This window comes from Onychomys torridus, chromosome 8, assembly GCF_903995425.1.
Source record: "Onychomys torridus chromosome 8, mOncTor1.1, whole genome shotgun sequence".
Taxonomy (NCBI): Eukaryota; Metazoa; Chordata; class Mammalia; order Rodentia; family Cricetidae; genus Onychomys; species Onychomys torridus.
The window spans coordinates 75,150,658-75,211,605 of NC_050450.1; the positions used below are offsets into that span (position 1 = coordinate 75,150,658).

General features: G+C 48.0%; 1 protein-coding gene and 1 non-coding gene across 2 annotated transcripts; both read right to left on the reverse strand.

Moving 5' to 3' along the window:
- Positions 1-23,141: 23,141 nt before the first annotated feature.
- On the reverse strand, positions 23,142-23,305 carry LOC118590497. Its single transcript, XR_004945792.1, has one exon. It is a non-coding gene; the product is annotated as a U1 spliceosomal RNA (small nuclear RNA).
- Positions 23,306-28,845: 5,540 nt separating this feature from the next.
- Positions 28,846-60,733, reverse strand: Ypel2 (yippee like 2). The gene is made up of 4 exons (XM_036196670.1): positions 60,444-60,733; positions 34,239-34,282; positions 33,039-33,147; positions 28,846-30,984 (listed from the first exon to the last, which is right to left on the reverse strand). The coding sequence occupies exons 1-4, from the start codon at positions 60,558-60,560 to the stop codon at positions 30,895-30,897; spliced, it is 360 nt and encodes a 119-aa protein (XP_036052563.1). The 5' UTR covers positions 60,561-60,733; the 3' UTR covers positions 28,846-30,894.
- Positions 60,734-60,948: the final 215 nt, after the last annotated feature.

Sequence of the window (60,948 nt, forward strand, 5' to 3'; positions counted from 1 at the left end):
TCCAAAGAGATGGGCCTCTGAATATGGAGGGGGGCGTATCATATAGTGATAAAGCCTACATTAATTGTGGGCGGGGCCATTCCCTGGTCAGGGGTCCCTGAATTGCACAGAATGGAGAGCGTGAGCTGAGCACGGTCATGGATTCACACATCTGGTTTCTGATGGTGGATGTCATATGACTAGCTGCTTCAGGCTCCTGCTGCCTTGATGCCCCCCTCCCCCACCCCAGGATGGACTGTACCCTGAACTGTGAGCCAAAAAAGCCCTTTCTCCCTTAAGCTGCTTTTTTCAGAGTTTTTTATTTTATTTTATTTTAATTTTATGAAAAGCTTCATGTATATGGGAGTTTTACCTGTGTGTATGTCTGTATACCACCTGTGTGCCTGGAGCCTCCAGAGGCCAGAGAGGGTGTTGAATTCCTTGGAACTGGAGCTCTGGGTGGTTGTGAGCCACCATATGGGTATTGGTAACTGAACCCAGGCCCTGTGGAAGGACAGCCACACCAGCGCTAACCACTGACCCACCTCTCCAGAGCACATTCCCACAGCAACAGAGAAAGAAACAAAGACAGAGTGAGAGGACTCAGCCGGTAATGGTTACCAAGATCCAAAACCTCAATTTGATTCCTGGAACCACATAAAGGGAGAGAATGGACTCCACAAAATTGCCCTCTGATCTCCGTTTGCATTCTGTGACATATGCATCTCCACCCACATATAAGATAAATAAATTTTTTTAAAAGTCCCATTTAAAGAGAGGGAGGGAAAGGCAGAGAGAGACGACACCAGGGTGGGACCCTCTGGGTGTGAGCCGGTCAGTGTGTACTGTGCTCTGAGTGGATGACTCAAGATATCCTAAGCCGGTCCAATCACAGCAGACGTCAGGGGTCTGGAGGGACAGCTAGGACTCAGGGCTTGCACTGCCTGGGAAATGGTACCTCTACAGTCTGCAGCCAAAGAGTGGGAAGCACCAAGCTGCCGGGAGAGACAGAGGAGTTACATCATGGGTGGCTAAAAAATGTATTCAACCCGGGGAGAGCAGAGCCAAGGAAGGATGTGTGTTGTCTGAGTTCTGGATCCAATTGTTCCCAGAGCTCCAATGAGCCAATGCATGTTTGAAATCACTTTCTTTCATTTGCAACATTAAACATTGTAATTGATACACCCGAGTCAGACTATAAAGTATGATGCACGGAGTGTCTCTCTCCATCATCCATGCATTCCCGGGCATCCGTTATGTCACCGTTGATGTGTTTCAGATGGGAAAACACCTTCCCACTCCATCTGCTCATTTGACAGCTAAGGAACCTGGCATTCTATAGACAAGCAATGAGACACTAGAAGGCAGCTTGTCTAACTTAGCAGGAAGTTTCCCAGTAAATCTGTTGGGGTCTCTGTGGAGGACTAAAAATAGCAGCCCCCTTCCCTTCCCTGCAAGTTGCAAATGGAATCAGAAGGCAGTAGTAAGTTCAATGAGATCCCAAAATAATCTTCAGTTCATAAACTGATAGAGAATGTGGCTCATGCTATCAAAAAATTGAGTTTCCCAGGACTCAATCTTAGGATCAGACCATTTTGGCCACTTAGGGAGAGGACGCTGGGCCACAGTGGGCTCCTGTTTCCCACCCTGCAGGAGACAAGCTTGCACCCAGAAAGACAGGCCTGCTGCTTCCTCCTTCCTACAACCAGTCATACTAAACTCCTCCCCCTTCTCAGGGAGGAGTGAGGAAGTGAAGCCAGAGTGCTCTCTGCTAATTGAGTTTCTTCCAGAAGAAAGAAAACATCATCCAGGAAGGGCTCTGGGCTACACACCTGGAATCCAAGCTACTTGGGAAGCTGAGTCAAGAGGACCAGGAGTTTAAGACTGCCTTGGCTACAAAGTGAGTTTAAGGCCAGCCTGGGCTACAACAGACCTTGTCTTAAAGGAAAACAAACAAAACAAAGAAAAAAAGTGTCAGCTGGGCCAGGCCCAGTGGTACAAAGATACAGTCCCAGCTACCCCAGAGCCCGAGGCAGGAGGGTTACAAGTTTAAGGCCATCTGGGCTACAGAATGAGTTCAAGACCAGCCTGGGCAAAATTAATAAGACCCTGCTTGGAAAAGGAGAAGGAGAGGAGAGGAGAGTCAGGGGGGGGGGGCAGGAGGAAATTAAAAGTGGGGAGACTGTATTGTCCTGTTACATATTAGGTGAGATTCAGTCAATGATTCTAGTTTGCTTTCAGCCAAAATGGATTCTTCTTGAAAGCTGTGGAGTTTGAATCTAAATTATCTGTCTCCAGAAATAACTCATACACATGGCAATAACCACCTTCCACAGGAATTGGAGCTCTTAGCCTAGAAATCACATATTAAAAAAAAAAAAAATCAGTTGGGGAGATGGCTGAGTGGAAGAGTACTGTGGTTGAACCTGATGATCTGAATTCATTCTCTGAGATCTCATGGTAGAAGTTCTACACATGCCTTGGCATGCACGAAGACATAAGCGCACACGAGTGTGCACGCAGACACACACACACACACACACACACACACACACAAATAAAAAAATGGGGGAAGGGCAAGCACGGTGGTGGTGCATGACTTTAATCCCAGCTCAAAGGAGGCAGAGGCAGGTGGATTTCTGTAAGTTCCAGGCCAGCCAGGGCTACATAGTCAGATTCTGTTTGGGGGAAAAAAATTAAAGTAAAATTCAGAAGAAGGAACTATAATTCATGAAAAAAAAAAAAAAAAAGAAGAAGAAGAAGACATTGCATAACCAGGGGCACTAGGTGGTAACAGTCCTTTGTGCCCACTCACCATGCCCATCAAAGGCATCCCAAGAGCACAGAAGCCTCATACACTTCCCACGCCAACTGTCAATGTCTCTCTGGATGATCTCAGAACAGCCCAAGTGAATGTGAGTCACCCTGAGAGCAGACCAAAGCATAACTCCTGCTGGCAGGAGAGGGTGTGATGGGGTGGATTCTGGGAAATGCAGGCACAGCAGTCAGCTGCAGGTTCCCACTTTTCACACTGTCAACACTGGGCATGGGCCTCACTCAGAGCAAACGGTCAGCCTGGCAGCACGTCTGTCTGACACGTGCTTTTGGTTTCTCTCGTGGGTACTTTCCTCTGCTCCTGTCTTAGGGGTTGATGTGTTGATTTGGTTTGGTTTGGTTTCGAAACAGGGATTTATGGAGTTCAAGCTAATCTCAGACTCACAATGCAGCTGAGGATGACTTTGAATTCCTGATCCTCCTGCCTCCACCTCCTGAGTGCTAGAATAGCAGGCATGTGATATTACACTTGGTTTATGCCATCCTGGGATCAAACATAGCACCTGAGCATGTACCTGAGCATGCAGCTGAGCATGCACCTGAGCATGCTGGGCAGGCAGACTCGTACCACCCGAATCGCATCCTTAGATAACACTCATCACCGCTCTCTTTTTTATTCAAAGTCCCCCCCCCCCCAAGACAGGGCTTCTCTGTGTAAACCTGGCTGTCCTGGAACTTGTTCTGTAGACCAGGCTGGCCTTGAACTCAGAGATCGGCCTACCTCTCTGCCTCCTGAGCGCTGGGTTTAAAGGCATTCACCACTACCTCCTGCCCTAACTCAGGGACTGAAAGCAAGCCAGTTGCTCTTCTGCTGAGTTACATCCCCATATGTCTACTACCTTTTGTTTAGCTGTTGCTGTTTTCCCTTGGTTTGGTTTGGAGATATTATGTAGCCCTGGCTGGCCTGGAATTTGCTACTTAGACCAGGCTGGCTTTGAACTCACAGAGCTCCACCTGTCTCTGCCTCCTAAGTGCTGGAAATAAAGGTGTATGTCACCGTGCCTGACCTGGTTTTTAAATCTTTATTTACATGCATGTGTGTCTGTGCCACACATATGTTTGGGGGTGCCTGTGGAGGCCAGAAGTGGGAGTCAGATCCCCTGGAACTGGAGTTTCAGGCTGTTGGGAGCTGTCTAACATGGGTGCTGGGAACCAAACTCGGGTCCTCTTGAAGAGCAGCAAAGGCTTTTAACTACAGGGACATTTCTCCAGCCCCTGGCTTTGGCTTTTGAGACAGCCTCACTCTGGTCCAGGCTGGAGGTCTCTATTCGGATTCTGTGCCCAGTCCTGGGAAAAGCCCAGGCTAACAGTGGGAATCTAGGACACAGCAGTATGAGACAATCTGTTTCTGTCCTCGCTTCTCAAATGGAAAGCCATCTTCTCATCTACTCCCTGCCCCACTAGCACCATCCAAAGGTCTCCGGTGCCACTTTAGCTATCAATAGCTGGCAGTGAGTTTTGCAGTCAACAGCTGCCCAGAATCAATCGAAACCATTTCCTCCAAAAGAGCTGACTGAGGGATTACTCAGCCTTCTACCTGTCCTCAAATTCTTCCTCTTGCCTCCTGCGAAAGCATCTACCCAAAGGGTCTGAAACTGGAACTGTTTTACCTAGATGTGCAGTTCTGAGTATGCACTGGATTTTTGAGAAATGCTTGGGTTGATGGTAAAGGAGCCATAGCAGCTCTAAGGAGGTGCTGGAAGCCAAGTGTGGTGGTGCATACCAGCAATCTCAGCACGTGGGAGGTGGAGGCAGGAGGATCCGGAGGTTGAGGACAGCTTCCAGAGTTTCAGTTCGAGCTGAGGTATATGTTGTAATAATAAATAATAATAATAAACACAAAACTAATTTTTTTAATGAAGAAGTTGTGTTATTCATAATGCACAAGAGCAGGCTTTCCTGCTGACTCATAACTGTCCCTATTTAGAGGGAAAGCATGGGGTAACAAACATGGCTGCAGGGAAAAGCAGCAGAGACCCAGTCATGCCTCTGCAGAGAAGGAGTAGAGGATGGCTAGCTGTGGTGGGCCCATCCTCATCTCTGCTGGTTTCTTTCTTTCATGAAGAAGATGCCCCCTAGGAAGCCGAACTTGCCTCTCCCCGACTCCCATGACAGACATAAGACAAGGATTTTTGCTTAGCTCCACATGGTCTCTGTCAGCTGGGGACATAGAGGGAGCTGGTCCTGTCTCTATGGTCTCAAAGTAACTCAAGAGCAGAAGGCTGTAGACCTCTATTCTCTGGAGAACTAAGTGGTTCTAGAGACCTTCTACATTCGGGGTAAATGCTTGCTTTCCTCAGCTCCGATCCTGTGGCTGTGAGGCAAGAGGGAGTGAGGGCCATGGCCTGGGCTTCAGGGAACCTTAGAGTGCACAGGGCTGGGGGTGGGTGGGTGGGGGCTGCCTTTTCTTCCATGATTCTGCTTGTGCATCTTTAATTCGGCCTCTGCACAGTGGCTGTCATGTGGACTGGTGTTTACAGCGGAGATAACGGAGCCATGTCGATGTCTCTGTGTTTATATACTGACCCCATGGCCCAGGAATCATCACCTGTACCTAGGGTAAACTCTGTCCAGTTTTTATCTGCGGAAAATACCAGGACACCTCTGCTTCAGAGAGCTTGACCCTGTTGTCAGCTGCAGGGAGAAAACACAGCCAGAGTTGCTATTTACACCCCAAACTGTGAGCTGGGTAAAAATAGTACTAGCAGCCGGGTCCGGCTTCAAACCCACTACAGAAAGAGGTTATTTTGGGAAGATTTTCCTTTCCACCCACAGATCCGAAAATGGTCACTTCTCCGGAAGAAGAGAGACAATCCCACACAAAGGTGAAACGTATCCCTTTGTAGGCCTCCCTAGGAGGTCACCCCAAGAACTAGTCTGGCAATGTCTTCCTCTCATAGCCAGGTCCACCCCCAGCACAGACTTGCAGGTGACCTAGTTCAAGGTACAGTGGGAATTAATTCACTTTGACCACAGTGAGAGAAGGCAGCTGTGTGGGCCTGGCTGCCTCTGCTCTGTTGATTGGCACTGTTCAGAGGCCATTTGCCTCTCAAAACAGGGAGGGGAATCTGCTTTCCATTTCTCTCAGGCTCTTTGCAAGCATGATATGACTATAAAGAGATGAACATGTTCCCATAAGCCCGGTCTGGTATCATGTGAGTGAGAGCTGTGGGCTGAAAACCCTTGGGTATTGCTAGAGCCCAAGGCCTGTGTCCAAGGTCATGGGATCTCCTTCAGGCTCAGGAATTGACCTACATGACAGTCAATGGAAGGAAAGCCACATCTTAAGATGCCTTTCTCCCCCCTTTACTGGGAATTTTTTAAAATAATTTTATGGGGTTGGGGATTTAGCTCAGTGGTAGAGCGCTAGCCCCTGGGTTCGATCCTCAGCTCCAAAAAAAAAAAAAAAAGAAAGAAAGAAAGAAAGAAAGAAAGATAAAATAATTTTATTATTTTATGTGTATGAATGCTTGCCTGTGTACCATGGGCATGCTTGGTATCCACTGAGGTTAGAAGGGGGTATCAGATTCTCTGGGAACTGAATTTACTTACCAATGACTGTGAGTAACCATATAGGGCTGGGAATTGAACCCTGACCCTCTGGGAAAGCAGCCAGTGCTCTTAACCACTGAGCCATCCCTCCAGGCCCCTGAGCTGGGAATTTATCTCAGGTTTTAAAGGAAAAAAGTTATTCTCCAGACACATCTAAGCACACAGTAAGGACACCCTGGTAACTCTAAAAAGGCAGGTCCACATAGATATCTGTTTGCTTAAGACAGTCTCATGTATTTTAACTCACTATGAAGATGGCCTTGAACTTCTTTCGATACCACGCCTGGTAATCTGTGGTTCACTCTTTTTTTTTTTTTTTGGTTTTTTTGAGACAGGGTTTCTCTGTAGCTTTGGAGGCTGTCCTGGAACTCGCTTTGCAGACCAGGCTGGCCTCGAACTCACAGAGATCCACTTGCCTCTGCCTCCCAAGTGCTGGGATCACAGGCGTGCACCACCACCACCACCACCACCACCCGGCTCATTCTTATCATAGGAAATCATGCTAACCTGTTGTTAGAAAGCTGCAAAAACAAACAAACAAACAAACCAGATGAGCCTGGGCTGTAGGCGCAGGCCTACACTGAGCTTGCACACAGATACCACAAATAAGCTACCCCAGACAGACCAAAGGTGTTATTAAAGTGTTCCCTAATCTGCAAGTCCCCAGGTTACCCAGAGCTGGAGTCCAGTGAAGAGTCAATCAGTAGTTTAGGGAGCAGGAGAAGACATCTTTCATGCCCCATCTCCATTCTCTTTCAGTGACCCAGGAACCAAAATGGGTCTTTCAGTTTGGGGAAACATAACTAACCAATGAAAAGAATTTCTTCCAGACATCTTCAGAAGTTCTCCTAACACACACACACACACACACACACACACACACACACACACACACACACACGCATGCTCGCACCTGCATCTGTGGCCTCAGGGATGAGTATACAATAGCAACAAATAAGCAACTCGGTGGGAGATTTCCAAAGGGCAGGCAGGGGTATGCCTCAACTGCAGATGCTGCTCACTGTAGCCTGGCTTCTCTCCCTCCTTGTCATACAGGCTCAAGTTTTCATTTTTAATTCTGCACCAAGTCACTCTTGGGCGGGGGGGATGTATACCACTTACTGCGTCTGGTAGAAACATTCAGTACTCAGACAGCAAGTTATGGTCGACAGAGACTAGAAAGCCCGAGTCCGCTCTAGAAGCCATTTCAAGTCTCTCATGACATCCTCTGGGCATGGTTTGGGGATCTGTCCTGTTTCCAGGTGCCAGACGATGTTGACATGACCAAGACCCAGGGAAGTGCAATACATTACACAACTTAAGGAGGACATCTTGTCGCCACACATTAAGGTCCCCTGTGGTCCCTGACCTTTCCACTTCCACCTATCTCTAACGGCCACATCCCCAAGCCTTGCCACCAAGCCAAAAATGGAATCACCCTGCTCAGATGTCTCAGCCTTTGGGGAGCTCTGACCAGCTAAGGGGCTGGGTCAGCACTGGCTGCCTGGCCAAAAGAGGCCACAGAAATGGAGTCCGAGTGGCCCTTTCCAAGTCCCATCGACCCACAACAAGGAGAGGAGAGCGGCTGCTGAGTCACAGCTAACTCCAGCTCTTTGTGTACAGGGCTCTGCAACTCCCCAAGGACCAGGAGAGACAACTCAACCGCCCTTTGCTCAGGAATGCCTCAGGTTTTCTATTTCCCAAATTGAGAAATCCAGATAATGCTGCCGACAGCCCAGGAGGGAAATGAGCTCAGGTCTGTCCCATCCACTGACCTCCTGCACAGGATTGTAGGCCAAGGTGGCCCAGCTCTGCTCGCCAGCCTAAGTCAGCTTCCTTCTGAGTCAGCTTTCTTCACCCCCCTATTAATAGCCACTGCTTTGGCTGACTCCACTCACGGTATGATTACAGTTTAATAATACATCTCAAGCAAGGAAGCAGCGCCCTTCCTGAGCTGGGTTGCCAGGGCCCTGCGGAGAGCACATGCTCTAGCCGGGACTACAGAGGGAGGCTGCAGCTGGCTTTTCTCAGCTCAGGCGGTTTGGTACAGAGATTGGGAGACTCAAGAGATAAGCCAGCTGCTGTGGGGTTTCCATCCTGTGAATCTGACCCTGATTTGGAGCAGGAGATAGGCATGCAGCCTGACTGTCATCTTACCCCCAGGTGTTCCTGGGCACCACGGAAATAGTGTGGCTGCTGGCATCTCTACCATGCAGGTCCCTCAGCTACCTCGGATGTCCAGTTCTGTGCCAAACTGGAGTTAGTCTCTACCAAGGTCATTCCTTTCTCAGCCTCTGCCGTAATACGGTGACCTACTTACAGGAGCTCTGATTAGCTGGATGGGATGGGGTACTTTGAGCACACTGAACTCTACCCCCTCAAAAATGTTTTTTCATGCCTAACCCCCATCTAGTTTCTTCCTAGTAAAACCAGACATGTTGAGAGGTAGAGCTAAGACTCAGTGTTCAAGATCACATGCTGCTTTTGTAAAAGATCTGGGTTTACACACACACACACACACACACACACACGGTAAGCAAAGGGCTTACACCGATTCCACCATGGAGTGCTCCCCTATTTTCAAAGTTTTCATTAGAAGGAGCAGGTCAACCAGGCCTCGGGAAACACTCCTATCAGGAAAGCCAAAGGAGAAACGAAGCATCACAATGATAATTTCAACCAGCAGAGAAGAGATTATTAGAAACCTGATTATTAGACGATAAATAATGTCCTTGCATCCAGTACCAGTTTCTCATCAAACTCCTTCACCTGTCGGGGAGGGGCGGGGAGACTGAGCTTGCTCTGTCTCAGCTCACTTCCTTCTTGCTTGCCAAAGCTGGCTTATGCTTGAGGGCCAGAGGTCTTGGCAGCACAAGTGGGGCAAGCCTCAGCATGACCTGCCCCTCACCCCTGTGTGCGGCCTCCAGTCTGGCACAGACTGGGGCAAGGGAGGGAGAGGAGAGGACTAGTTTTAACTTGACTCAGGCTCCTCTCCCTAACAGCAGCCCGGGTTGGGTACGGTGGTTGGTCCACACCTTTAAACCAAGGACTCACAAGGCAGAGGCAGGCAGAGCTCTGAGTGGGAGGCCAGCATGGACGACAGAGCATGTATATACAGCAAGACTCTGTCTAAAGAGGGCGCCTGGGAATTCCCCTCTCTGTCATAGGCACACTCAACACCTCTGAGAGAATGGTCCGTATCTCCTTCCTATGCCTGTCCTTTGTGTTATCCCTGGCCTGGATCCACCTACGAGCACTTGACAGGGAGCACACATTGGAATTTACTCGCGTGCCACAGAGACGCCCCCGTGGAAGAACCAGCCACTCAAACACTTGTCCAGTCACTCTAACAAATCGTATTTTTGTTTTTGTTTTGGTTTTTCAAGACAGGGTTTCTCTGTGTAGCTTTGCGCCTTTCTTGGAACTCACTTTGGAGACCAGGCTGGCCTAGAACTCATAGAGATCCACTTGCCTCTGCCTCTGGAGTGCTAGGATTAAAGGTGACCTTCCGGCTCTGTTCCAGGTTCTTAACACAAGATAATAAACTAAAAAAAAAAAAAAAAAAAAAAAAAAAAAGACTTCGGCCCAGACACCGAGCATGAGAATTATCAAGTGTGTAAGATGAAATCCATGAGCCATGCTAGTGAGAGAATTACGGCAACGGGAAGTGATGGTGGTGACTCTGTGTCTGATTTGTTTGTTTGTTTGTTTTTCAAGACAGGGTTTTTCTCTGTGTAGCTTTGAGCCTTTCCTGGATCTCTCTCTGTAGACCAGGCTGGCCTCGAACTCACAGAGATCCACCTGCCTCTGCCTCCCGAGTGCTGGGACTAAAGGCGTGTGCCACCACCACCTGGCCTGTGTCAGATTTAGAAGAGAAGGAAAGGGAAGGCTGGAAGCGTGGCACTTAAGAACTAAGGGTGGTGGTGTCGGATCTCTGAGTTTGAGGCCAGCCTGCTCTACAGTGAGATCCAGGGCAGATACCAAAACTATACAGAGAAACCCTGTCTCAAAACAAACAAACAAAAACCTAAGGGACTTCAGTAGCAATTGCACACAAAAGTCTCTTTTTTCTATTCAGTTGAAAGTCCCCAAGCCTGGCACTGATGGTGGTGACTTCTCAAAACAAAAGCCCCAAGAAGAACATAAGGGTACCTCAGTCAGAGGTGCTTAGAAATGCATTCTGGGAGAAGAATGGGGGCTGAAAAACCTTTTTTCCTTATCTCCGCTGGGAAGCATTTCCCTTTCCCTCCCTATTCCAGGGCCCCCAGCATCCTCAGCGCCAGGGCCTCTCTTGTCCTAGCTTGTGTCCTCCACCAGCTTCCTTGGTTCTGACCCCCAGTATTTTCTTTCCTTTGTAAGGAGGCTGCCTTCCCTGGCATACCCCAGAGAGCTCTTCATGGTCTCACAATCTTTCAACACTCTTTCCCTCAGGGACCCCAGAGTCCTGCCCTGGAATCTCTGGAAGCCAATAGCTCTGCACTTCAGTTGATAAAACTCACCATTCCTGCTGGGCCAGCTAATTAGAGTCACTTTTCTCTAACTCCTTATCTGGGGGTTGTTTTCCTAAATTAGCATTAGCCAGCTGATGGATAGCAGGCTAGCTACCCCGTGAGTTAAGGATTTGGATATTCAGCCTGCCATAAAACCAGCTCAGAACATCAGGGCCAAACAGACCTAAGTCTGAACTTCATCTCCTTTCTATTAGTTTTTCACATCATGCATCTTCTTTGGGCTTCAGGTTTTTTATATGCAAGATGAGGATGGTTTTACCTGCTCTGCAGAAACTTGTAGGAAATGGCCGAGAGGTTTGGAAGGTGGCTGGGATGGAAAAGGTAGACTGGTAGTGGAGTCTTGGTCATTCTATCAATGTGAAAATAATCTGTGCATGTTTATAATCGCGGCACTTGGGAAACGCTAGCAGGAGGCTTTTTCTTTTGGGCCGCCAATCAGCTCCCAAATCATGACTTGGAGACTTAATATTAGTTATGAATGCTGGACCTTCACTTATGCTTGCTTGTCTCGCTAGCTCTTTTTCTAAAGTTTAATCTGTTTTTTCTTCATCTATGTTTTACCTCGAGGCTTTTTACCTCTTTCATTCTGTACGTCCTACTCCGTGTCTGGCCTCAGGTGTCTCCCTCTCTTCTCCTCTCCTGAGTCTAGGTTCCTTCTACTTATTCTCTCTGCCAGCCAGCCCCGCCTGTCCCTCTACTGTCTGGCTATTGGCCTGTCAGGTTTTTTTGTTTTTGTTTTTGTTTTTTTTTTTTTTTTTGAGACAGGGTCTCTTTGTATATCTCTGGCTGTCCTGGAACTCACTCTGTAGACCAGGCTGGCCTTGAACTCACGGAGATCTGCCTACCTCTGCCTCCCAAGTGCTGGATTAAAGGCATGCAACACCTGCCCAGCTCCATTCAGCTTTTTATTAGACCAATCAGGTGCCTTAGGCAGGCAAGATAAAATGGCAACACATCTTTACATAATTTAACAAATGCGGCATAAACAAATGTAGCACATATTTCCATCATTAGGCAGATGCAGCACACCTTTACATCTGTAGGTAAGTTGGTTGCAAAAGGCGAATTTTGCAACTCTGTGGGTTTGGTGTCCTGACTACCTGGGGAGTCAGGCAACACCTTGAGCTGTTTAGGACAGCTCTGATGGCTGAACTGCAAGGAGACAGTTCAACCCTGGAGGGAGAGGTAACCTGGATACCTCAAGCTGCTCAGAACAACAGCTCTGCCCTAAAGGTATCCCAGACACTTAGAGCTGTTTAGCACAGCTCTGACAGTTGGAACTGCAAGGAGACAGTTCAGCCCTGGAGGGGGAGGTATCCCTGACACCTTGAGCGCTCAGAACAACAGCTCTGCCCTGAAGGTGTCCCAGACACCTGGAGCTGTTTAGCGCAGCTCTGACGGCTGCAACTGCAAAGAAGCAGCCCAACCCTGGAAGGGAAATTTTTCTGACTTCTCGGGAGAGTCAGGATTGGAACTGCTTCAGTATCCTGACTATTCAGGAAAGTCAGGCTATACCTGGTGTGATGGTGGATGGTCTCCCTGCAGGATATAGCAATCCTGCTCCTCTCCGGGAGAGCTGCTACAGCTGAGCTTTGCTCAGTCCCCACTTAAGGGGCTTCCTAGCAGAGCTCTGCATCTCCAGTTTAAGAAATTGCAAAAATGTAGCAATCTCCTCCTGCTTAGTGTTACCAGCTCCCGCTTGCTCAATCCACTATGGGATGTCTTAGCAAGGTTCTTCTGTTCCGCTTCCCCCTTGCTCAATCCACTGTGGGATGTCCCAGCAAGGTTCTTCTGTGCACCAGTGAATAAGGGTCTTCACACCCAAAACTCTTTGGAGAAAGAGATTTATTTGGGAAGAAGGAGTCCAGGAGAGTAGCTGCCTCTACCAGGGTAGAGAGAACAGCTCACAACTGACCAGGCAGGGCAGTTTTTATAGGATGTCCTGGCTTTTTTTTTTTTTTTTTTTAAGATTTATTTATTATGTATACAGAAGAAGGCACCAGATCTCATTACAGATGGTTGTGAGCCACCATGTGGTTTCTGGGAATTTGACTCAGGACCTCTGGAAGAGCAGTCGGTGCTTTTAGCCTCTGAGCCATCTCTCCAGCCCCTTCTTGGATTTTTAACACTATGTCTAAGGCCAGGGCACATTTCTTTTACTGACTCTGATTCTAGGGACCAAGAGTGTTATTTTGGTACTACTTTCAGAGTCAGGGCATATTTCCTGGGTTCTGGGTTTGGGGATAAAGTGTTCATTTCTCTGGCTCAGGTCCCAACTGAGCTGTGTTTCTTTCCCTGGTCCTGGACCCTAGGGCCAGTATTCTACTGTCCTGTTCTGTGATTGGTTAGTTTCACAAGTCAGTTGGATAGGGCCAGAGATGGCTCTGATCTGAGCCAAACTGTGTTTCTTTCACTGGCCTTATCTGGGCCATATTTCCCTGGTTCTGGGCTCCAGGGTTAGGGTGGGTTTCTTTAGCCAGCCCCTTTTGCCTACAACATCGTTAAAGTAATATTCCATAACAGGATTGTGAGTTTGAGGACTGCCTGGGCTACATAGATGTTCCAGATCAGCATTGGCTGTGCAGTGAGACCCTGTCTCAATAACAAAACAGTAGCTTTTTACTTCCAGACAGCCATCATGGGTTACACACCCCCCCAAGGGAAAAGCCTGTCCAAATGGGCTCTGCCGTATGGCTGAAACATCCCCCATAAGGTTGAAGTTGACCTCTGACAATGCAGAGTAAAGCCAGACTCTCTCAGAGACTGGAATGGCCCAGAAGAGTTCACACAGTGTTGTGCAAGTACATTTGTGACTAGCAATAAAATCTTGAGAGTTTCAGAAGTCCTCGGGACTTGCTCCTGAACCCCTGAAGTGCTCTGCCACTTAACTGTGAAAGCAGTTGCCTTCTACAAGCATCTTGAGAGGAACAGAAAGGGGAATGAATGAAGCTAATTCCATTTGATTCAGACAGAGACCTGAACTCAGATTGGCTCCTTCAGTATAAGACTCTTCCCCAAGCTGGGAGGTGGTGGTGGCACACGCCTTTAATCCCAGCACTTGGGAGGCAGAGGCAGTCTCTATGAGTTCAAAGGCAGCCCAGTCCACAGGGCGAGTTCCAGGACAGCCATGGCTACACAGAGAAACCCTGGCTGAAAAACAAAACAAAACAGTAACAGCAAAAGACTCTCCCTCTCTGTATCATGTAGTCCCCTGCCAACCCCTCCCCTGAACTCCAGCTAGGAGTCATTTGGCCTCTGCCTTCGGGGTATAAATTGATCTCCTGTACTCTAGCAATAAAATCACTTTAAATAATAGTAATAAAAAATAGGCCAGGCGGTGGTGGCGCACACCTTTAGTCCCAGCACTTGGGAGGTAGAGGCAGGTGGATCTTTGGACAGGCTTTTCCCTGTCTTTAAATCTGTATATTGTTAAAAACTAAGGCCTGGCATGGGGGCACACACCTTTAGTCCCAGCACTCACCAGGTGGAGATAGGCAGATCTCAAAAACAATCAGATGAAAAAGATGAAAGGCAAATACTTCGGACTCAGTACAAGATACGGCTCCCACAATTCCAGCTGGTGAGGCTCCATGTTCTTGCTATCGGTCAGACTGAATTTGGATACTGGATGATGGGGTCCTTTCCATGGTAGAAGGCAGGCAGCCATTGGCAACACTGTCTTAGTGGAGCCATGCTCATTAAAAGAGTTGCACTGAGTCAGTCCATCATATTATGACCACCTACTATGTGCAAGGCATGAGGGGCGGAGAAGGCGGCAAAGCACGGTGGTGTCATCCTGTAAGTCATCTAGAGAGCCAAGAGAAGAGGGAGTGAAAAGAGAGACAGAGAGAAAGGGGAAGGAACTAGAGACAGGTGATATGAGGAACATAAAACCAGGCGACTGGGATTAATGAGTGACCGGAAGACAAAGGGGTGATATGGAGGAGCCACACAATGTCTCTTGAAGTACTTGACTTCCGAGTGTAGCTGTGAAAGGCCATCCTCTGTGTTAAAGACCTCTGTGCCGAGTCCCCAGGCAGCTGGGTGTGTTGAGGGCACAGCCTCCGTGGCCCCATGTTGCCAGGCTTTGATTCAGAATATAGGCTCTCCAAGAGTTTGGTTTTGATGCAGTCACAGGGGAGTGACAGGCTCTTTTTTATACTCTGAAAAGATCACTTCAGGACTGCTGGGAATGTACCAGAAGGAGCATGACAGGAAGTGGGGAACAGGCTGGTTAAGGAGACTACTGTGGTTCAGGCTACAAAAGGTGGTGGGGTGCCTATCTAGCGTGTATAGGACCTTGAGTGCTGTCCCCCTGCAGCACTGCAAAGAAATAAAAACACAAATCTCCTAAACAGGAGGACTAGGGATGAAGCTCAGCTGACTGGAGACGGTGAAAACTGCCCCGTTGTACAAATGGGGGGTCTTGCAAATGAGTCAGATGTGAGGGTTGAGTGACAGAAATCAGAGATGCCGACCCAACTAGCCCTGAAACCTAGTAAAACCGAGACGGGGAGCTGGGGGAGGAGCTGGGGGAGCTGGGGGAGCTGGGGGAGGAGCTGGGGGAGCTGGGGAGGAGCTGGGGGAGCTGGGGGAGCTGGGGGAGCTGGGGAGGAGCTGGGGGGGCTGGGGGAGGAGCGGGGGGAGGAGCTGGGGGGGGAGCTGGGGGAGGAGCTGGGGAGGAGCTGGGGAGGGGGGGGGGGAGGAGCTGGGGGAGGAGCTGGGGGAGCTGGGGAGGAGCTGGGGAGGAGCTGGGGGAGCTGGGGGAGCTGGGGGAGGAGCTGGGGGAGCTGGGGGAGCTGGAGAGCTGGGGGAGCTGGAGAGCTGGGGGAGCTGGGGGGAGCTGGGGGGAGCTGGAGAGCTGGGGGAGCTGGAGAGCTGGGGGAGCTGGGGGAGCTGGAGAGCTGGGGGAGCTGGAGAGCTGGGGGAGCTGGGGGAGCTGGGGGGAGCTGGGGGAGGAGCTGGGGGAGCTGGGGGAGGAGCTGGGGGAGGAGCTGGGGGAGGAGCTGGGGGAGCTGGGGGAGGAGCTGGGGGAGCTGGGGGAGGAGCTGGGGGAGGAGCTGGGAGAGGAGCCGGGGGTTGCTGGGGGAGGAGCTGGGGGAGCTGGGGGAGGAGCTGGGGGAGGAGCTGGGGGAGCTGGGGGGAGGAGCTAGGGTGTACCTTTAATGAGATGGAGATGTTGGGAGACATCGTTTATTCACATCTGTCTCCTCCCTGGATAACCTGCAGTATTCAGACACATCAATGCTTTTTTTTTTTTTTTTTCTTGGTTTTTTTAAAGACAGAGTTTCTCTGTGTAGCCCTGGCTGTCCTGGAACTCACTCTGCAGACCAGGCTGGCCTCGAACTCAGAGATCTGCCTGCACTGCCTCCCGAGCACTGGGATTAAAGGTGTGCACCACCACCGCCCGGCTGAAGCATCAGTTCTTTTTTTTTTTTTTTTTTAAATTATGTATACAGAAGAGGGTGCCAGATCTCATTACAGATGGTTGTGAGTCACCATGTGGGTGCTGGGAATTGAACTCAGGACCTCTGGAAGAGCAGTTGGTGCTCTTAACCTCTGAGCCATCTCTCCAGCCCCAGCATCAGTTCTTACTTGTGTGGCTCCAACAAAATATCTCAGAGGCAGTTGTCTTTGGGCCAGTGGTAAGACATATATACATATATAATAAAACAGGGCCAGGGGCATAGTGCATTGGTAGAGCACTTGCCTAGCACACTCAAGGCCCTGCATTCAGTACCCAGCACCCACACCCACCCACCTGCCCTCTCACACACAGGAACAACACCCCATGGCCCACTCTGAGGTAAGTGTCTGTTGCATTTTCTTCCTCCAAGCATCATGGTGAGGAGGGTGTGATGGACCAGAGAGACTCACCTCGTGGTGCCTGGGAAGCAAAGACAGGCTGGCCTCAACAGGGCAATGAAGTTCCAGCATATGAATTTTTTGGCCTACACATGCACACACACACACACACACACACAGAGAGAGAGAGAGAGAGAGAGAGAGAGAGAGAGAGAGAGAGAGAGAGAGAGAATTAAAACCAGCCATTGTGGTGCTCGCCCATAATCTCAGCCTCAGCAACATGATGGCTTTCAGGCAAACCCGGGTTATGTGAGACTCTGTCTGAAAATAAAATCAAAGGGACAGAGAAAGGAAGGAGGGAAGGAGACCGATTTAGCAATAGGTCTACCTTAAGGGCTGACGTGAAGATTAATAAGAGTTTCTTCTGGTGTGTGATGATAGGCACAGAGCTGTGCCCCTACCTATGAACTATTGCTACCAGCCATTTTCCTTCATTTGACCCCATTGTGTCACCATTATTTTTGGAACCCAGTGTTTGGAGTCTAGTACTCAGAGTGGGTGCTTTATGTCATCAGCGTCACATCCGCCTTCACGCTGTGTCACCCTGGGGCTCTGGGGTTTAAAACGGACCCCACGGAATCTAAAACCAGGAGACTCTTGCTTCTGTGTTTGGATTGATTGCCCAAAAAACAAATGTAAGGCCCGCTAACAGACCACCTGGATTCTCCAGCGTTTCCACCCTCAGGCCCCTGCTGTCCCTTGTCGTCCATTTTGCTTGGTTTGAAAGAGAAAACTGGCTTAGCCAGCTCAGAAAACAACGAGCACTCTGGGCTTGAAGGAAGAAAATGCGACAGACACTTATCTCAGAGTGGGCCGTGGGGTGTTCTGTTCCTGTGGGTCTCTCTCTCCCTCTTCGTCTTTTTCCAGTTCTCCCTGCCTCCTCTCCTCCCTTCCTCTCTCTCTCTATTATGCAGCTCTGGCTGTCCTGGAACTATGTAGACCAGGTTGGCCTCCGACTCTGAGATCTGCTGGGATTAAAGGCGTCTGCCACCCCCAGGCTCCTCCTCTCTCTCTGCAGCCCATCCAGATAGCATTTCGGGAGTCAGTACTGTGAATTCTGGGGTTGCATTCAGGTCTTCAGGCTTCTACAGCAAGGGCTTCTATGCTCTGAACCATCGCACTGGTCCTCTTTGTGTGTGTGTGTGTGTGTGTGTGTGTGTGTGTGTGTGTGTGTGTTTGAGAAAGGGTTTCTCTGCGTAACAACCCTGGCTGTCCTATAACTTGATTTGTAGATGAGACTGGCCTCGAACTCACAGAGATCCACCTGCTTTTGCTCCCAGGAGCTGGGATTAAAGGCGTGCACCATCACCGACCGGCTGAGCTCTCTATTTTTTTTTTTTTTTTTTTTTTAGCTCCCTATTTTTAATGAATATAGAAACTCACCCTTGAATTTCCTCTTGGATTTGTACTTCATTTGGTCAAATGGGATTTTCTGTACTTTTATCCCAAGGAAGAAAAGTGTCGGTAAAAAACATAGGTGGGGAGCATGCACATCTGTCACAGTGACTAACTGACGAATGAATGAATGGAGGTCCTAACGCTGACAACAATGCACAACCAGAAACTCTAACATGCCGCTGAGTGCAAAATGACACCATTAGAAAAAAAGCTTGCTAGTTCCTTATAAATTTAAAATTTCCCTTACCACAAGATCCTGCAATCTCGTTCCTAGGAATTCACCAAAGAGAACAACACACACACACACACACACACACACACACACACACAACCAATCCACAAATGTTTATACAGCTTTTTCCTACATGTGAAAACCGGAAACCACACAAATGTCCACTGACAGTGGGTACACAATGGTATATCCATACGATGGAATGCTATTCAGCAATAAAAAGGAACAATTTATTGGTCCATGAATCAATCAAGCATTATGCTAGGTGAAGGAAAGCCAATTGAAGTCTACATGTGGAACCAGGCATAGTGGCTCAGGCCTGTAATCTCAACGTTCTAGGGGCTGAGGCAGGAGATTACCCTGGGTCCAAGGTCAGATTGGGCTATGCAGTGAGTTCCAGGCTAGCCTGGGCTATAGTGTGAAAACCCAGTCTCTAAATGGAAACAAATAAAGATGGCTACATTTGTGGCTATAAGTATGGCTCAGTGGGAGAGCTCTGGTCTAGTACCTCAAAGCCCTGGGTTCAAACTCCAGCATCAGGGGTGGGGTGGTACAGAGGTCATGGAATTCCCGAAAAAGCAAACAGTAAGACCAAAAAATGGTGTTGTCTGGGGTTGGACATGTTCCACACAAGGTGCTATGTTTGGGCGACATTTTTTGTGTTGTTTGTTTGGTTGTTTGTTTGTTTTGTTTTTGTTTTTCAAGACAGGGTTTCTCTGTAGCTTTGGAGCCTGTCCTGGAACTCACTTGAAGACCAGGCTGTCCTCGAACTCACAGAGATCCACCTGCCTATGCTTCTCAAGTGCTGGGATTACAGGCATGCGCCACCACCGCCTGGTGACATTGTGGTTTTTTTGTTTTTGTTTTTTGGTTTTTTTTTTTTTTGGTTTTTTTTTTGCCAGAGCTGAGGACCAAACCCAGGGCCTTGTGCTTGCTAGGCAAGTGCTCTACCACTGAGCTAAATCCCCAAACCTGATTTTTTTAAAATTATTTTTGAGGCAAGTTCTCTCAGTGGTCTGTCTAGTGCTCCATGATTCAGCTAAACCGATTGATCAGAGAGACCCAGGAATCCACCTAGCTCTACCTCTCCCCCACACTCGGATTATATATGTGTGCCCCAGCCCCCATTTTTTTAAAATGTGGGGTGTCAGGAATCAAACTCAGGTTTACATTGCAAACCACTGAGCCTCACCTAGCCTCAAGAGAACTCTTTTTGTAGTTTGTGTGAAACGGAATCTCATGTAGCCCAGGCTGGCCTCAAATTCTGAGTAGCTAAGGATGACCACGAACTTCTGATGATCCTGCCGGAGAGGATCATGGATTTCCCTAATGCTGGAATTATTAAGTATGCAAAAGCATGTCCAATTTAGGCAGTTCTGGGGACTAAACCCCTGGGGGAGGGAAAGTCTCTGGCCCTGATCCCTTGGGAATTCTAGAAGGGGACAGTCAAATACCACTTACTTCTTAAGGGCCATACCAGAGACCCCAGCTAAGAGTTTCAGGGACTCAGTGAAGAGGGCCTGCAGAGCAAGGTCCCCGGGAACCCATTCCACAACTCTTCTCACTTTGCTGGGAGTGGTGGAGGGCAGGTGGAAGCCAAGGCCTGCACTCAGGCAAATGTTCTCGAACCGAGTTATAGCTTCAGCTTACAACAGATGCTTTCTAGTCCAAACATTAGTGCTGTGGCAACTCTGACCTTTTCCTCACTGGGCAAGGAAAGGCGGCACTCCCCTTGTTAAAGAAACATTTCCACAGGGAACTGAGGAAACCTCCGGAGAGCCTGGGCTTTGACCCTTGATCCTTGGTTTCTGGTGACGACAAACCCCCCTTGACAACACATGGACAGGCCAACCTGGGCTACAAGACAGTGTCTCAAAACAAGAGACAGGTTAGAACAGGGATGTATCTCTGTGCTAGGAGCACAAGGCCCTGAGTTCTACACCCAATGTTATTGGGGAAACTGAGGTTCTCTGTCTCTTCTAAGGAATTGAAATACACTATTTTGATAGAATAATTTATTTGTGTGTATGTGTATTTGCCTGCATGGGTTTTGTGGTTGTGAGCTGCCATGCCTATTTGACACTTGGAAGGGAACCTGGGTCCTCTGCAAGAGTAGAAAGTGTTCTTCATCTCTGAGCCATCTCTCTGGCCCCAGGAGGAAGCTCAAGGACAATTTTAATGGAGTTTAAGAGAAAAATCTAGAATGGGTTATATGAAAACTCCCAGTAACTACCATGAAGAGAGTTGGAGAGAAGTGATGCCTTTGAAGTTACAGATGGAATAGAAATAGAGATATTTATTTATTTATTATTTATTTATTTAGGGTTTTCCAGACAGAGTTTCTCTGTGTAGCTTTGCGTCTTTCCTGGAACTCACTTGGTAGCCCAGGCCGGCCTTGAACTCACAGAGATCCTCGTGGCTCTGCCTGCCAAGTGCTGGGATTAAAGGCGTGTGCCACCACTGCCCACCGAGATATTTATTAAGAAAGGGTAAAACCCTCCATCGGGCTTAGGGTGGAACCCAAAGCATCCAGCCAGGGTTTGTCTTTTGTAGCTGCCAACCTCTCGGGTGGGCCTGTGTCTCTGTTTCCCACCACGTTCTCTTCCTTAGATGATGCCAGGACAGGATGGGCTTCTCGTCCCCAGAAGACTGGCTTCTGTCACATGTTCATCCCAACACGATTTTTCTCAGTTCCCATTCTTGACCCACCGGCACCACCGAAAGAGGAAAAAATATTAAATCATTGAGCTTGTTTAGGAAATGATACCAAAAAGGAAAAGAGAGAGAGAGAGTTAGCCTCCATTATATTACTAATGCCTTCCTTTGGGCAGTTGCGTGTTGTTTTTCCATTTTAATGAACACACATCCAGCTTTGCCCTCACCACTGCCTAAGCAGTGAGACTTTAGGTTTAGGGTCCCAGATCTGCCTAGGCACCACCTGTCTGCCTCCCTAGACTTGGTCTTCACAACTCTTAAGACGTCAGTTGAGCTCAGGGGGTAATGGACCCTTCCATGCTCAGAACCTAGAGACCTAACTCCTGGCATTAGCCCCAAGGTCTCCAGCCCATGGGCAGGAGGGAGATTCAACACAGCATAAGTTCATCAGTCTTGATTGTACCCCTTTTAAGGCAAGCCTCTCTCAAAAGCTAAACATGGATTTCACCAATGCAAGAGGAAGTGTTCAATGCTCTGGACACAACTGGCCTATGCCAGTCATCTGGGAGGCAGCTCTTTCCAGGATGATTGCCTAACCCCTTTGTTAAACAGGAACTCCCTCAGGTCCTTCCTATGAAGAAGTCTCCAGAAGGTCAGTGGCTCCTCCTCCCCTGCAGTCTTTGCTCTCAGATGGCTGGCATTCTCCTTGGTAAACAATTTCTTTTATAATATCATTGACATCTAAAACGAAATGAAATCGGAACATTGCCGATGTCTTGTTGCCATGGAAACGATGTCAAGCCTGAGAGCCTCCAGGAGATGTGGGTGCTGGGAGCCTTCTTCCCAAGCACTGGGGCAGTAAAGGATTGGGCACTGGACAAGGCTAAAGAGCTTTCCTATTAGATGAGCCGCAGCTTGGGTCACACACACACACACACACACACACACACACACACACACACACACACATCATGTTCAACACAGAACTGTGCCACCAGCGGAAACATAATCCAGACTAGTTTCAGTGTCTGTAGAGGGCTGGGTCAGTACAGAACATACCAGCCAAACATTCCACGTCTGCAAATGTACATCTTAAACTCTATTAAGGATCAAAAAAGAAAAAAAGAAAAGGGCGGGGGATGAGAGGAAGACATAAAAAACAATACACTTCAAAAACTCAAGAAACTCCCTTATTAAGGCCATAAACAAAGCATCTCCGATTCTTTAGCATGGCTGCTTATTTGTATGGCTGCACACTGGAGAATTGGCTGGGTGGGGGAATCAGGGGAGGCTTCGAGAGTATGACACTATTGTCTTTTCTCATGTGGTGTACTTGCCAGTGATGGTTTTTGTTTGTTTGTTTGGCTTTTTTTTTTTTTTTTTTTTTTTTGAGCTGAGGATCGAACCCAGGGCCTTGTGCTTGCTAGGCAAGCACTCTACCACTGAGCTAAATCCCCAGCCCCCTGTTAGCAGTGTGTATCAGTGAGCTGTAATCACGCCACACAAAGGATACAAGCACCAAAGCCGATTTGTGCTGCATACTACATGGTGTTACTGTATTTGACTTCTTGATAACTTGGGTTGCTGCTGCCATCTGAGTCCCAGATAGAAATCAGTTCCCATACACAGTACCTTCTCAAGATGAATGTCTATGCATGAAGTCATGGGATGTCGGGCTGTACCTGACATGGGCTACACATCCTCCCTGGAACTCAAGAGCCAGTGTTCTTAATTGACTGATGATGTGTGTGTATGCTTTGTTTTGTTGTGTTGTGTTTTTGCTTTTAATGTTGTCTAGGTTGGCCACAAAGTTGCATGTCACCCAGAGTGGCCTTTACTCTGATCCTGCCTCCACTTTGCAGGTGCTGGGATTACAGGCAGCCACCACCATCTCCAGTTTGACACTGAGTTCATGAACTTGAGATAAATCATTAACACTATTTTAATCACCCCCCACCACCACTGCCAAACACTTAATTGCTCTGTCATGGATTTCAAATAATTTGCTAAGTGCCCTCAGAATTTTCTGGCTGTTCTATTAAGATGATTCTCATATCACTTGGAAATTAGGAATCTCTTCGTGTGACATATGACATTTAATTTTTTTTCTTTACCAGAGGAGAGCGCGAACGCAGTCCCCCACTACCACAAATTATGCAGTTGAGTTTCCCGCATTTGGGGAAATCACAGGGGTCAGCACATCCGGAGTGCAATGGATAAGCCTCGCCCTGGGAAAACCACCTTCGTGATCATGGTATCTCCCCTGCCAGGTAAGTATATATGACATTTAATTAAAAAAAAAAAAAGTAGTCTCAAGGAAAAAAAAAATCTCAGTATACAGCCCATACTGCTCTTGAATGTTTAGTCTTCTTGCCTCTGGGATTACAGGGGTGCACCACTACCAAGTCTGCTGTTTGGTCAACTTTTCCTGGGCAGACACAAACATCGACCTCCTCCCCTCATACAGTTCCAGAGATAGACCAAAGTAGACCATCCTGTCAAGATTCAACTTTGGGAACCAATGACTTTGCCGGGCTTTCTAACAGAAGCATGGGTGAGGGGGTACTTTCAGCCCTGTGGCTGACCCCCAAATAACTACATCATTGAAAAGTCTCTCTTCCAATTGCTGCATAGATGACGTCATTCATCTACTTAGCCCTCCACACTACCTCACCATCCTGGCTGAGACCACATGTAGGGTGGAAGGCATGGCTGGGATCTCAGGTGAGGGTCTAATGAGCTTCTTCACTGCCTTCTGGGGGGACGTCCAATGGGCCCAATTACAAGGGCACCTGCAAGCAGGCACAGCTGCTTTGATGGGCACGCTGTCATGCTCAAAGTTGGTTCCTGGCTTGTTCTCAACAGTTGGCCGGCGCTCACAGGTGCCAGTATTGAAATATCTAGCTCACGTTCATATGGGCAGGCGCTGGGTTATCTTTTTCTTTTAATCATTCTTAATGGAAAGCAACAGTTTTTCTCCCTCCAAAACAAAACAATCAACAGTCCTGGAAAAAAAAAAGCTAGACTTCCTCAGTTCTTAGTTCTAAGTTTTGTGCTTCCAGTGGTCACAATGGGATTTCTCTCAGGTGCTCAGGATCAGCGGCACTTGCTCTCTTGCTGGTTCCTCTCCACCATATTTGTTTTTTTAGAACAGGACTCATCACTGAACCCGGTCCTGGCCAATCCAGAAAGACTGGCCAAAAGCTGGCCCTTTTTGTTGACATAATGCATTCCAGGCAGGCCTCAAACCCAACTTGTCTCTGAGGAGGACCTGGACATGTCATTGTCCAGTGTGGTATGCAGTGCTGGGGATCAGACCCTGGGCTGATACTCATTGGTCGTACATCTTTGCTGAGCTGTTTTCCTTGCCCCTAGACTTGGACTTTTTTGTTTGTTTTCGAGACAGGGTTTCTCTGTAGTTTTGGAAGCTGTCCTGGAACTTGCTTTGTAGACCAGGCTGGCCTTGAACTCAGAGATCCACCTGCCTCTGCCTCCCGAGTGCTGGGATTAAAGGCATGCACCACCACTACTCGGCGACTTGGAAATTTTAAATAATGTTAAACATCTTTTCTTTCTTTCTTTCTTTTTTTTTTTTTTTAAATGACAAACTCTTTTGTATTTGTCAGAGATTTAGGGGGAAGAGAAAGGGAGAGAGAAGAAAACCATGACATTTTGGTGTGTGTTTAAACCTATCAAAAGGGTCCTATACAGAAATGTCAAAGCGGGCTGCTGCTACAGAGGGCTTCTTTCCAGCTCATCTGTAGTTTTAGTTTTGTTTGACACAAGGTCTCTCTCCATATAGCCCTGGGTGTCCTGGAACTCTCTATAGACCAGGCTGGCCTCAAACTCCCACATGCTGGGATTAAAGGCGTGGGCCACCACCTGGTCATAAGCTTTTTGTATTTTCAGTGTCTTACACAGTTGGCCAGGCAGGTCTTGGTGAAATCCTCTCATCCTAGTGCCCCCAGTGCCAAGGTTACTGCATCAGCCACCAGGCCCACAAAATCCCAGCTTTGCCCGGGGGTTTCATTTTACGGTCTCAGAGCCTTGGTTTCCTTTAAATGGAAGAATTATTGTGAAAACAAAATGTGCAGAGAGCAAAGAGCAGCCAAGATGGACAGACTGGATTGTGCCATGGAGAAACCACAGTCAAGTTCAGGCTGCAGAGTAAGAGGCTACAATTTGAACTTTGACCTTTGGTGCCAGTACCTGAGTTCTAGGCCATCCAAGCTTACATAGTGTGAGACCCTGTCTAAAAATAAATAAAACAGGGGCTAGAGAGATGGCTCAGTGGTTCACAGCACTTGTTCTTGTTGAGGACCCGGGCTCAGTTCCCAGGATCCACATGGTGGCTCACAACTATCCTTATCCCCAGTTCCAAGGGTCGAAAAGGCATAAATACATGCATGCCAGCCAAACATTTATTCACAGAAAGTAAAATATCTAAAAATAAAACCCACCAAAACCCAGCTTGAAACAGTCTAGAGGAGAACTCAAGAGTCATGAAGTCGGATGTGTTGCTTCCTGATGGTCCTTCGTGATGAAATGAGGCCACTCAGCATTTGTTCCTGCTTTCCAGGAGTGAGATCTCCTGGGGTGATGTGGGGAAGTGCCGGTTCTGCAAGCAAAGCACCAGGAGTCACAGGTCAGGCAGAGACCCAGGCGCTCTGTTCTCTCCCCTCCCTGGCCACTGTGGGCAGTGAGATTAGAATAAGGGCAAACAGGAGTGAGATAAGAGGTCTACTGAAGCAAAACAGGTCACAGGAAGGAGATAGTGTGCTCAATGACAAAAAGGGACAGCTGGAGCCGGGCCCAGAAAAGATAGCTGAAAATCTGTAGGAAGCAGGGGTGGGGGGAGTGGGTGTTTCGATACACACATACACATATGTTTTCCAGACAGGGTTTCTCAGTCTTGGAACTCACTGTGTAGACCAGGCTAGCTCAAACTCTGCCTCCTGAGTGCTGGGATGGACTGCACCACCAGGCCCATCCCTCTGAAGAAGTTGTTTAAAATACAGAGCATGAGTTAGGGATCTAGCTCAGCAGAGTCCCTGCCTTGCCTAGCATGCACTACACCTTGGGTTCAAATACAGAGTAAATGATCTTTAAAAAGGAAGGCACCGGTACATATACGTACATGTAACTGGACTTACACGTGACTGGTTACTCAAGATGGTGTGCTTGTTAAAACATAACCAGCTGACATATCATAGTGACAGAAGTGTCAGGCTTGTAATCTCAATCTAATACTTGGACAAGATTTGATTTTTTTCCCACGTGGATATTTATCTCCCATTGTCAGCTTATCCCCTTAATGCAATCTTATGTCTGAAGACAATGCTGTCACTGGGAAAGCTTTCAGAAGGTGGGCCATGGCATAGATAACAGATGGCCTGGCGCAGGCCTCCCCGCAGTATAAATGTTAAATGTCAAGGTAATACACATTGTGTCAATGAAAACAGATGCGTTCTCCCAAGAGGTAATATTTGAAAACTTTATTTTCTCAAATGAGCACCAACACAGATCGGAAGCGACAAACAATGCTTCTCACTAACACTGAATCATTATGTACAGTTACTGGAAGAGGGGAAGACCATTTACTCAAAACAACCCCCTCTGTTGTTGAAGCAAAGTGACCTGGGGGGAAATGCCACTGAAGAAAATCAAAAATGAAAAACAATTCCAAACCCAATGTTACAGTTTGTAAACACAGACAGACAGACAAACCTGTGGTATACACGTCTGTAGGCTGGGGAAGGGAACTGACTCCCACCTTCACCAAAACACTGTACAACACTGGACAGAACTACCCCTGCAGAGACAATGTCTTTCTTGGCTTTATCTTTTATTCTGGTACATTTCATGACTGTATGATAATTTTTAAAAATCAACCATGATTTTGAAAACATTCTTTTCCACACACAGAACTAGAATGTTCCATTGAGGCAGGGTTTTTTGTTTGTTTTGTTTTTGTTTTTGAAATACAAGTTGTGTTCAAAATTTGATTTGCCAGCCTCTGCCTGAACACAAAGCAATCTGACCTTAAAATTAAAAAAAAAAAAAAAAAAAAAAAAGCTATCGTTTTATCAATGTCCTTTTAACCTGAACCAGTTAACATTTAATAAGACACAGCTTCTAGAACAACCAGAGCCCGGATGTGTGACTGATCTGCTCACATCTCAGAAGCACAGAGATGACTCCGGCTTCCTCTTCACACGTTCGCTTGGCCAGCTCTAGAAGCAGAGCACAGAGAAAGAGGAACTGGCCACACAACTCCACCTCAGGGAAGGAAAATCCTGCTTTGTGCTGTTGGTGCACTCAGACATGGAAACCAGAGAGGGGAAAACGTGATGTGCCCAAGGTGTAAACTGTAGTTCATAGAGTGTCCTCTGTAGAAAAGGAAACAGAAATCCAGACCACACACACATACTCACTCACTCACACATGATTCCAATTTCTTAGAAGTTCTCTCAACTACAGCAATTACTCCTAAGTTGTCACTACTGCAACTTGTTGTTTCTTTTCTAGCCAAGACTGGGCCAGAAAGTGTCAGTTCACAACCTGGTAATTTACTAGTCTGTTCTACTGGGGGGAAATACAAACAGAAAAAAAAATGAAAAAAAAAAAAAAAGTTTTAAAGCCTCAATCCATTTTAAAGTGACAGATTTTTAAAAACAAAAAAAAAAATCGTGTTGATTACTTTTCCCTTAAAATGTACTTCAAGAAACACAGAGGAAGCCACAGAATTGAAAAGTGCTCTCAGGGGTCTGAGAATACAGCACCAAATATATTATTTAAAAAATTAAATATTATTTACAAAAGTATACTTCACAAGAGACTGTATACATACTTGGAAAACTTACTATGAAGGGGATACTGCCTTTGTACACACTGACCTACCAGCAAAGATTTACTTTATCTACATGATCTGACTGTCATAGGTGCTGGAGTGGTACTCAGCCAGGCCCAGCTGCAAGCTTGTGGGCATCAAGCTTGGCTATACTTGACTCATGCAGATTCCCCCATTAGCAGCCTAGGGAAATACGGGGCGGGGTGTGTGTGGATGTACTCCAGGGGGACCATGGTCTATCACCTACAGTGGCACGGGAGAGATGGGATGAGTTGGTCAAAATGAAGGCAGCTGGTGGCTGAGGCACAGCACTTCAGGCCCTTCCCTACTCACCCACCCCTGCCCAAGCTCACACTATCAACTCCAATTCCCTGAACCTATGTGGGGTGAATGGATGAGGTCTTTGGTTATGCTGAGTCAATCATTTGGTGAGGAAAAGAAAGAGCAGACTGACCGAGGCCTTGGGTGCCTGTGTCTCCATTGCTCAGCTGTGGACTCTCTAATACTGACTGCTAAGTGGTAGGCAGACAAGCCACCAATGGAGTTAAGGTCATAAGAAGCACTTTTGGTGTCACTGTCACAGAGTGAAGCCTAATGAGTTTTGGTCCCACCCCCAAACTAGTCATGGAAAAACTGACATGTCATTTCATCTTCTGCACCAAGCATGGTATGGTGCCGCACACCGGCTGGATGCTCAACAGATAGCAGTTCAAGAAAAACCCAGAACCAGGGTCCTACTGGAGCTCATGATGCTCCAGGATGGTCAAGGACCCCACCCCAAGGAAAAACAGTGGCACACTGTCTCCTTCTCCAGTCCTTGAGAATGGCAGAGCATCACATATCCAGGTTCTATGTGTCACTCGTTTTAGTTTTTAAAGAAAAAACATCTACCAACGTTTAACCCCCACCCTCTATTAAAGAGAAAGAAAGAGAAAGAAAGAGAAAGAAAGGAAGAAAGGAAGAAAGGAAGAAAGGAAGGAAGGAAGAAAGAAAGAAAGAAAGAAAGAAAGAGAAAGGGACTTGTAGATTAGCTGGGATATTCCCTGAGCAAAGGGTGTATAAAATCAAATCCTTAAATGAAGGCTACTTCCCTGGGGCAGGATTGGGGTGGGGGGGGGGGCGGCATGACTTCAGAGCCTGCAAGCCAGTTTAGGAATGTCAAAGTGGAAAAATGTGTGTCACTGGGAACTTGAGCCTGAGAGCCACGGGTTGGTTTTTCAGGAAGCAAAACTCAGTCGGTCCTGCAGTCCAGAGGGGTGGGGTGGGAGCTTGAGCTCTGGACAAGGAGACCTGAGAACAAAATCCTGTTTTTTAGGAATTCCTGTGTCCCAGAAGAGGAGCACTCAGCTGCTAAACAGAGCTGGCCTGCTTTCTGCCACCCTGCCATCTTCACTAGCAGGACAGGGTAAAGCCTCAGTTCTTCCATTCCCAGATCAGGACATGGGGGACAAAACCACGTCCAGAGCTCTCTCCTGCTGGGGATGTGATTCTGCTGAAGATGACATTTGGAAAACATCCTGTAATCTGGGTTAATCAATTCTACAGTTTCTTATCCCCATGAACTCTCTTTTATTTGGCTCTTTTTAAGAGGTGAATTTTCCTGTAGGAGCAGCCTAGTTAAAGAATGTTGAGAATTACCTCATACGTGTGTATTTTAACATCATTTTCTGCCTAAGAAATGAAATTAATGCAGACGAGGTTCGGCCACGAGCTACATAATAGCTGAACTGCTGTAAAACGTTCAGTGCTGATTCAAAGCATTGAGTTCCTTTTCATCTCAGGAGACTTACAGGGATTTTCCTCCCCATCCTTAAAGCAAGGAGGCTGGGGTGGGTGGGGAGACGGGTGAGGGGGCATTACTGAATCTATAATTCCTCCCCACTGCTGGACCACACTGTCAAAAGTTATCCTCATAAGACATGCAGATCTAACAAGAGAGGCATGAGGGATGGAATCCTGGATCTTTGTTTCCCAGGTTATGCTGGAACTGGAGGGGGAAAAAAAAGCAAGAACCAAACCAGAAACACCATGCACAGAGAACTGCTAACCCCATGCACAGAGTGAGGGCAGATGTGCAAGCCAGAGCTGGCTCAGATCTCAGCTAGTCCTCCCAGAATCTCTGCTGCTTCACTCCCACAGAATTGCTGACTAGTTCCCAGTTTTTACTCCTCCTGCTCACTACCAGGAGCTCCCAGGCTGCATCGCGTGCCCCCTGGCTTCCCTCCATTGCGGATTTCAGTGTGTTGCTGGTTAAATGGGACATCTGCATCTCTCCCTTCACCTACAACAGCAGAGACCAGAAGGTGATTGCCCAGAGGTGGGGTGGGGGTGGAGGGGCATCAGAGTCACTAAAACCCACTGGGGCTTTACCTATGCCCCGCTCACCCTAGCAGGACATTCTCCAACTCAGGCCCAGCATGCCGGCTGGGGTCTTGCCCTGTCAGTGAGAATTAGGGCCATTTCTTGTGCTAATCTGCTATCCTGGCACATTTGACATTAGGAGAGAAGTTTGTTGTCAGAGAGAACACAGTCATGAGGTATTGTTTTTTTCTCTTTGTCTTTTTGAAAAAGTCAATTATTTCAAGCCAGGTCCCCAGGAGTAGGACAATCTACCCTCCTGTCCCTTCCCCAACCCCCAGGACTCTCAGGCTGGTCTTTGCTCCTCATGCCCATGCACCACTGCTCTGACAAGAGGCCATTAGGCAACTCTCCTACAGGCTGGGGCCTTTCCAAGGTGGACTGCCACCACACAGCCCAGGGTCTGTTCTGTTCGGTACTTTTGTTTTCAGCACAGAGAAGCCAAGATCAACTCACAAACAGATACAAAGCAAAGAGACAGAGAGACAGCGATTTAGAGGCCAGTCACCCAAAAAGATGGCGTCAGGGTGGGAGGATGCCCCTGATGGCAAGGCCCCTAAATGGATGGAACCAATTGTTGAGTCACTCTCTCACGCTTGGGTAGAATGTTCAGTTGGATGGCATTCATGTGGATGCTGGACCGGATGGATGTTGTCAGGTCAGTCCCAGCCATTGTCCTTGATCATGTGCGCTAGTTCAATGATGTATTTGCCTTCTTTATATTTCTGACTGCTTTCAAAAGCGTGTTCCTGTGAAACAGAGGAAGAGAAAGGACACTGAGTGACCAAAGGCAAACAGGTGGCTGCTAAGTAGAAGCAAAGCAAAGCAAATCCACCTGCCCTCAGGCATCTGTGCTGGTGGTACTAGACTCCAGCAGAAAAGCCAGGGATCTGGTCAGTCTCTAGAACTGCCCTCTAACCAACTGACTTGCCACTCAATTACAAACTGTCTATAGGCAATAGTTCTCAACTTGTGAACCCCTTTAGCAAACCTCTATCTCCAAAAGTATTTATATTATGATTCATAACAGTTATTCCAGTTATGAAGTAGCAACAATAAAAATTTTATTATGGTCAGGCGGGGTCACCACAGCATGAAGGAACTGTATTAAAGGGTCACTGCATTAGGAAGGTTGAGAACCACTGGTCTATAGGAGTGTTCTGAAAGTCCATAGAAACACAGCATAGGGTGATCAATAGGAGTCAGCAGATGCTTCCCCATCATCATGACAGGGACTGGACCACATTCTCTTCTCTTCCCCTGATTCTGGGGACCAATCTCAGGGTTGCTAGGAAAGTACTCTTCAGCTCTCATTAGCCTTAAGTTTCTAGTCAACAGCTTTTTGTAAAATTTTGTCAGAGCACTGAACCTGAACCTCAAGCAACAAATGAAATCAGCCCACTCGGGAGTTTCTCTCTCGCCTCTAATCCTCTATCAACGAATAAAGCAGCCAAACAACAGTCACGAAACAGGAGGAGGAGCAGAACAGCAACTTCCCTAGATGATCAGCATCAGAACTGGGACCACACAGTGGTCCGCACTTGTAATCCCAGCTCATGGCAGGCTGAAGAGAAAGGACCCAAGTTGCAGGCCAAGCTGGTCCTTAGCAAGACCTAATCCCACCACTCCACAGTCCCGTTGCTCGTAATGTTACCCCACAATAAACTTTAATATTTTTCAGAGCTTTCATTAGCTCCACAGTAAGGTTAGCTGGCCACCTTCTGCCACCACCTCCCAAATACTACATTTCCACGGTGTACTATCATGCTTAGGGGCCACTGTATCCATTAGCACTCAAAGAGCTGAGCATGAAGACATACGGCCAGCTAAGAGACACAGCCCAGTCTGAACCTCATTTCAACGCTTTGATGCTATTTAAACACTAGCTGGAGGCTGTGGAAACCTATGCTTTTGTAGAGACCCAAACACAGGGGAACGCCAGCCACCGGTGTATTTTGTTTGTTGGCTGACTGGCTGTTTTACTTTTTGTTTGTTGAGACAGGGTCTCATGTGGTCCATCTGGATCTCTAACACAATAATCTACCTGCTTCAAGTTCTTAAGTGCAGGGATTACCAGTGTGCAGAACCAGGTTTAGACAGCCAGTGTTTTTATTATTTTTGTGTATATGTGCATACCTGTTTGTGTGTACATGTATTTGGTGTGGGCTAGGAGAAAGCAGGCGAGGAGAAGGGGTGGGAAGGAGGCGGGATGTGTTAGCCACAGGTTAACGTCAGGTGTCTTTCTCAGTTGTTTTTTTGAGACAGTCTCCCATGGAACCCAGAGCTCACCGATCCCAAGTATTCTCCTGGTTTATACATAGCTACCAAGCTATGGGATTACAAATGGGTCACCGCACCCAGCTTTTTCCATGGGTTCTGGGGATCAGAACTCAAGTCCTCACGCTTGTGGGTAAGCACTTTGCTGACTGAGCCACCTTCCCAGTGTTGTTACTCAACACACCCCTACCACACAGTAAGCTGTCAGAAGATGTTGCAAAGTCCTGTTATAAAAAAGTATACATGTGGGTTGGGGATTTAGCTCAGTGGTAGAGCGCCTGCCTAGCCCTGGGTTCGGTCCTCAGCTCCAAACACACACACACACACACACACACACACACACACACACACAGTAGTGTTTCCAGGACAGGTGAATGGATGAGCATGGAGGAGTCAGTCTCTTGTCATGGTCAAAGGTAAGAAGAGCCCATGGCTGAGGGAAGCGTTTGGAAGAGAGCATCCCTTAGACTGGAGGCCCTTTGCTATGGCTCCCAGCCCCCTCCCACCCAGGCTCTTCTGTACTCACATATTTCCAGCCCAAAGTGGTTTTGCAGTTTTCACAGTAAATGTCTGCAACTGCATGGAGTCCTGTTAGCAACACCCGCTCTTCTGCAGGCCCACAGCCCACGTTAACTCTACGCCAAAGACAGAAAGAGAGCGGACAGTTAGTCATAAACAACCATTAGTCACTCAAGTTGGCAAAAACTGACTGGACAAGGCTGCTTCCAGGGAAGCCAGCATTTGGAAGAAACTGGTCTAAAACGGAAAAACATCCCCTGAAAGGTAGCCACATGGAAATATCTCAGTGGGAATAAATTCTTGATCTGCAAGATTAAATTCTGTAGGTTTACCAAAATAGCCCTGGATGACAGTTTGCGAAGGATTTAAATTTTCTGGCACAAGTTTTTAATCTTAGAACAACAAAAAAATGGTATTACATTTACTTGGGGGTACACATGTATGCTAGGGTGCATGTGTGGAGGCAAGGACAACTTTGCGAGTGGGTTCTCTCCTACAATGACTTCCAGGGATCCAACAGCTGCTCACTCATCTCTTCTGCCCTACTCTGCTAACTACACAGTGAAGTTCACAGCCCTGAGACATCCTTAAAGGTTACAGAGCACTGGATGGTGCCTAAGATGTCCAACAAGACCATGTGTTTCAGTCCTTATTGTAAGGGTGAGTGAGCCTTGAATATCAAACATGCTACTCTCCTTCACAGGAACACCTGTTTCAAGCTGTGCTAGATTTCCTTATGTTCACCAAGTGTCTGTGAGCTTTGCCGTCCTATTCCAGGCAGGGGCTATGAATGTGTGCATGGTTGACCATGGGCTGTGTAGACATCCTCTGGAAGAGGGATGAGGCTCTCTCTTCCTAAGCCTTCCCCTCACCATGGGTTCTTTCTTTTCACCCCTGCTTTTTACCCCAATCACAGATCTCAGGTCTGGCTGATTTCTATGCTGAAGGACTGGCAGATGCCCCTCAACGTCTGTCTGTCTTCCTTGTGGGACCAGCCAGTGCTGGAGCACTGTCCTGGGTACATATTTTTGGTTGGAGGGGCTGCCAAAAAAATTTCCTAAGCTAACTGACACTGACTACTAGGGACTGTCCCTCAATATTACTAAGGCAGAGAAGGCAGAGGTCATTGCTGATTCACTGAGGAGTACTTTCCCCGCCCCTCAAGAATGTTACCCAGTAAACAGATGCTCCATTCAGAGACACTCACACTGAGTTAAAGAGGTATGCTCGTCCTTGACTTCCCTGGAACGACTGAAATACAAGAAAACAAATCGATAGTTAGATATCCAGGTCTCCTATGGCTGTTTGGGAGACTCCCTTCCATGCAGAAGGGAGCATGCAGACAGCAAGGAGTCGAGCTGGTGGGAGGCATGTGGGGGAAGGGGAGGGCCGAACAAACGTTCAACAGAGTTCAACAGAGATCAAGCCAGCCCACTTGTGGGCTAATTTTACCAGCTCAGGTGAGTTGAGGGCCAGGGGTACAGGTTCCAAGAAAGCAGCCAGGCTGGTGTGCTAGGGCAGCCTGGAATACCAGCACTAACATGGGGTACACCAAGAAACACGATCTTTATTTAACAACACAACTCCAGATAACTAAATACTCCTTCCGTTCTTGACATTGCCTGACAATGAATTCACTGAGAGGATTAATCCACACCAGGTTTCCTGGTTCGGCCTGACATCAGCCACCTGTGCTAGCCATCACTTCACACAGTGGCTAGGCACGGCAAGCCGGTGGGGACACATTTGTCTTCTTACCCAGATCCCAGCACCAGACTTGCATTCCTCACTCACCTGGCTCTGGTCAATTCTACCCGGCACAGCAGTTGGGGTCCTGAGGTGGAGTCTAGGGCTCCATTTCTGGTGTGTAAGTAGCCTGGTCTCTAGGTCTCAAGAGCTGCTTACCCAGCAGCCCAGCAGAAGTGGCATTTTGACCTCTAGCTAGGTCTGCCTTCTGATGGTGAGTGGCAGAGTGATGGGGATGGACAGAAAGGAGCCAGAGCTTGCCATGCACTCTGGCATCTACTTCCATCAGCACAGGCCCGTGGTTCCCTTCTCCAGTTTCACCAAGCTGCCTGGCTGACATCAGCCCGTCACGTTCTGTATTGCTACTTACATTTTTAATGTGTTATGACAACTGTATCTGAATTTAACTTCCTAGTCAGCTCTGGGGGGTGAGGTAGTATAAAAACAGACAAGGAAACAAGGGACTCTGAAGGAATCTGGGGCATCTAGTTGACAGATGCCTAGAAGAAGACCCAATGGCTCGGATCACTGTGCCGAAGATGGCCATTTTGTCAGAAGTACAGGTCTTTGGGAGTGGTGCTGTTGGCCACAGAGAAAGGCAGAGTTCCTGTGGAGAAGCTGCCACTGGAACAGCTGGATAGTTGGATGCCTTCCTGCCCAGGTGCAGTTCAAGGAGCAAACAGATGTTCCCCAGCTGCTGCCCATCCCAGGGAGCATAAGACCTCCCAGGCACAACGGATCTGCTCTGGGTATCATGGCCTCAAACAATGAATATGGAGGTCCCAGTAACAAAGTCTAGACTTTCCACAAACTGCCCAAGGGAACAAAAGCTGCCTACTTAGTCAGTGGTCTCTTTTCTTGCTACCTCACCACTGTGCCCAACCTCACTCAACAGTTAATTTCCCCAGCTTTGCCCACCCCATTATCTGACCTTCCCAGGAAAACTGGCCACCAACACCTGTGCTCTGGACTCTCAGTCCCTTCTTGGCATCTGGATTTAATTCTTTTAAATCAAACTCCTTCAACTATGCTCTGAGTTTTAGAAGACATGACTCACATCTTTAAGTCTCTCTGAAGCCCCAGGACACATCATGTGAATCTGGCACATAATGATTGCTCGTTTTATTTTGCAGAGTCTCACTATGTAGGCCAGACTGGCCTTGAACTGCCAGTCACCTTACTTCAGCCGTCAGAGCTGATAGGATCATGGGTGAGCCATTACCTCCAGTTCATCAGCACAGATTAAATACTACTCCAGTGAAGTGCCTCTGTATTTTTTTTCTTTAAATACTATTGGGGTGCACTAATTCATGAGTTCTGATATCTGTATGCCTGTGAAGCCATCACCACGATCAAGATTAAGGATCATCACCAGACCTGGTGGCAAATTTATACATAGCATTTCAGAAAACCAGTTTTGGTTTTTTTGTGCTAGAGTTTCATATACAAAAACCCAGGCTTGCCACAAACTCACTACACAGCAGCTGTCTGTCCTTCCTCCTGCCTCCAGCTCTCAGGGGCTGGGACTGCAGCAGGCAGTACCACCTGTGCTCTTCCCTTGCTTTTGTGTTTTAGCATGATCAGAGAAGCCAGACATGGTGGTACATGCTTTAACCCGGCAGGCGGGTCTCTAGCGGGAGGCTGGGGCCAGCCAGAGCTACAAAGCTAGATCCTATCTCAAGCAAACAACCAAACAAAAAGATCGGAGATGGTAATAGGGCAAAACAACTAGTAGTCATCATGTAAACATATGAAATGGTCAAACAATAAAATTGCCAATAAAATAACATTAAAAGCAATAGATTTTCTTCCCCTGAGACAGGATTTCTCTGTTGTAGCTTTTCGACTTTTTTCCTGGAACTCATTCTGTAGCCCAGGCTGACCTTGAACTCACAGACATCTGCCTGTCTCTGCCTCCCAGTGTGCCACCACTGCTTGGCTCATACAAATTTTTTTTTTTTTTTTTTTTTTTGGAAAAAAGCTCTACTTGTGTATTTTATGTATATAAATGCTTTGTCTGCATGTCTGCACACCAGAAGAGGACACTGGATCATGCACTGCTGTGTGGCTGCTGAAAATTGAACTCAGAAGCTCTGGAAGTTCTTTTGACCACTGAGCCACCTCTCCAGGCTGCACAAGAAGTTCTTAAAGTTCACAACACTTACACTTTATAGCAGTACATTCATGCAAACCATGAACATGTATAGTAAACGTATGCTAGAGCATTTCTAAAAGGTCACTCCACCAGGAATGCCCATCTGCTTCAGGGCACTGCCTGGGAGTAACTACTTTGAGCCTGACACAGATTAAAATTCCTAGAGAGCAGGGGCTGTGGGGAAGGACACATGGCAAAGAAAATAATCTCCTTAGGCTCAAAGGTGGCTCACAGGTATGCTGGGACAGATCCTCCAGACATGTGTGGTGAGAGTGTATGCTGGTGGAAGTCCAGGCCCTGCCAAGGGTGCTAGACCCAAGCAGGGCTATCCTGGTGGGAATACAATTTCAGGTACGCCAGTCTGTTTCCTCAGCCCGGCACTCACAGGCAGCTGCATTTTCTGAGGCAGAAGTCTGGACCTCTTCTACCGTGGTTTCCACCACCCTGGGGACCCTGCCAACTCAACATTTATGATGAGAAAAACAGACAGTGAGAACAACAGGCTTCTTGCAAATAGACACAGACAGACAATAATAGCCCGGCTGGGTCACTGTATTCTGGGGGGCCCAGCCCAGCTCAGCACAACCCAGCCCAGCACAACCTGGCACAGCCTGGTGTTCCCTTGGGTGAGGGTGGTACCGAAGGTGGGGAAACTGAAGGGGAGCTAAGGAAGCAATTAAAATGAGGCAAAGAGAACAGGAGAGCAAGAGATGCCAGACTGTCAAACACATTTGTTTGCTGTCATTACTGCCAGGCAACAAGGCGGTTCTTTTCCGTGTTGTGTATCAACCAAGCCTGGTGTGCAGGCCTTCACCAAAGGCTTTGTTTGGTTTCATTCTGTCTTCAAGCCATACAAAACTTTTCTTCTGTCCTATAAAGTACAGTACCAGTTGCGGGCCCAGCCCTTCCAGCCGGCTCAAAGAAACAGAAAGGGCTTGGAGTTTCCTGTTTAGTGGCCAAAACCACTCACTGCTGGCCCCGCTGGAAGTCTGGAAGGCAGGCGACTCCTTTGTAAAGTAGGAGAACTGCTGGAGCAGGGTGTGGCGGTGCATGCCTGTAACCCAAACACGTGGGAGGCAGAGGTAGGAGGAATGCGAGTTCAAGGCCAGCTGGGTTACACAGCGAGACCCTGTCTCAAAGAGAGTAAACTGGGGCATTAGGAGGTGGCAGAATGCAGAGGTGTGGGGAGCGGGTGTAACCTCTGGGAACAGACTAAGCCCTTGCTTATCTGTGTAAGGGGTGAGGAGCTAGTCACACCAGAATACTCGGGTTCCGGTTCTGACTGTGAAACCCCCACTTCCTGGTGGCTTGATTTGAATTTTTCTCAGCTCTTTCTTTTTCTACAAGGGAGTTAAGAACAGTAAGCAGGTTTAGTGTGTCTGGGTGTTTTGTATGTGTGTGAACATATGCATCACATGTGTGTGTGTGTGTGTGTGTGTGCCTGGTGCCCAGAGAGGGCATCAGATGCCCTGGAACTGGAATTATGGATGGATGGCTGTAGGTCACCATGTGGATGCTGGGAACCAAATCCAGGCCCGCCCCAAAGACACTAAGTGCTTTGAGCAGCCAATCCAGTTCTTCAGCCCCTGGCAGCAGGTCCCTCCCCACCCTCCAGAGCTGCATGAGGCACTATACATCAGAGGTGGTTAAAATTGACCTTTGGAATGCTTTTCAAAGCTTCATCGGGATAGTAGCCAAGTAGTTTAGGTATAGGTACAAAGGAGGATCAGTAAGACGTTTTCCCTTGGAATTTTGGCTGGCGCCACCCCTTAACCAGCAGGAAACAGATGTGGCATGTTATGAGAAAGGGTCAGGTCAGCCATTTTCCTATTATTCATTCTCATCCTTTTCTGTCTATCGTGAATGTATGTGGGGTTTTCTAGGGTCACAATGAACCGTAGGAGCCATTGCAAAGGGCTGGAACCCAGGCAAAACGGCACTAGATGGACCCTCCTTGATGAAGGGTGTGGAAAGTGAGAAGATTGGTAATAACGGACAATGCTAGAAACTTCCAGAATTAGAACACTCAGGTGCAGTTTATGGTAACTGAATTTTAGTTAAGAGGAAAAGACCACTACAGGGGATTCCCTCCATCTTCTCTACAATAAGAACTGAAGGAAATGGACTCACATGGACATGGGGAGACGGTAATTAGGAAGGTATTTCCTGGCTGTGATTGCCACACTGGGACATAGGTCACCAGGAAGACTGGGATAAAACAAAGCCATTTGTGTATCTTCATGGTTTACCCGAAAACTCCACACAGGGATCAAGCAATCTCAGTTGTGACATAAAGCCTGCTGTGGCATACTGCAATCCCAGCACCTGGAAGAGCCTCCCACAGCTCTTTGTGGTGAGTACCATGTGACCCACATTTACACAGGAAGAGCATGTCAAATAAACTCCAGGAAAGGGACTTCTTCAGGATGGCTTCCTCCAGGTCCCATCTCCATGTCTTGGCCTGTCGAGTCTCATCTACCCTTGCATTCTTGACACACACAGGGGGAGAGGAGTTCTAAAGGAAGAAATATCTGCAGTGCATGGGAGAATTCATGATCACTGTATTTGCCGAAAGAGTCTTGGGTATCTGGGTCCACTGCTGAAAGGCAGTCTGGGATCTACGCCTCCCCATGAGACCTTTCACACTCGTGTTCCTGATGACCCAGCTGCCCTGCAGTTTCAAGGTTGGGCCCAAGGACAGGTAGTACCCGAGCTCATGTCTACTTGATGTTGGTAAAGAGGATGCAGGCATCTCTGATGCTTGGGAAGCCTTGGACCAGCTCTCCCTAGCTGCAAGTCCCTGGGCAAGTCATTTCTGAGTCTCTGGCATCTACACGCAGAAGGATTTCACAAACAGTACCCACTCCACAATATACTAGGCAAGGGGGATGTTGTGATATTAAGTGCATGTGTACATATAGGCATGCAGCCTGCCTCATAAAAAGGCCTTAGTTCCCTTCACACAGCTTTTAGGGAGATCACAACTGGTCTAGAGTGTTTGTGCCAAGACTCCCTTCCAAATTAAATTACCCTTGAGTTACAGACCTCACAGGTTCATCCCTCAGCTGTCCCAGGGCCTCAGATGGAGTTGGTGACTGTGGTTGGTGTCTGCTGAACTAAGGCAGGGTAAGCTTCTGGGTGTTGTGGGTTTGAGTGGTACATGTCAATGTAAACAGCCAGGCAGTGAGAAAGGTTGCCAGCTTTCAGTATCCTCCCTCCCTGCCTTCTCCCCATGGAGAAGTAAGGCCTGGCAAATGCCCATGCTTCAGAGGACAGAGGATGCCCCAGGACAAAGGCTGGCAAGTCACCCTCACAAGGCCTGCTTAGGAAGATGGTGTTTTCTGAACTGGCCACTGGAATGATGTAATAGCAGCCAGCCACTGGCATCAAATTCAAATCAAATTCAGATTTGGTGCAATTCAAAACTAAAAACTGCCAGGCGGTGGTGGCTCATGCCTTTAGTCCCAGCACTCGTGAGGCAGAGGCAGGTGGTTCTCTGTGAGTTCGAGGCCAGCCTGGTCTACAGAGCTAGTCCAGGACAGGCTCCAAAGCTACAGAGAAACCCTGTCTCACAAAACAAAACAAAAACAAAAAACAACAACAACAAAAAACCTAAAAACCTCTAACAGAGTATTCATATTGGAGCTTAAATTCATCTCTAATCTATCTGGCCTTTGAAAACAATTCAAAGTCACTATCATTTAAGATAAGATAATGCTATTATTATGATCAAAGTATAAATAATCAATATATTTTAAATATACTAATCAAAACACAAAAATCAAAGTATCTGCTGACTTATAATTCAATCAGCATTCCTGATTCCAAAGTCGGTGAGGCATTTGCAAATGAAATGTCCTTATAATACTAAGGATGACAGGGAGTCAGTGGTTAAACCCGCAGACAAAGGCAGTAAGCTCACAGTGCCTTCCAAGGAGAAATCAAGCCACATGCTATTCAGAAGGAACTGCTTTCTAAATATTCCTAACAAATCAAGTGAAATCCAAGTCAATAATACATGATATTGAAGTGGTTCAGGACAAGGAGGGCAGCGAGATGGCTCTCTGGGTTAAGGACTTGCTAAGTCTGATGACCTTGAGTTCATCCCCTAGGACCAACCCGTGGTGGAGAGAACCACACATAGTAGGCTAAAATGTAGTAAAATCTTGAAGAAAAAAGTAACAGTCGAGCTGGGCAGTGGTGGGCACACCTGTAATACTAGCACTCGAGAAGCAGGCGGATCTCTGTGAGTTCGAGGCCAGCCTGGTCTACAAAGCGAGTTCCAGGACAGCCTCCAAAGCTATAGAAGAAACCCTGTCTTGGGGGAAAAAAAAGTAACAGTCATGGATCACACTGACTATGTGCCACATGATTCACACTGTGATCCAAACACACACAGACCTCTAAGCAATACAATGAGGAAAGGTTAAATTGCCCCCACTTTACAGATGTAGAAAACACAGAGTGCTTAAGAAATAGGTCTAGGGTCAAACACCACCACCAGAGACGTAGGCCATCAGCTCTAAAATCTGGGGGAGCACAAATGTGGGGTGACAAGGGTGTGGTGCACATGGCCTCCTACCAAGAAGGGAATCAGTCTCAAATGTACATTGGGCATGGGGGTGTGGTTGATGCACATTATGGATTTCACCTCCAAAGCAGAACAAGGGAAGTCCAAAGCCACTTCAGGAACCTCCCAGCCTCACCCAACTCCTTAAGTCAAGGTCATTATGGAAGCCTTCTGAGTTTGCATCCCAAGATTTCCCTAGCAGGTGTTCACTGAGGAAAGTGATCTCTTCTTTAATGAGAGAAGGATGATGGGTCTATTGGTCAGAACTGATGAAATCTCATAGGCTATTCAAATGCCTCTGCTCTGATGCCATATTTACTTGATGGTCTAAATTTAATTCTCTCGCTCAAGTGGGTTTCCCTTCCAGGAAGATAACACAGAGTTCAAGCACTGAACATTAATGAATTCGAATTCTGGCTTACCAGTCAGCTCCCTGTGAGTTGATTACGGCAATCTGCCTCAGAGTTTGATTCACTCTTGAGTAAATGAAAAAAAAGAAAAAAAGAAAACGAAACAAAAAAAACCCCTTGATTTATGGACCTACCATGTATAAGGCTGACTGAGGACCACCCAGGGAATGTTCTACGCCCTAGACTAAAAACAGCTTTTCCAGCTCACCACTGAAAGATTATTTCACAACACTTGAAATAAATAATTCAAAGCTAAGAAGTTAGTTTTTAGCTTCTTAGCTCCTTAAAAATCCTTTCGCTGGCAAAGAAGGATTAGAAGGCTGCTCGGGGCTTGTATAGCAAACGCTCCAGTAACCACAGTCCCTTGAAAGCCCCTGTAGTGGGCTGTGATTTGAGGGTACTGGGCATCCTCCAAACACATAGAACTTCATTGTGTTTATTTCACAGACCTACACGGCTCTTGCCCTCATTGCAACCAAATCTCCCAATACTTTTTAGAGCAAACTCTCTACCTTCTGAGTAAGCCCCTTCTACAGCCAACTGGCCCTTCACCACCAAATTCCTTCAATGAGCTAAGTGAGCCCTTGCACCTTAGAGCTGCCTAGATTTCTGGCCTTACATCCTCGGGGTTGTCTATCTGAAGTTCTTTGTGCATACATCAAGCATCTATGGACTAAACGTTCAGCAGTTTGGTGTAATAAAAGAAGTATCACTAGGCCAGCTGGCACATACCTTTAATCCCAGCACCTGGAAGGCAGACGCAGCTAGATCTGAGTTCTAGGCTACTGTGGTCTACATGGTTACTTCCAGGCTATCCATGGCTATATATAATGTGTGTGTGTGTGTGTGTGTGTGTGTGTGTGTGTGTGTGTGTGTATAAATAGCAGTCAGTCCCCTAAGAGTGGAATGCCTGGTGACCTAACAACCATCTAGGTTTGTGTAAGTGCCCTGTGATGTCTGTACAAGGCTGAACTCTAGGGAGAAATTTCTCAGAAATACTCTGCTGACACATGACCGTGCTTGGGTAAGCAGACTTAATTCCTGGTTCGAGTACTTTGCCCGGAGCTTATGTCTCTGGTTCCAAGTTCCTCCTCTGTGCAATGGCATGGCAGCATCTACTTTCCTTCAACTATCCTTTCCATTCATTTTCTGTGCCTCACTTGGCTTTACATCTCCCTGCCTGTGCTCTATGCTTCTTTATCTCATTTTCAGCCCTAAATGCTAAATACCTCCTCCCCTGGAAATGCTAATCCTCGTACAAGGACTTACAACCATTAACTGTGCTTCAGGTTGGTTGTATGAACTAAAGGCAGCTGGTGAATGTGTTCTTTCCTGCCACCTGAACACAGGACACTTCTGACTCAGAGTTAAGACCTCTTTGCTCATGTTGGTAAACCTCCTCTTTATGTGTCTTTGCTGCCTGCCCACTGGCTGGCCTCTCTGATGATCCCCTGGCTTAGGGCTCAAATTCAGGTGAAGAAATCGAAATTCCTGCCATATAATCCGGTGTTCATCTTTCTTCTTGGGCCAACATGAAAGTACTGGGCTCACCAGTGGTGGTGGTGCACTTTTAATCCCTGTACTTGGTGGATCTCTGTGAGTTCAAGGCCAGCCTGCTCAACAACAGATTGAGTTCCAGGCCAGGCTCCAAAGTTACACAGTAAAAACCCTGTCTCAGGGAAAAAAAGAAAAAGGAGAGAGGGAGGGAGGGAGGGGGGGGAGAGAGAGAGAGAGAGAGAGTGTATTGGACTCACTGTGAATTATCAGGCACTGAAAAATCATTTCCTAGTCAAAAGAAAAGGTGCTGATCTATGAAGTCTATGAAAATAAAGAACTAAGGATTTCTAAATGGCCAGGGAGCGAGGGAGGAGCTCAAAATCACGGGGTATGGTCACATGAACATGCTAGTGCTCTTTATTTAAATCAGCAAGACCTGCTGGGTACTCTGGAAGATCTTTAGCTAGTCACCTGTGTCCTGAAGGTGCTTATTACAATCTGTGCGAGCAGGAGACAGGCCTAAAATACATAAATAAAACCTACTAACACACTGTGGCTGTTAAAAGTTTAAATCTCAGCACTCAGGAGGCAGAGGCAGGTGGATCTCTGTGAGTTCAAGGACAGCCTGGGCTACAAAGAGAGTTCCAGAACAGCCAAGGCTACACAGAGAAACCCTGTGTGTGTGTAGGAACCTAGACAAATGTTCAAGACAATTAAGACAGGACCTTGCTGTGAATATATAACAGGAACCCTTAACTAGTTGACACCCCCACCCCACCCCCCCCCCGTCATCTGAGTGAGTACAGAATGAACCATTTGTGGCAAAATGAAGACTCCCTTACAGTTCCCACAATGTCATACCCTTGGGGCATGCTCTTCAGCAATTGTTTTTACATGTATTCGTTTATTATGGGAATGCGGTGTGCATGTGGAGGTCAGAAGACAGTCTGCAGGCATTGGTTCTCTCCTCCCACTATGTAAAGAGATACCTTTAGCTGCTGGGCCTCTGGTGAAGGCCTCTAAGCACTCATAATTCTCAGGGTAACCCAGAGACTATTTAGATGGTTATTATCTGCATGTCATGGATAGGAAAGGCAGTAGTGGATGGGATCTGGGCCACTCTTAGACCCCAAGAGAGGCCCCCTGACCCCTTTCAGCCATCCACATTTTGTCTGTGAGACACCCTGTTTACTCTGTATACTTCCAAACACTGGGTATTCGTATGGCTCCCTTACTCCTCAACATCACTGACAGGGGTGGAGGTGTGCCATAGCTAACAGAAGGGTGGTACACCGGAAAGCCGAACTTGTTAGTTTTTAAACAAGGACCAGCCAGTTGGACCACGTGTTTCATACACTATAGCGCTTGCTTTCACAATGCTCCCTGAGTGGGGCCAGGACAGCAAGCCCTGATGTTCTGCAGTCAGTCAGTCTCTGATGAGGTCTAGCAAGGGACTCAATTAGCATCATGGAAACAGAGCAGATTTCAGAAGAAAGGTCAGCCACAAGGCCTAGCATTTGCTGTCAGCATCTGCCAGGCAGGAAGTACTACTCAGATCTATTTTTAATCATCTTCCCTGGGCTAGGGCTCCTGGGAGAATGCAGAGGCTGGGGTTATTCTGAGACAAACATCTAATTGCCACCTTTCTATACACATTTGAAAACATTGGATACTCAAGACCAGTGTAGACATGGAGGACTGGCTCTTGGCTTCTGTCACTCTGGACCGGACCCACAAGTCATCTTTGATAGCCATGAGAAAGTCATCTTGAGACTGATTAGGTCATCAAAGCTATTAGGTAACTTGGTGATCTCTACAGCCAGGTTCCAGGTACTGGGTAGCAGGAGGACATCTTGGCCTGGGTATATGTGGGTACTCTCCAGAGCAGGCCTGGAGGGAGTGTGTGGACTTGCTCCCTGCTACCATCTTAACTCCCGTTGACCTCACGGGGTAAACTGAAACCCGTGCAGCTGGGTAGAAACCTCATTTCTTACTCAGTCTATGGAAAGGGGAGATGCTTCATCTCAGTCCCCAAGGACCCAGGCCTCCAAAAGCAGGAACATTTTGTCCACTGGCTTCTTCTCCCCCTTGTTTCAGCCACACTCAGGTCTCAGTTCAGCCCAGCCCAGGGGACAGGACAGGGGATCTGGCATACCCAGGGTACATTATGTATGCAAAAGAACCTGGTTCAGGGAGCCACCTCAAACAGAGTTCCCTTGTCTCTTGACTCCAAGTTCAGCCTCCTGTTTCCACCCGAAGGTAAAGCCTCAGCATATGTACAACTGGGTGCCAGCCAAGCCAGACTCCATCTGCCAGCAAAGGCCTGGAGCTAGGCAGCGAGTCACCGCCACCCTACCCAACACAGGGCTGGGGAGCTTCAGGGCACTGTGCCCACTGACAAAGGGGTCTAAGGGGGGGGGGGTAGCTACCTCTCCACTCTTCACCCCCTTCCCCAAGGAGCTTATCTATCAGTGAGAGGCAAGTAGAAAGGGAAGAGCACTTGGCTGCATGATCTCAGCCTAAGGATGTGAAATAGGAGACTGGGTATCGGGGCAACTCAACACCAGCTCCAGTAGGGCCAGAGTGCCAGGGAGGAAGGGAGCGAACAGGCAGGGCTATGCTTCACAGAAGCACAGATGCCCTTGGCTGGGTGCTGGAATCCCAACCCGCCCCCCCACCCAGTGGTGGGGGAACTCTGCTCCAGTGAGCTGGGGCATACACGTCTGGGAGGGTGGGGGGAGCACTCAAAGGTCACACTCCCCTGACCTAGTTGGACCACAGTTCATTAAGGCTCCCAAGTCCTGCTGACTCCCGGTTTCCTCTTCTCATCTAGTTTCAGGAAAGAAGGGAGTTAATCAGCAAACAATTTAAGAAAGGTTACTCTCTACCCCTGCCGAGGATCATGTGTTCCCTCTCCATCCTCTCCTGTGCCATGGAAACGAGCCAGAAAACCCTATTTAAAAAAAAAAAAAAATAGGGGCTGGTGAGAACGGCGTTCACCATGAAGCCTGATATCCTGACTTCTAAAACCCACATGGTAGGAAAGTACTGACACCTTCAAGCTGTCCTCTGACCTCCGCACATGAGATGCAGCAGGTACACTCAAATATATACTTCAGCCCTCACACGCACAGAAAAAGAAAGGTTATAAGAGAAATAAACAGAACCAGGCCTGCTGGTCCACACCTGGAGGTAGAGACAGAACCATCTCGAGTTCAAGGCCTGTCTAGGCTATATGGTAAGTCCTTGTCTTTAAAAAGCCAAATAGGGGGTTGGGGATTTAGCTCAGTGGTAGAGTGCTTGCCTAGCAAGCGCAAGGCCCTGGGTTCGATCCTCAGCTCAAAAAAAAAAAAAAAAAAAAAGCCAAATAAGGGCTAAGGAGCTGCTTCTGCTGCGTCTGTGGTAAAGTGATTGCTGTGCTGGAAGCAGCAGCATCCACAGAACAGCCAGGTATGGCAGCACGCACCTCTACCCCAGCGGTGGTGAGTAGTCGAAGAATTGGGGGGAGGGGTATGGCTGGGAAACAGGAAGATTTGGGGGACTCACAGCTGGCCAGCCTAGCCAAATTACCAAGCTCCAAGCCCCTGGCCTTTTTACATATTCTCCCACAGGCAAATTCACTGCATGCACACACACAAATAAATGTGATATATTTAAGTAATAGAAAAAGCTTCCAGCCGGGGGTGGGTGGTGGCACAAGCCTTTAATCCTAGCACTTAGGGGGCAGAGGCAAGTTGATGTCTGTGAGTTCAAGGCCAACCTGGTCTACAGAACGAGATCCAGGATAGGGACCAAAACTACACAGAGAAACCCTGTCTCGAAAAACTGTACTTTAAAAAAACGGTTCCAAGTTGGGGCTACAATTGCCAGCTTTCAATCCAGGCACCCTCACTCAAGAAGTTAGGGACATGATGCTAAACAACAGTGCCCAGGCCCTGTGAGCCTCCGGGTCACTACAGGTCTGCCACTCAAAGTCCTTGGCTTCTTGTAGTTTGCAAATGATTTACCTGACTGCTGTTTAGCTAGCGGCATCATCAGAGAGGGGTGGAGCCTGATTATTATTATTAACTATCAACAGCCGTGACACATTATCAATGCTTTACCAACTGCTATATACTATCAACAATGCCAGTCACAGCTCAAGACCACCAGTTTACAGAAGCTGATGCTCCTGAAACAAGCCATGCTGTAATATTCTCCAATTCTCATCAAATCCTATTGTCCCCTCCCTTCAAGCCGTTTAGTGGTTCCCTACAGCACATAGAATGGAGTCTAAACTCCACAGCACGGCCTCGTGCACCCTGAGACCCACACCTCTTGACCTCTTGCTCCCCTGTAACACGCTGTGCCCTTTGGCTTCCCTATGGTTCTCCGGGCTTGATTTTTCTCTAAGACACAGTATCGCAGCTCAGAACGGCATCTCGTCTTATGCGTGCAGCTACAGCGTATATAGAAAGAACAGTATACAGAACAATCGGGTACTCAAAAAAGCCTGTTTCAACCCACTTTATAACAGCTTAGCTGCTTGTCTTTTTTGCACTAGAACGTAAGCTGTCTTCAGGCATTAATGATATCCTGGCCACCTCTATAGCCCAGGGCTTCACACAGCAGTGTTCACTGTGTACTCAGCCATCAGGGAGGTTAAGACATTTGTCCAATACAACACTGAAAATTTAGTCTAGGCCTGAAGCAGAAGTGACTTAGCCCTTCCATTCAGGAGTTTGAAAATGGTACCGCTGACTCTTGACCCAACAGGGCTACACGATGTTTCCCAGTTAGAGTGAGGAGCCCAGGTACACTGTCTGGCGTAGTTACCAACTTGACCTATGGTGGGAACCTGTGGGCACTGAATGGCTCGAGCCAGTGGAAGGGGATTCTCCACAGTTGCCTCGATCCCCGCACGAGCCATGTCAACGGAGAGTCAAGTCCCCAATGTTCACTTCACCACAGTCATTTCAAACATCGAGCCCAGGCATTAGCAAGGCCTGGAAGCCCAGGGCCACCCCTGCTTTTGGTAAAGGAAGTTTCAGTGGACCTCTGCCTCTTTGTTCATGTTTTCTCCGGTACCGAGGCTGGCCATTAAGACTAGGGACTCAGCAAAGCCTAATGTTTACTATCCGGTCTCTCTTTAAAGTCTTGCAGACCCCTGGCTTTAACCCAAAGAAGAAAAGATCAAGACTCCAGAGAGCCCCTCCCTCTTGGGGACAGGCTCCTCACTCTCACCCCCAACTCCCTTCACAAGCTTTTTTTTTTTTTTGAATGAAGTCATTTCTTTTTTTAGCACTGGTTGCAAGTCTGGGATCCACACAAGCCTGTCAGAGACACACAGGAGCCCGAAATACCTAGCACATGACCTGGCACCTAATGGTGCTCAATAAATGTTTATTGAAAAAACCGAGGCATGGGAAGTCTGCCAGTCTAGCCCTGACCAAGGTCCATCCCCTGTCGGTTTCAAGGTGACCAATCACACAGGTGGCTGGCAGCAGCCTGGTGACCTAGATGTGCCAGGGCTTATCTTATCGGCTTTCCTTCTTCCTCGTGTACTTACCCAGCACCCCCACCTCTCAGTGCCCAGGGCGGAATGGCCTGTTGTTTTCACAGAGAAGCAGACAGGCAGGGAGGAGCTTTCCTCCCCCACAGATATATTCTGCGGTGCTTCCTTCTCCTGCTAAGGGAGGATGGAGAAATAGGATTTCATTTGCTTCTTCCCCTTAGGGTTCCTGGGTGAATCTGTCTGGAATAAACAAAGCCCCTCAGTGCCCTACCTGTCATTTGGAGCTTTCGGCATGGAGAGTGAAGAAGAGGCGACCATGAGGAGTAAACGGGGGTGGGGGGAACTTTGAGGAGGTCCAGAGTTATGAACAAAGCAGCCACTAGCCAACAGGGAGAGTCCTGGCCCTCCCTGAGCACGGACAGTCTCCCCAAACAGAAGCAACAGCAGGCAGTTTTGCTAGACTAAGCTAGCACAGGCTGCGGCAGGCAGCACACGATAGTCAGGAGGGAAGCTGAACGCACTGGGACACCTTGGGTAAAGACAATCCGAACTAAAAACAGCATGGAAACACTGGCTTCTCGGTACCCCAGATCAAATCTGGGATTAGGCCCAGGGTGAGGACTCCCATTCTGGCTGCCCAAGGGTCCTGTGGACCACTCAGTGAGGCTAAGGCTTTTACCTCTGTCTGCTCCACATGCCCAGAGTCTAACGGCTATGGAACAGGGCTCACAGGAAGCAGCAGGTCTCCTGCTGCTCTTGCTCACATAATCTCTCAACATCCATCTGTTGAGAAACTGATGCTTAAAAAAAGAGAGAAAAAGAACAATGAAAAAATGTTCTTAATGGGGCCAACTCTAAAAGGAAAGAAAAGGGGGCTCCTAACTTCTCAAAGTTGGGCAATTTTCCTTCTGATGGTTACAGGTTGCCCCCCCCCACCCCCCAAAAAAGATCCAAAGTGAAAGGAGCCATAGGGAAAGCTGGACCAACACTATCTGCTATATGGCCTGACACTCCTGTAGTCTAGAGAGGGTATATGTGGACGAGTAGATGCTGCTGTTTTTAGCAGCAGCTGGTGGAGCTATCTCCACCACCCCATCCCCCCCCTCCTCTGACTCAGTGCCCAGACACCAGCCATAGGCCAGGGAGGGGAGAGAACAGAGCTTGGCAGCCCTGACCTCAAAGATAATACTTAGGATCACCAGGTCAGACCCTCCCCTCCGGAGTTTTGTCGAACTCTGAGAACAAAGATATCAGTTTTTGTTTTGCTTTGTTTTTTAAGATAAAGAAAGCGTCTCTTTTTCAAAGAGCCCCCACCCAGCAGTCTCACAGAATGAGGCAAACTGGCAAGCGATTCATAGCTCGGGAGCAACATCAGCCTGGAAACCCTCCTCCAGATGCTAGAGCAGCGGCTGTCACAGCAGACTGAAGTGGGTCAACACAAAAAGACCCGAACTTACTTGACAGAGAGATTAGCGGGGCAGGTGGGAGCCTCTCTGCTGCCTAGAGGCAAGGCCTTGGAGCTGTAAAGACTGCAAAGGCCTGGGAAGACGCATGCAGTGGCTAAGCCTGGGGGGGGGGGAGAAAATATAACTCCTGGTTATATACGAATGTCACATTCCATCTGATTTTACTCAGCAAATCTTGACAAATAGCAGAGGCTGCCTGCTGGTAAGCAGGGACTTTATCTCACACACTGTAAATAAACACTACTTTTCACCTCACTCAATTTCCCTAAAACTTCAACCGCACATCTGTCGCACATCTGTCTCTGGTCCTATTCCTCTTGTTCTGTCATTACACCAAAGTCAGTTAATCTGCACAGACTACCAAGTGAACAGCCAAGAGATCTGAACGCTGCTGGGCTGGCTCACACCTCACTGCAGCCTTGGTGGGGGTGGGGGTGGGGGTCCGGAGGGAACTTAACTGCACTTGTTTAGACACATGTAGGAAAAAGGAGGGCCAGCGAGGAGCAGTCTTGGAAGAGCACAGACTGACACCTTCATTTCCCCCGCTGCAGGGGCTACACCCAGCACTTATAAGCACTCGTTATGTGCAAGGCAGTAAGTGGTGGGCAGGGAATAAAATCCAAAGGTCCTGCGCTTCTCTCTGGGCCTTGGCTTCCCAATTCCTAAAATGAGAAGGCTCAGGTTCAAAGGCATTTGGTTCTAAAATTCTGAGAGCATTCAGAATCTCATTAGGAAACAAGGCAATTCCGCATGAAAAGTGCACCTGCTGGGTGTGGTGGTGCGGACTCTGTATGCCAACAACTGAGGCTGAGACAGGAGGATCCAGCCTGCCTGGGCCATAGTGAGACTCTGGGGTTGGGGTGTGATATAAAACCCAGGTAGGTCTATAACAATTCAAAGCAGGGACAAAGCAGGGACAAAGCAGGGACAAAGCAGGGACAAAGCAGGGACAGAATCTTACAGGCAGGGCAGAGCTCCTAGGAAGGAAAGCTCCTTAGGTGCTCTTCAAGAACCAGTAGAGTCCCAGAGATTTCAAGTAGTAGCAAGATGCCTGCCTAGCATGGGTGAGGCGCTCGGTTCTTTTCCAGGGTCCACCACCACTCCAATGTGTGGAAGTTAAGTGGAGAAACGAGAGATTCCCCAGGCATGGGCTGTGTCAGCAACAGAGGAAGAAGGATCTACCACCAAAACTTCTACACAATCATAGGTCAGCCAATGCCAAAGGAGCTGCCCAGGCCACACAGACAGGCTATGGTGAAAAGGACTGAGCAGATCCAGACTGGCCTATCTGACTCCTCTGTAACCTTGCCTACCTAGGAGGGGTGCCTGCCTAGAAGAGGTGTCGTAAATTAACGAAAGGAACGACACATCTGGAGAGTCTGACAGACACACACAACAGAGAGCAAGCGGCAGCAATGGGGATTTTCAGTCCTTTTGTTAAAAATGGTGCCCAAACCAATCTCCTCTGCAACCTTCTTCTGCCCTCTGCAGAGAGCCTTACATTCCACATCTCACCTACTAAGATCTCTGGCTCTCACTACAGGAATCATACTGGTTTCTTCTCCTCATCCCTAGTACCTCGATGAGTGTTTAAAGTAGTATTCAGGCTGGATCTAGGATTCCACCCCTACAATCCTAGCACCAGGCAGGCTAAGGCAACACTGAGGAACTAGCAAGACTGTCTGTACAAGCGGGGAGGGATCCAATAAAGGAAATGGAATTATCACTGAAGAAACTGTACAAGAAACAGTGGACAGCAGCCACACCAGCAATGGCCATAGGGAGAGCCTGAGCTAAAACAAAATTACAAGAGAGGAGTAGTCCCTACAGCTGCTAAGTCTTGTTCACCAACATGAACACTCCTGAGAAGTTTCTCACCAGGAGTGGTAGTTTATGCCTACCTGCATGCACTTGAGACTGAAGCAGGCAGGAGAGTACCTGCAAGGGATTTCTAGGCTAGCCTGGGCTACAGAGCAAGACCCTGTCTCTAAAATATACATATATTGTGTGTGTGTGTGTGTGTGTGTGTGTGTGTGTGTGTGTGTGTGTGTATCTCCCTGTGTATTTTGAGTGGAGACACTAGCTTATAAGTACCTGGGACCTCACTAAGTGTCCAAACATCTTAGGATAAAACCTGCAGGCATTTATTTGTAAGCCACAGAGCAGGCTTGCAGGACATGCCTCATTCAGTCAAGTCAACATCTCTTTTTGGTGTTTAAAATACCCACACAGAAAGGATCCCATTTGAGCAGATTTGTATTCCAGCTCCCTGTAGTCTGCAGCGAAACACACAGAGATTATCAGTCCTCATCCCCAGAACCCCTCTGGATAACAGACCAGTGAGCAGCAGGACATATACCAGGTCATTCATTTTACCAGGGAGCAACCATGATGCTCAGCTAAAGACTTAAGACCCGGAACTGATACCCTGTTCATGCCAAAAAGTGCAGGGGTTCATTGTTTCAACCACTGACTGCACATTTTCTGCCAAGCAGCGGTCCACAGTGGGTCCTCAATTACCATGCAGTTTCCAGAACATTCAGACCACAGCAGTGCAGCAGTGGGTCCTCAATTACCATGCAGTTTCCAGAACATTCGGACCACAGCAGTGCAGCAGTGAGTGGACATAATCAAGTGGCCACTTCAGTCTCCCCTCCCCCTCAGCAGCTCATCTTCCAAATGACAGCAACATGCATCACAAGCTGGCCACAGCATGACTTAGCTAGTCTTCAGTAACATCAAACTGCCAACAGGATGAAGCCTGAACTTCCAACAATCTGGCTTCAACCTACTCCTTCAATCTGTTTTCACACACTTACTAACCTAGAAGAATGGCCTCTCCCTGCATGCTCGCTCCATGGCCCTTTTTCTACAAGCTTATAAGAACAGTGGGTGGTATTCTCCTGCCTTGGTTTCCTAAGCGCTGGGATTGCCAGGCAAGTGCCACCACACCTGGTTCATGGGCACGTCTTTCAAGTATGCACAGAACCTAACTCTCTATGCAGGTAGGGGTTTAGCTGGTTTCTTGTTCAATCAACAACTTCAAGTACCTGATGGAAGTTATCTTCCTTAGAAATACACATGTGTATATGATTGATTACCCACGTAATTTCAGGGATTCTTTTAGTCAGTCCACAGACCCTAGATTGGGACTCCCTAGTGAAAGCCCACCTTGTGGTGCTAATATTTTACTAGTAGGAAATCTGCCATCTTAAAAAACCATGCTAGAGATAACATGATATCATAACCATCTCAAGTAACACACAGGCTAATGGGAAACAGGTGTCATCATACTGGTGATAACTGTCTCGGTCCCCACTGTCGTGACAGGATAAGCCTCTTCCATGGGCTCAGCTCACCCTGAACTCACCATTAAGTACAATGTTTACAGTTCCAAATAGCTTCTTAGCAAGTGCTGAAATCCAATCAAGTCACTTGGTTCAGAGATTTGCCTACTCAGCTCACTTTTACCACACACACACACACACACACACACACACACACACACACACAGACACCTTCTTAGGTGGTCAGCAGACAGCTCTGGAGAAGTATGAATGAGCTAATACTTCATTCAGAGGAGACAGGGCTTTTGCAGAGTAAACACTTGAAATGAAGGAAATAATTTCAGGTTGGAAATGTGATTCCCTTTACAAAGCCTAACTGGTTAAAACTGGAATAAGCTTTGGGTATAGCTCACAAATGGTGCTGCTAAGGAGATAAGGACCTAGATATCCTAAGCATGGGGACCTGAGTTTGAATATCATAATACATATAAAAAGCTGGGTGTGAGAGAGAGAAAAAAGCTAGGTGTGGTGGTACGCACTTGTAATTCCAGCACTGGGAGACAGAGACAGGAAGATTCCTGGGGTTCCTAGGAATCTTGGCCAGCCAGCCAGCCAAGCCTAATTATTGAGGTCAAGGCCAGGAAGAGACAAGGTGGGCAGCAGCTGAGGGGCAACAATGGAGACTGACTGCTGGCCCCACACAAAATCACAGGCATAGATGCACAGAGATATACATATAGACAGACACACACACACACACATATACAGAGAGGGAAGGGGAGGGAGGGACGGGGAGTAAGAGAGGAATGGAGGAAGGAAGGGAGAGAGAACTTTTTTTTTAAAGATTCAAAGGCACAAGACTCCCAACTAGGCTACACCGATTCTAAGAGCCCGATTCTAAGAGCCCTCTAATTACCGGGTAGAACCAGAGCCCCAGTATGCTAAAAACTCCTATGATAGATATTTATAGATTAAGCTTCAATCCTGTTTTCTCCCCATTGTCAAAATAGAAATACTAATTTTATTTCAATTTAAAAAAACCAATAGAGCATACATCCATAGGATAAAAAAAAATTGCAAGAGGCTAGTGCGATGGCTTAGCAGTTAGGAGCATTGGTTAGCCTTGCAAAGGACCAGAGCCCAGTTCTGAGCGCCTTCCTCGGGCACCGGACACACATGTGATAACATACATTCAGGCAAGCACACACCCTCACATTGAGAGTTCAACATAATTTGCAAGCCAGAGAAGCTCAGTGAGAGCCCCAATATATGGATCCATTCCTTGTGAGTTCCTGTGTTTCACGGGAAAGCATGGGCACCGGTCTCACACCCCAGTGTCTACGCTGCTTTTGGGTTTACCTAAAGAAAAGGAAATGCAGGCATTTTGTCTACTCCTATAATCTTCATGTATTTTTTTTCCCCTTTTGAGACAGGAGTTCATGTAGTTCAGGCCAGCTTCAACCAGCTATGTAGCCAAAGATGACTTCTGAACTTCCTGCCCCTTCTGTCTCCAACTCCCTAGTGCTGGAATTACATGCACAGACTGCCATATTTCTGTGGTTCTGGGGATCCAACTTAGGGCTTCCTATATGCTAGGCAAGCACTCTACCAACTAACTGAGCTGCATGCTCAGCCCCAGGACCTTAATACTTTACAAAATCAGTTCTCAACCTATGGGATGTGACCCCTTTTTGGGGGGGTCACACAATCCTTTCATGGGGGTCAGATATCCTGAATATCAGACACTTATGATTCATAACAGTGGCAAAATTAGTTATGAAGTAGCAATGAAAATAACTTTATGGTTGGGGTCACTACAACATGAGGAATTGTATTAAAGGGTCACAGCATCAGGAAGGTTGGGAACCACTGTTTCAGAGTAGTTGTGTTTTTGTTCTGAGACAGTTTCTCTGTGTAGCCCTGGCTGTCCTGGGAACTGGCTCCATAGACCAGGCTGGCCTTGGACTCAGAGATCCGCCTGCCTCTGCTTTCCAAGAGCTGGGATGGGATTAAAGGTGTGCGCCCCTGCCCTGCCCCCAACCACCACCACCACAAGCATAAGATGGTGGGCAGGAGAAACTAGGAAAAACAAAGCTCTGCCTTGACAGGACTGTCAGCAGATGAAAGAGATCGCTGTACCACCACATCAGCACCCACCACATCTGCAACCTCTTAAGCCACTGTGTTGGAGAGGTCAAAGAGTCTTGCTGGGAACCACAGGTGTAGAACCCTAGGGCTCAAAGGCACAGGTGGGACACTAAGGTCAGCTCAGCCTTTAGCAGCCACCAGCTCACGCAGCTTCAGCACATAGGGCCTTCCTTCTCCTCTTCTCAAAGCAATGCTACCTACCTCTAATCGCCTAGCAGGAACCAAGTGTCCAAACGCCACCAGAGCCAGCTCAAGGAACCCCACAAGGAACAAAACCTGCCTCCTGAGTTCCCAGCCTCAGGATTGTTGGGAGCCAGAAGGCAAGTCAGCTCAGGGCTCCTTGCACAGAACATGGCCCAGGCTGAGACAGAGATCCCTGGTTCAGAGTGCTGTGACCGACCTAAGGCTGGTCACTGCCACACCCTGAAGGGTTTCCTCACCAAGACTAGACAGTCTGCAGTCCTGGAGCACCTGTCTCCAGAAAATAAACAGACCCACAGATCCAACGAAATAGTAACAAGCAGGTTGGGTGGTGTGCAAAATATTTCTTCTTCCTTCCACCTGCCCGGGACACCCACTCAACAGCATCCCAGAACGCCCTTCCGATAAGGATCAAGTCTCGGAATGAAGTCCCAAGTTCTCAGACGCCCTACTGTTCATTTGAGGGTTGGCAGGAAGAAGGAGGCAAGGAAGGCCTCTGCACAAAAGCTTTGTGAAGCTGGACTTGGTGGCAGGGGCCTGTAGATCTCGACTGCTTGGGAGGTTAAGGCAGACAGATGGACAGACTCACTGATCTAGTGGAAACCACTGATATTTTAGAACCAAAGTATTTTTATGCTAGGGCTGACAATTAAGAAACAATAGAGCGAGCAATTCCTCATGCCAACTCAAAATACCTCTGCAGACAAACACCCCAGCATGTAGACCACAACACCCTCTAAGGGAAAGACTGTAGGACGCCTCAGCACATTCCCTAGATAGTTCTATTATCAATTCAAAGTTCTCCCCTCCCACAGACCAAGGGCTGTGTTACTTCCTATAGACACATTAGGCTATCAACTGTCCCTTCCATACACCCAAGGCCTATTCACCAGGTCTTAATGGAAAATTCATGACTATTAAGTGGAATACCCCTCCAACCTACTCCCCGCTTTACATTTTGGATGATAAGGCCAAGAGAAGAAATGAAACAACTTTATACTGCAAGGATCTCTGTCATTTACAAACCACCCATGCATCCCTGATCTCATCTGAGCTGTGTGGCAACCCAATGAGGTAGGCTTTGCTATGGAGACAGTGCATGGAGGCACACACTAAGTGCTAGTTACCTGCCCCTTGTTATGGTCTGAATGTCCACTCCCCACCCCATCACACTGAAATAGATGTATTGGGCCTTTAGGAAATTATTAGGCCACAAGGGCAGAGCCCTCATAAGTGAGATTATTGTCAGCATAAAGGGGCCAGAACAAGCCAAGCACAGTGGCTCATGGCCTATACACCTGGGAGGCCAAAGCAAGACTTCTTCAGCAGCCCAGCAGTTAAAAGACCACGCCGGGAAACAATTCAGTAAGACTTCCTCCAAACACATACACAAAATATGAGAATGAATAAACAGGCTGGAGAAAGATCCTTTGCTCCTCCCGCTATAGAAGGCCACACAGCAACAAGAAGCCATCTGTGAACTGAAAAGTAAACCTTCTGACACTTGAGTTTGCCAAATTTCCAAATCTGGGGTTTTCCGGCCTCCAGAAGTGTGAGAAGTGAATTTGTTTGTTCAGGAACCACTTCTGTGGACGGTCCATTGTTACACCAGCCTTCACAGACTCCACTGACACGGCGAACATCCCTTTGCCCATTTTATGAGTAAGAAAGGAGACTCAGAAGTTGGACAGCTGGTTGCTGGCAACTTACCTCCTGGGTATGGAAAGTGAGCTGAGAAGGACAAAGCTTTCCACCACCAGAATCAATGCACTTTAGCTGTTTAAACTAGAATGCTGCATGTCCCTGACGGCTTAGCCAGGCCAACAGGAAGGGCACCTGAAGTCCCTGTTCTTCCTAGGCATACACACTCTATTCTCTAGACCTTTGCATCTCTTGATGTCATAATAAAGTCAGACTCACTTTTATTTTGCAACACCCCCCCCAACAAAGGTCCAGCTCTCTGACTAAAGACCCCATTTCAAGTACAAAGCCTCATTCAATTGCTTCGCTGCACCCCACCCAACCCCCACGCCTGCTATCTGCTGCCCAGCTCTCAACTCCTACTGGCCAGACTCTGAAACCGTACAGGAGATTAAGTCAAGAGGGAGAACAGGAGCCACATTATCTCCTTGAACTTTCTTAAATGGAGGGGGGGGACATGAAAAGAAAAGGCTCATTTTTCCAAGGAGGGGGCCGAGGCAATGATCTTTCCATTAGGCAGACGTGCATAAGAATGTATAGATTATTTAATGCTGGGGGCGGCTGCAGAGGGAAATAAAGGAGTCTTTTGTACAATCCCAGCACAGTTTCCTCACTCTTTCCCCAGCCAGGCATTTCACCCAACTCTTTAAATCATCCAGCCCTAATGCACCCCATCTGTGCACTGGCTGTAGCCAATGAAATCAAAGCCTGTGCTGACTTTGGCCTGGACTTGTGAGCCTTCCTGCCCCAGAAGGGGTGGGTAGGAAGGAGGACACGAAGCCAACCAAGCTGTTTTCCCCCTGCCTCATCTTCTCCCAAGGCCCCATCTGTCCATTTATTTGATCATTCACCACCATCGCCGTGGGTCGAATTCTGATCTAGGGACACAACAGAAGGACGGGGAAGGGTACATGAGAGGGGGTAAAGGGGGGCTGTTCTCAGCAGAGGCTTGAGAGACCCCACCTTCATATCCATGGACGGCTGCTCGTGTCCTGCAGCTAACTAAAACAAAGAAGTGGCAGGGCCATGGAAGGCCCCGAACTCCTGACTCAAAACAGCAAACGTGACCTCGAAAACCATGACCATCTCTGCATATCCAACTTCCACCCATCTTTTCAGGCCCAGCTCCAATAAAGACCTCCTCGTCAAGAAACCCTACTGAGTACCTGTAGGCAGAAATAGCTTCCCCACTGGTACAACCTGACCATCCACTCACTGTCAAGAGTCCCCGGGTTGGTGGAGTAGCATTTTTAGTGTCAGGTTGCAGTACACAGAGAACACTAAAGGGCATGGGAGCCCTGGCTTCTTACACCACAAAACACTTCTTCCTCGTGTTAAAAGGATGCCATAGATGCTTCTCTAGATAGAAACACTTATTTTGGAAATGACTACAGAAAAAGGTTGTGGAAAGGAGACAGCGCCAACTCAAATACAAGTTTTTTGGCTCACATTCCATGCCAGGAGACTGGCTAGTTCTCCCATGGACAGACATGGCCTCCCACATCTAAATATCCAGTCAAAGGTTTACCCTAAAACTCAAAAGAAATCTGCAACAAGATGATATCGTAGATAGCCAAAGGCTGGCCGAAGTGTAAATAACGCAGTTCAGGAACTCGGAAGAGAGTGGAGTGGGTGACCGTTCAGCCAGGGCCCTGGGGGCTGGAGGGATGGAGCCTGTAGGTTACTAAGCAGCCTGGAAGAGACCCACAACAACAGATTCTGTTCTGGGGCCTCATTTCAGGATCTACGAGCGCAGACTTGGATGTTTGGGCAGCCTTCATATACCAGTCAGGCCAGCCAGATGAAGAGGAATGTTTTGTAGCTGCTGGCTGGAGATGTCACCCATCTTGGGCTGAGACTACCAGACCCAGGGAGAAGCAGGCAAGAAAGAGTGCCTTCGCCAGTTCTTATAAACAGTTCGGGATCGCTAACGTTTCTTAGCCGGGTCTGCGTAAGTATCTGTCCCTTAGCCGTGTGGAGGCTAGCTTCTCAGGAAAGATACTATTAAGGGGGAAATTCTCCCACGATTTTTCTGTCATCTAGCCTAGTAAAACCTGTTCCTCCTCCCCTGGGAATCTAGGACCGGGAGGGAGACAGCTCCCCTGAGAATGCCGCCTGGAGTGTTCAGTTCCTGCATTACACAATTGAGAACCTGGTTTTGGTTTATTCATTAGTAACCCCCAGCCCCAACTTCAGAAGCAGCTGTCAAAGCACCTCTGGGAAAACAGGGACTCGTTCTTCAGCTATGATCAAATGTCACCCTGCATTACTGCATATATAAAGGTCCCTGCGGGCCAGGGGCTCAGCTTTTCAACAGGCCACTTTGTTCCTCTCCAAAGGACAAGTTTTCATGAAGCCTCGCAACTTTCCTCGGGGCTTGCTAGGTGCTCTCCCATCTCAGCTAACGCAGCTACCTTAGATGGAGGGTGGATCTGCGGCAGAGTTCTTGCCTGACATGCGGAGGCCCGAGGGACTCCAAAACTGTGTGAGTCGCCAGGCCCCCAAGCCGCCAACAGGGTTGATATCTAACTTCTAAAATAAACCGATCCACTACTCTGTCCCTGCAATTCAGTTAATTCTCCATTGAAAGGGCAGCCGGTGGGTCAGCCCTCCCCTTCTAAAAGACAGCATGCCATTATTCCAGACTGTATGAGAGACAGCTTAGAAGTCTGTGACCCCAGGAACAGGAAATGGCCCCTGACTGGGAGGCAAGGAAGGCCTTCTGGGAAACCAGTACCTTGGAAATGAGTTCATCATGATTGGCCAGGTGAGCCCTGCAATGAATGCAGCTGTAGGTCCGGTGGCAGGAGGGCAGGTATGCCTGAAAAGTCTTGGATCTCGTCATCTTCACCATTGGTGCAGCTGAGCGTGGGGCAAACTCTGGGGCAGCCCACGAGGCACTCCCGCAGGACGGGTCGCACGGGAAACACCGAAAGACACAGGTAAAGGCCGTGGTTTGGCAGGGGGTGGGTGTGCGGCAGGCTCCACACACTGGTGACGTCTTCAGAGGAAGGACTCTCTGGTAGAGGCCTACAGCTGCTTCTCAGAGCCTGTGGCAGCAAAGGAAAACACCATCAGCGGCTGAAGCAAAGCTTCCCACAAGATGAGCGCAATGCTGCCCTGGGAGGGAGCAGCAAACACTGGCCACATAAAAGATCCTCTTCTCTGTTCCCTCACACTGCACCCACTCCAGTCTCGCTGGCTTTGTTAGACAGTTGGAGATTATTCGGTACCAACACAGT

Coding starts and splice junctions, on each gene's coding strand:
- Ypel2 (XM_036196670.1), bottom strand. CDS start 60,560: ATGGTGAAGATGACGAGATCCAAGACTTTTCAGGCATACCTGCCCTCC. Junction 34,283..60,443: donor ATGATGAACTCATTTCCAAG/GTACTGGTTTCC, acceptor CTTGTATTTCAG/TCGTTCCAGGGAAGTCAAGG. Junction 33,148..34,238: donor GCATACCTCTTTAACTCAGT/GTGAGTGTCTCT, acceptor TCTTTGGCGTAG/AGTTAACGTGGGCTGTGGGC.